At 35.9% G+C, this 72,089-nt stretch overlaps 3 protein-coding genes across 3 annotated transcripts; all 3 read right to left on the minus strand.

Moving 5' to 3' along the window:
- Positions 1 to 19,881: 19,881 nt before the first annotated feature.
- Positions 19,882 to 21,983, minus strand: LOC122890900 (NKG2-E type II integral membrane protein-like). Its single transcript, XM_044226344.1, has 3 exons — positions 21,785 to 21,983; positions 20,576 to 20,629; positions 19,882 to 20,063 (listed from the first exon to the last, which is right to left on the minus strand). Exons 1-3 carry the CDS (start codon positions 21,981 to 21,983, stop codon positions 19,882 to 19,884), a joined length of 435 nt encoding a protein of 144 aa, XP_044082279.1.
- A 14,064-nt stretch (positions 21,984 to 36,047) lies between these two features.
- On the minus strand, positions 36,048 to 47,885 carry LOC122890901 (NKG2-A/NKG2-B type II integral membrane protein-like). The gene is made up of 6 exons (XM_044226345.1): positions 47,699 to 47,885; positions 47,216 to 47,293; positions 46,674 to 46,727; positions 45,510 to 45,661; positions 36,395 to 36,501; positions 36,048 to 36,159 (listed from the first exon to the last, which is right to left on the minus strand). The coding sequence occupies exons 1-6, from the start codon at positions 47,883 to 47,885 to the stop codon at positions 36,048 to 36,050; spliced, it is 690 nt and encodes a 229-aa protein (XP_044082280.1).
- Positions 47,886 to 61,125: 13,240 nt separating this feature from the next.
- LOC122890902 (NKG2-A/NKG2-B type II integral membrane protein-like) lies at positions 61,126 to 70,061 on the minus strand. Its single transcript, XM_044226346.1, has 5 exons — positions 69,875 to 70,061; positions 69,164 to 69,241; positions 68,661 to 68,714; positions 67,226 to 67,374; positions 61,126 to 61,173 (listed from the first exon to the last, which is right to left on the minus strand). Exons 1-5 carry the CDS (start codon positions 70,059 to 70,061, stop codon positions 61,126 to 61,128), a joined length of 516 nt encoding a protein of 171 aa, XP_044082281.1.
- Between the last annotated feature and the right edge of the window lie 2,028 nt (positions 70,062 to 72,089).

Raw genomic sequence — 72,089 nt, forward strand, 5'->3', positions numbered from 1 at the left:
ACAGAATCTGTGGTCTTCACAGACTGCCGGCCCTGTGAGCGCTCAGAGTGAGGCAATAATGGAAAAAGGTAGATTTCTCATCAATGTGTCACTTAAAATTTGAACAGGAAATCCTTACACTTGGGCTATTTTGAAGACACTTTATCTCATCACACACCTCCAGAATGTCTGAGACTTTCAGCTTGTAGTGTGTCATTTAGTCTGTCCCTTGGCAAGTGCCTCTGAGAAATGCTCATGTTCCACAAGATATTGGGGTCAGAGACTTGACCATTAGGCTGTTAACTTCCTTCCATCTCAATCACAAATACTTGAGAACTTGAACTTGTGAAAAATGTTTTAGATGTTTAAATTTCACTGTTAGGGTTTCTACATCTTTTTTTTTTTAAGATTTTATTTATTTATTTGACAGACAGAGATCACAAGTAGGAAGAGAGGCAGGCAGAGAGAGGAAGGGAAGCAGGCTCCCTGCTGAGCAGGGAGCCTGATGTGGGGCTCGATCCCAGGACCCTGAGATCATGACCTGAGCTGAAGGCAGAGGCTTAACCCACTGAGCCACCCAGGCTCCCCAGCATGACATTATGCTTGTCTTTCTTGCACCTTTGCTATGTCATATCTATTACACTGAAAATATTTTAAAATAATCATCCCTTTAATAGGTATTTAATGCTTTTGACACTAATTCTTAAGACTCACTACATTTTCATACTTATTGTAACTGCCACAAGGACATAACTTCCAAACTTACCTTCTCAATTTTTCTACCTTCATTTTTAACATACCTGAATTTTTATTTTTATTATTTTTTAAATAAGTTATTTAGGTTTCTCCTGAAACAATTATGCTGTGGGAGATAAAAAATTAAATTTAAAAAAAAAAACAGCATCCCAGAGATTTGAATATTAAATAATTATTCATATTATTCATTGATTCATCCTTCAATGATAACTATTTTAATGAGAATAGTTGTATTTTAATAAGAATTATGATTGTAAATGAAAAAACTATAGGTCTTACTATATAGTGGGAAAATGAAAGCAATACTTAAAAATTTCACTTAATTCAAAAAATTAAGATGGACAAGAAGGTACTTTTAAAACACAATTAAATATCATGTGCACATCACAAAATTTTTTTGGACATTTTTAAAAATTTATTTTCAGCATAACAGAATTCATTGTTTTTTGCACCACACCCAGTGCTCCATGCAATATGAGCCCTCTATAAAACTCATTACCATCTATCACCATATAAAATTAATACAGTGTTATTGACTGTGGTCCTTGTGCTATAATTTGTAGCCCTGTGACTTCTTTTGTAACTGAAATTTTGTATTTCTTACTTCCTTTTACCTATTTCAGCCATCCCTCCATGCCCCTGCCCTATGGCAATCACAACTTTGCTCTCTCTTTATATGATTCTGTTTCACTTTTTTTGTTTGTTTTAGATTGCATATTATTAGTCAAAACATATGGTATTAACTTCCTTTATCTGACTAACTTCATTTGGCATAAAATCCTCTAGTTCTATCAGTTTTGTAAAAAATGACACACATTTGTTTTTATTGCTGAGTAATATTCCATTGTGTATATGTACTGTTTCTATTTACTCATTCGCCCATAGATGGATACCTGGGTTGCTTCCATATCCTGGCTATTATAAGTAATGCTGAAGTAAACATAGGGGGCACCCATCTCCTCAAGTTAATGTTTCCATTGTCTTTTGATCCCCTGAAATGGGTATTCTGGATCTATGGTATTTCCATTTTTAATTTTCTGAGGCATCTCTATACTGTTATTCATCATGATGGCACCAACTAAAAGTCCCACCAGCAGTATACAAGGTTCTCTTTTCTGCACATCCTCACCAGTATTTGTTATTGCTTATATTTTTAACTCTGAGAGAATTTTGCCACTCACTGTGGTTTTGATTTTCATTTTCCTGGCATGTATAATGTTGAGCATCTTTTCAGGTATTGGTTGGTCTGTATATTTTCTTTCAAAGAAATCTGTTTAGATCCTCAGCCCATTTTTTAATGTTCACATTCTTTTTTGAAATGTAGGAATTCCTTATATATTTGGATATTGAGCTCTTGTCAGATATATCATTTGCAAATACCATCTCCCATTATTTACTGCCTTTTTGTTTTGTTGATGGTTTCCTTGGCTGAGCAAAAGCCTTGTAGTTTTTTTTTTTTAAAGCCTTGTAGTTTGATGTACTTTTTATTTCTCATTTTGTTGCCCTTCCCTATGGAATCAGACTCAAAAGAATAAAGTTAAGGCCTATCTCCAGAGTTTATTGCCTGTGCTTTCCTTAGGAGTTTTGTGGCTTCTGGTTTTACACCTACATCTTTAATACATTTTAGGTTTATTTTTGCTTATGGTGTAAAAAAGAAGTCCAGTTTTATTCTTTAGCACATAGTTTTCCAGTTTTTTAAACACTATTTACTGAAGACTCTGTTCCCCATTCTCTATTCGTCCCTTCTTTGTCATATATAGTTGATCATATAAACAGGTTTATTTCTGGGCTTTGTATTCCATTCCTTTGATCTCTGTTTCTATTGTTGTGCCATACTGCTTTGATTGCTAAAGCTTTGTAATATAGTTTGAAGTGTATGTGCATGTTACTTCCAGTTTTGTTCTAAAAGTTCCACACAAACTGTTAAGATAATTTTTTCTTGTTCTGTGAAAAATGCTATTGGGTTTTCATAGGGATTACATTGAATCTTGATGGTTTTTCTTTTTGCAAAATATGGATATTTTCACAATATTAATTCTTCTACTCCATAAGCAAAGTATATCTTCCCATCTATTTATTTGTGTCTTCTTCAAATTTCTTTATCAATGAATTTTAATTTTTAGACTATAGGACTTTTACCTCCTTGGTTAAATTTATTCTTATGGAGTTTATTCTTATAAATAGAATTATAAAGGGGATTGTTTTCTTAAGTTCTATTTCTCCCAGCTTTTTACTAGTGTATAGAAATGCAACATAATACTACATATTAATTTTATCCTGCCTTTTAACTAATTTCAGTATCAGTTGTAATAGTTTTCTGGTGGAGTCTTTAGGTTAATTATCTAGAGAATCATGTCATATGAAAATAGTGACAATTTCACAATTTCCTTATCAATTTGGATGTATTTAATTTCTTTTTCTTTGCAGATTACAGTCTTTTCAGGACCTCCAGTACTTTCTAAATAAAAGTGGTACAAGTCATCTTAAAAGAAAACCCTTTGTCTTTTCACATTGAGAATGATGTTAGTTGTGGACTTGTAATATATGACCTTTATTATATGGAGATATATTCCCTCTCTACGCACTTTTTTGGGAGTTTTTATCATAAATGGTTGTTGAATTTTGTCAGTCTTTTTCTGCATCTATTAAGATTGCCATATGATTTTGATCTTTCAGTTAGTTAATGTGGTGTGTCAAGTTGCTTGATTTGCAGATATTGAACCATCCTTTCATACATGGAATAAATCCCTCTTGAACATGGTGTATGATCCTTTCATTGTGTTGTGGACTTCAGTTTGCTAAAACTTTAGTGAAGATTTTTGCGTGTTCATCAGGAATTTTAGCTTATAATATTCTGTGTGTGTGTGTGTGTGTGTGTTGCATGCTTGTTTTGTTTTGATATCATGGTGATACTGTCCACACAGAATGAAGTTGGAAGCTTTCCTTTGTCTTCATTTTGGAACAAATCTGAGAAGAAGAGGTATTATCTCTCCTTTAAAAGTTTGTTAGAGGGGCTCTTGGTTGGCTCAGCGGGTTAAAGCCTCTGCCTTCAACTCAGGCCATGATCCCAGGGTCCTGGGATTGAGCCCCGCATCAGGCTCTCTGCTCAGCAGGGAACCTGCTTCCTCCTCTCTCTCTGCCTGCCTCTCTGCCTACTTGTAATCTCTGTCTGTCAAATAAATAAATAAAACCTTTAATAAAAAAATAAAAATAAAAGTTTGTTAGATTCATTCTTTGTGTAACACCCAGTGCTCCATGGAATCCATGTATTAAGTCCTCCTTAATACCCATCACCCATCGCCCATATTAGTCACCATGGTGACTAATGTAACAAAATTTAAAAAATGATGAAAAAATAAAATATGATAATAGTTTTCTAGAATTCATCTGTGAAGCCAACTGGTCTTAGGTATGTGTTTGTTGAGAGTGTTTTGACTATTGATTCAATTCCTTTACTATTAGTCTGTTTAGATTGTCTGTTTATGCCTGATTTAATCTTAAAAATTTGTAGATTTGTAAGAATTGGTCCATTTCTTCTAGATTTCAGTTTGTTGGCATATGATTGGTCAGAGTAAGTCTATTACGCTCTTCTGTATTTTTGAGGTGTTTGCTGTAACTTCTCTTCATTTCTGAATGTATTTTTTGGCCACTCTTTTTCCTGATAATTCTGCTTAAAGTCTTATCATTTTTTTTAATTTAAAGATTTAATTTATTTATTTGACAGACAGAGATCACAAGTAGGCACAGAGGCAGGCAAGAGAGGATGGAGCAGGCTTCCTGCTAAGCAGAGACCCCGACACGGGGCTAGATCCCAGCATCCTGAGATCCCGACCTGAGCCGAAGGCAGAGGCTTTAACCCACTGAGCCACCCAGGTCCCCCAAGTCTTATCAGTTTTATATATTTTTTCAAGGAAACCATTCTTCATTTCATTGATTTTTTTCTATTGTTTTTTACTCTCAATTTCATTTATTTCCACTCACATATATTTTGAAGCATTGTGATTTTCATTTTTCTCCAGGGAGTTTTGATTTTCTTCTTTTTTTTTTATTTTAAATATAATTACCAACATATACTGCATCATTATTTTCAGATATAGATTTCAGTTATTCATGAGTCACTTATAACTTAGAACCCAGTTCTCATCACATCACATGCTCTCCTTAATCTCCATCACCCAGCTTCATCATCTCCCTACTACCTCATCTCCAGCAGCCCTCAGTTTGTTTCCTATAGTTAAGAGTATCTCATGGTTTGTCTCCCTCTCTGATTTCTTCCCATTCAGTTTTCCCTCCCTTCTCCCATGATCCTCTGTGATGTTTCTTATATTCAACAGATGAGTGAAATCATATAATGATTGGCTTTCTCTTATTGACTTATTTCATTCAGCAAGATACTGTCTAGTGCAATACACATCAATATAAATGTTGAGTATTCATCCTTTTTGATGGATGAGTAATATCCCATTGTATTTATATGCTGTATCTTCTTTATCCATTCATCTGTCGATGGATATCTAGGCCCTTTCCAAAGTTCTGCTACTCTGGACATTGCTGCTGTTTATGAACATTGGGGTGCAGGTGCTCCTTGGGATCTCTACATTTATACCTTTGGGAGAAACACCAGTACTGTAATTGCTGGGTTGTAGGATAGTTCTACTTTTAACTTCTTGAAGCACCTCTATACTGTTTTCCTACTTGGTTGTGGTGAATGTACTGTTGGATCCTATTGGCTAGTATCTTGGTGAAATTTTTTGCATACATGTTCATTATGGATACTGGTCTGTAATTTCCCATTTTGGCTGGGACTTTGTCTGGTTTTGGGATCAAGGTAATGCTGACCACATAGAATGAGTTTGAAAAATTTCCTTCCATTTTTATTTTTTGAAACAGCCTCAGAAGAACAAGTATTAATTCTTCTTTAAATGTTTTATAGAATAGGAAGATGCCAAAATTCCATATACTGTCACATATACTGTCATACTTTATGGAAAATAAAATTGTTAGACAATTAAAAAATAAATACGAATTAAAAACACCAAAGCAAAAAATTAGGTGAAATTAAATCCAAATGAGGAAGATGAAAGAAGACAATGAATAGTAAAAAATCATGACAAAGAACAAAAGTGCAGTGGAAAGGATCAAGAAAGAGATTCTCTTTGAAAAGACAAAATGGACAAGACTGCCAAAAAACTAAAGACAGAAATCATTTATATCCAGATTAAATTTGAGAATACAGTATTGTTTTAAATAAAAACAATGTTAAAAGGCAGTAAATACATATTATGAATAGATTTTAAAATCCATAGGTAATAGAAAATTCCCAGAAAATGAAAATTACCAAAGTAAAGTATAATAAAAAGCAACCTGGGCAAACCTACCATGTGTTAAAGAATTCGACTTGATTAGATATAAACTTTCTTAGAAAATCATTCTACTCAGAAGTCAGATGGCATCAATAGTGAATAACAACACTTCAAAAATATTGATCACATCCCCCAACCATTATGATACAGTTGTGTGTATTACAATCTAGAAACTTTGTAAACACTGGCAGACCCTGTTGCAAAGTTTGCTGTGAATAGACATGCATACTTAAAGCAATTAACAAAAGATTGTCTTATATCTTTTTTCTTTTAAAGGTTATTTATTTATTTATTTGATAGATAGAGATCACAAGTAGGCAGAAAGGAAGGCAGGTGGTATGGGGAAGCAGGCTCCATGCTGAGCAGAGAGCTGGATGCGGGGCTCGATCCCAAGACCCTGAGATCATGGCCTGAGCTGAAGGCAGAGGCTTTAACCCACTGAGCCACTCAAGCACCCCTTGTCTTATATTTTTATTCAGATATTTATAATATTTCATGCCCTTCTTACCTTCCCAGATACTCAGTTTTCCATGTGGTACTACTACCCTTAGCCTGAAGAATTCCCTTCTTGTAGCAACTCTTCCAATGCAGGCTTGCTGTGGGTGGATGAGTACTTACTTGAGCATGACTTAATTTACATTTATTTTGGAAGGCTCTTAGTGACATAGCATTCTGGTTTGGCAGGTTCCTTTTCCTGAGATGAATATTCTATTATCTTCTGAATTTCATTATTTGTAGTTAATTTTTGGGCATATGAATTGTTGTTATTCTCTCACTGCTTCAAATTTTCTTTTTATCTCTTTCAGAAGCATAACTATAGTATGCCCACTTGTGACTTAGTTTTTATTTATCTTATTTGGGTTTTGCTGGGCTTCCTGAATTTAACTCATTTTGCAACAAATTTGAAATACATAGTTTTTTTAAAAAAATTATTTATTTTTTAAATTTCTTTTCAGTGTTCCAGAATTCATTGTTTATGCACCACACCCAGTGCTCCATGCAATACATGCCCTCCTTAATATCCACCACCAGGCTCACCCAACCTCCCACCCCCTGCCCCTCCAAAACTCTTAGATTGTTTTTCAGAATCCACAGTCTCTCATGGTTCATCTTCCCCTCCAATATCCCCCAAATCCCTTCTTCTCTCCATCTCCCCATATTATTTGTTATGCTCTACAAATAAGTGAAACCATATGATAATTGACTCTCTCTGCTTGACTTATTTCACTCAGCATAATCTTTTCTAGTCCCTTCCATGTTGATACAAAAGTTGGGTATCCATCCTTTCTGATGGAGGCATAATACTCCATAGTGTATATGGACCACATCTTCCCTATCCATTCGTCCACTGAAGGGCATCTTGGTTCTTTCCACAGTTTGGCAACTGTGGCCATTGCTGCTATGAACATGGAGATACAGATGGCCCTTCTTTTCACTACATCTCTGTCTTTGGGGTAAGTAGTGCAATTGCAGGGTCATAGGGAAGCTCTATTTTTAATTTCTTGAGGAATTTCCACATTGTTCTCTAAAGTGGCTGCACCAACTTGCATTCCCACCAACAGTGTAAGAGGGTTCCCCTTTCTCCACATCCTCTCCAACACACGTTGTTTCCTGTCTTGTTAATTTTGGCTATTCTAATTGGTGTAAGGTGGTATCTTAATGTGGTTTTGATTTGAATCTCTCTGATGGCTAGTGATGATGAACATTTTTTCCTGTGTCTGATAGCCATTTGTATGTTGTCATTGGAGAAGTGTCTGCTCATGTCTTCTGCCCATTTTTTGACATGATTATCTGTTTTGTGTGTGTTGAGTTTGAGAAGTTCTTTATAGATCCTGGATATCAGCCCTTTGTCTGTATTGTCATTTGTGAATATCTTCTCTCATTCCATGGGTTCCCTCTTGGTTTTGTTGACTGTTTCCTTTCCTGTGCAGAAGTGTTTCAAAAAAATTGAAGAAGATGGAAGACTTCCAGACCCTTTTTATGAAGCCAGCATTACCCTGATACCCAAACCAGGGAGAGGCCCCACCAAAAAGGAGAATTTCAGACCAATATCCCTGATGAATATGGATACCAAGATTCTCAAAAAGATCCTAGCTAATAGGATCCAACAGTACATTAAAAAGATTATCCACCATGACCAGGTGGTATTTATCCCTGGGTTGCAATGGTGGTTCAACACTGATAAATCACTCAATGTGATAGAACAAATCAATAAGAGAAAAGAGAAGAGCCACATCATCCTCTCAATTGATGCAGAACAAGCATTTGACAAAATCCAGCATCTGTTCCTTATTAAAATGTTTCAAAATATAAGGAAAGAGGGACCATTCCTCAACTTCATAAAATCTATCTATGAAAAACTCACAGGGAATTTCATCCTCAATGGGAAAAAGCCGACAGCCTTCCCTTTGAGATCAGGAACACGACAAGGATGCCCACTCTCACCACTCCTGTTCAACTTAGTATTAGAAGTCCTAGCAACAACAATCAGGCAACAAAGAGAAATAAAAGGTATTCAAATTGGCAATGGAGAAGTCAAACTCTCTTTCTTCACAGATGATGTGATACTTTTTATGGAAAACCCAAAAGACTCCACCCCCAAACTACTAGAACTCATACAATAATTCAGTAATGTGGCAGGATACAAAATCAATGTACAGAAATCAGTGGTTTACTTATACACTAACAATAAAAATACAGAAAGGGAAATTAGAGAATCGATTCCATTTACTATAGCACCAAGAACCATAAGATACCTGGAAATAAACCTAACCAAAGAGGTAAAGGATCTGTACTCAAGGAACTACACAACACTCATGAAAGAAGTTGAAGAAGACACAAAAAGATGGAAGAGCATTCTATGCTCATGGATTGGAAGAATAAGCATTGCTAAAATGTCTATACTGCCTAGAGCAATCTACACTTTCAATGCCATTCTGATCAAAATTCCACCGGTATTTTTCAAAGAGCTGGATCAAACAATGCTAAAATTTGTATGGAATCAGAAAAGACCCCAAATTGCTAAGGAAATGTTGAAAAAGAAAAACAGAACTGGGGGCATCACGTTGCCCAATTTCAAGCTTTACCACAAAGCTGTGATCACCCAATACAGCTTGGTACTGGCACAAAAACAGACACATAGATCAGTGGAACAGAGTAGAGAGCCCATATATGGATGGACCCTCAACTCTATTGTCAAGTAATCTTTGACACAGCAGGAAAAAAACGTAGAGTGGAAAAAAGACAGTCTCTTCAATAAATGGTGCTGGGAAAATTGGACAGCTATGTGTAGAAGAATGAAACTCTACCATTCTCTTACATCATACAGAAAGATAAACTTGAAATGGATAAAAGAGCTCAACATGAGGTAGGAGTCCATCACAATCCTAGAGAAGAACATAGGCAATTACCTCTCTGACATCGGCCACAGCAACTTCTTTCAAGACATGTCTCCAAAGACAAAGGAAACAAAAGTGAAAATGGATTTTTGAAGTACATACTTTTCACCATCATTTCTTCAAATATTTTCCTGCTAAATATTTCCCTCTCCTTGTAAGATCCTAATTACACGTGTCAAACTTTTGATGTTATCACATTGATCTGCTTTAAAAATATTTTTGCTCCTCATCTCAGATTGGATTATTTTTCTATCCAGTCCAAAGCATTTGTGGGTACACAAGATATCATGTTGCCTTAGGAGGAGCCACAAAGTAATAATCGTTGTAGTTAAGGAGAAATGCTCCTAAATGTAGGGTAGAGTGACACTTTTTAAATGTAATGACTTATTTTATTCATAAATTTACAACCATTAGTTACCCAGAAATAAAATTTTCTGATTAGTAAATTTGGTATAGAAGATTGGATTAACACAGCTCAGTCCTTCTTGCATTATCTCTGAAACCGAGTGCCTGGAAAGAATACATTTTCAGCTCTGCTGCAACAGTAAATTTTAAAAGGGCACCATATTCCTCTAAATTTAGTACTGAAGTGAGTATTGTTAACTCAGGATCTAGACTCCAGCCTTTATGTTCAACACCTAATGTATATTCTCAGAAAGTTAGACACAGAAAATGACCATTTTGATAATTTATTCCAGACTTCTGCATGATTCTTTCTATTCTGTATTCACTCTTGAATACAACATGCTCTTAGTATTGCTCCATATTTATAGATCTCCATTGCTTTTGGTGGAACCACTAGATCAAGCTCACTTCACAAAATAATTCCCATGGCTTTATGGGTACACATAAGACGTTAGGCACCTTTTTATGCACGTGTTTAGATAGATAAAAAATTGGGGGGAACTTTGGAAGGTGTTCCACATCAGAATGTATTAAGCAGCTTCTTATTTTTCTCCATTTACAAAAGCAAGAAATGCATGTGCTGATGGAATGCTCCAGAATTCAAAGGAAAAGGGCATGTCAGTGTTTTCATCCTCTAGGACCATGTAGGTTCCCCAAGTGTCATCATCAAAAGGGATACCTCATCAAACCTTGACAATTTCTTTCAGATTTCTTCAATTTCAAAGAGATAGCCCTTACATATGTCCAACTAGAACGCTGAATGTGAAGACTGGGGTTCTTGACCAATGAGAGAAAGAACAGAATTGATTTCCAAAATGGATATGCATGCCCAGAAAAAAAATTACTCCCATTAATTCTCCATACATGACATATTGAATTTCTCAAAAATCTGTTTGAAAATACGAATATCGGGCACCTGGGTGGCTCAGTTGTTAAGCCTCTGCCTTTGGCTTGGGCCATGATCTCAGGGTCCTGGGATAGAGCCCTGCATCGGGCTTCCTGCTTGGCAGGGAGCCTGCTTCCCCCCCTCTCTCCCCCTGCCTCTCTGCCTACTTATGATCTCCCTCTGTCAAATAAATAAATAAAATCTAAAAAAAAAATGCGAATATCTTTGATGTATATTACCAAACTGGTTAAGTCATTATATTTCTAATGCCTGGCTATTTCTTTGAATGCAAAGAAGAACAGTTATAGATCACTGGTTTTCTTGGAAAATAGCCTTTATTGAATAGTTGGTAAAGCAAGGTATGAAGACATCACATATAACCAGAACATCATGTAGTTAAGCTGTATTTTAAGGATCTTCAGACATTATATTATTGATCCTCAGTTCAGCCCTATGAGGTGGCTACAATTATCATCATCAAGTCACAGGAGGTGGAACAGAAAGATCAAGTTCTTAAGTCAAAATGACTGATCTAGTGAATATATAAGATAGTCTGTTCTTCTAAAAATAAAATATGGAAAAAAGATCTGGGCTGAATCTGTAGGCTGGAGCCAAATCTATATATGCCCAGCCCCAATCAGCTAAAACATAACTGAACCACAAACTGGTGAATGAGAAATAAATGCTTATTTTTAAAATGTCAATACAATTTTGGGTTGTTTGTAACACAATGTTAGCAATTAGTTACAGCTGCCATTTACATAGCATATGAAATTGATTTAGAATATTCACATGATTTCTCTATCTAATCATGAGGAATAAGTACAAAAATATGAATATATCTTCAAAGAGCTAAATGTATGTAAAATATGGATTTATTTTGTAAGTAACTATCAAGTTTAACCTCTCTCCCTGATGTATTTGAATTAGGGTAGAAATAGCTCTGAATCATGATCAAAGTAATAATGTTTGTCCTGAATTCTGGCAATCACTACCTGTTCAACACACACAAATATCTCTATACATTTAATTCTCCTTTTCTTTACTATTTAACGTTTATTTAGTTTGTCAATTAATAGTGTTTTTTAGCATAGTAGTAAAAAATGACAGAGGTGGTGATGTGGAGAATTTAATAAGACAAGATCTTTTCCAATATTTTTGAAATCCGGCTGAGGAAAACAACACACAAGAAAGAGTATCAACCTTTTGTCTGTACTGTCATTTGCAAATATCTTCTCCCATTCCATGGGTTGCCTCTTTGTTTTGTTGACTGTCTCCTTTGCTGTGCAGAAGCTTTTGATCTTGATGAAGTCCCAAAAGTTCATTTTCGCTTTTGTTTCCTTTGCCTTTGGAGACATGTCTTGAAAGAAGTTGCTGTGGCTGATATCAAAGAGATACTGCCTATGTTCTCCTCTAGGATTCTGATGGATTCCTGTCTCACATTGAGGTCTTTTATCCATTTCAAGTTTATCTTTGTGTATGATGTAAGAGAATGGTTGAGTTTCATTCTTCTACATATAGCTGCCCAGTTTTCCCAGCACCATTTATTGAAGAGACTGTCTTTTTTCCACTGTATATTTTTTCCTGTTTTTTCAAAGATTATTTGACCATAGAGTTGAGGGTCCAAATCTGGGCTCTCTACTCTGTCCCACTGGTCTATGTGTCTGTTTTTATGCCAGTACCATGCTGTCTTGGTGATCACAGCTTTGTAGTAAAGCTTGAAATCAGGTAACGTGATGCCCCCCATTTTATTTTTGTTTTTCAGCATTTCCTTAGTGATTTGGGGTCTCTTCTGATTCCATACAAATTTTTGGATTATTTGCTCCAGCTCTTTGAAAAATACCAGTAGAATTTTGATCCGAATGGCATTAAAAGTACAGATTGCTCTAGGCAGTATAGACATTTTTACAATGTTTATTCTTCTGATCCAAGAGCATAGAATGGTCTTCCATCTTTTTGTGTCTTCAACTTCTTTCATAAGTGTTCCGTAGTTCCTTGAGTATGGATCCTTTACCTCTTTGGTTAGGTTTATTCCCAGGTATCTTATTGTTCTTGGTACTATAGTAAATGGGATAGATTCTCTAATTTCCCTTCCTGTATTTTCATTGTTAGTGTATAAGAAAGCCACTGATTTCTGTACATTGACTTTGTATCCTGCCACGTTACTTAATTGCTGTATGAGTTCTAGTAGTTTGGGGGTGGCATCTTTTAGGTTTTCCATATAAAGTATCATGTCATCTGCAAAGAGAGAGAGTTTGACTTCTTCATTTCCAATTTGGATACCTTTTATTTCTCTTTGTTGTCTGATTGTTGTTGCTAGGACTTCAATACTAAGTTGAACAAGAGTGGTGAGAGTGGGCATCCTTGTTGTGTTCCTGATCTCAATGGGAAGGCTGATATACAGGATCTATAAAGAACTTCTCAAACTCAACACACACAAAACAGATAATCATATCACAAAATGGGCAGAAGATATGAACAGACACTTCTCCAATGACAACATTACAAATGGCTATCAGACACATGAAAAAATGTTCGTCATCACTAGCCATCAGGGAGATTCAAATTAAAACATTGAGATACTACCTTACACCAATTAGAATAGCCAAAATTAATAAGACAGGAAACAACGTGTGTTGGAGAGGATGTGGAGAAAGGGGATCCCTCTTACACTGTTGGTGGGAATGCAAGTTGGTGCAGCCACTTTAAGAACAGTGTGGAAATTCCTTAAGATATTAAAAATAGAGCTTCCAAATAGCATGGAGGACATGGGGAGATAGAGAGGAGAAGGGAGTTGGGGGAAATAGGAAGGGGAGGTGAGCCATGAGAGACTAGGGACTCTGATAAACAATCTGAGGGTTTTGAAGGGGCAGGGGGTGGGAGATTGGGAGCCAGGTGATGGGTATTAAGGGGGGCATGTATTGCATGGAGCACTGGGTATGGTGCAAAAAACAATGAATTCTGTTACGCTCTAAAGAAATTTTTAAAAAAAGGAGTATCAAAGGACAGTGGTTATTATTCAATGAAAAATCTATCTCTACTAAGTAATGAACACAATTTTGGTAGTGCTGTACTAAAAATAATTCAGAATATACATTCCATTCTCTGAGGACCTGGGATGGATGGGAATTGTTCTTATATAGCTACCCTGTGATTGTTGCCTGATAACCCTGAGTGCCTGTTAATTATTTAGTACTTGGCTCCAAATGGATCCCTCAGTGCCCTGTTCTCAGACAATTGAGCCAGATTCTATGAACTACTCTTGCTTGTCAGCTCAGACGAGGTTGAGTTTTGTTGGTAAAGGCATTGTCAAGACACAGCAACAGAAAAGGCTCTTCTGGTTTCATGGTGTTTCAGGGTGTTTGGCCACTATGGCTTGGTTGCCAGGTACATGCAGGCAGAAGTCCCGTGTATTCAGCCTCCAGCAAGTTTGGCGGCCAGTCCCAGTCAGTTTCCTGTCCTCTAAGCAGTGCCTCCTAACACTCTGGCAGGGAAATTCTTCCTGCTTGCTAGTCACAGCCTGAGATCCATCCTCACCATGGACAGGAGTAGACTATGGAATTGCTCTGTCCCAGGCCAATCCCATGAGCATATCTTCCATGAAGTTGTGTGTGGTTACATTGTCTTTAATGGTATCTAAATTCCATCTTCAGAGAGTAGACCTGGCTTCCCTGTGATCTCTCCTTTGACTACTCTCCTTCAATCCTAAGTTATTCTTATTTTATCTTAGTAGCCTTTTCTCTTAGTAGGCTTTCTTTTACAAATAGATAATAATCGTTTGTCCCAAAATTCCGCTGGTTTTTTGTGTCCTGACTTAATTCTGACTGATAACCTTGCCATCCTGAGCTGTTCAACACTCATTTATAGCCCCTTTAAGAACTAAGACAAATCAATTATTTTGGAATTATCAGTATAATTATTCACCTTATTGAGGAATTTACAAAAAGAGTGCTTGATATTATGATTTATAATTTAAATAGAATTCATTTTAATAAATAGCAAAAGCTTAAGAAATACATGAACTGTATATGAGTATTTATTTTTTATATTAGTATGACACCAACACCAAGGTTGAAACCCCAGGTACACTTTGGACTTTGGAAGAATATGATGCATCATTGCAAGTTCATCCTTGTAAAAAATGACCATTCTACTGAGTGTTGCTGATGATGGGAGAATCTGTCACGTGTGCAGACATAGGCAATAGAGGAAATCTCTGTACTTTTCTCTTAATTTTGCTGCGAACCTAAATTTGCTCTAAAAATAACATCTTAAAAATATTCTGAGAAAGCAACTGCGTTGTTTTTGGAGGAATTAGATAGTTCTTTAGATGGTGACAGAGCATTATCCCCAAATTAGGTAACTAATGTCTGGTGCTTACAAACATATGGTCTTAATTCTAAGCAAGATTCATTAGATATTATCTTTGAACTGAAGATGAAAAATGAAAAATTCTTGTCACTCTCTGAAGATACTGCTGGTCTGAAATACAGAGAATTACATTAATTTAGTGATAAATACCATAATATTTTGATGAATAAATAATTTATTTCGACTAATAGTTAAGTAACAAATCTAAATATTTCCCTTGTCATTGTTCTATGAAAACACTGCAACATTTGTGTTTTCTAGTTGCTCACATATTAATGTTTTTTCTTGTAAGATTAATTCTTTTAAATTATAAAATATAAACATTCTCAGGAAACTTACATTTTTGAGAAGAAAGTTGTGCCTTTTGGCCACACAGATGAGTTATTATTGATTCTCTGGGAGCCTCTAATCCATGAAGATGGAAGAAAGAAGTTCAACAAATACTGTGAGAAAGCAGATTTTATTAGAAATCAAATAGGAGCTCTTATACTCATTTGAATTTTGTAGTAACAATAAAGTTAATTCTTTTCTTATAGTATCTGTCTATATCTATATTTTTTGTATCACACTGGACACACTAAAAAAAAATATCCTACTAGGACTAAGTAGGAGGAGAAGCTACCAAAGGTAACATTTTGGGTTTTTGATAAGTGACAAAAAGTTTAAAAATACTTTGTGAAATGTGTACTTTGGGAAAAATCCTAGAGATTCAAGTAAGAAGAAGCACCTTGTGATTTTCTTGTGTAGGACAGCTCCTGTGCCTCCCCCCAACCCCCCATCACCATAGCTCAGTGATCAAGAAGAATTGTAGATTTTACAGTTAGAGAAGCTGCTAATAGCAATGGTGCTGGTGCCCCAGGGAGACTTGGTTAGCAGTTGGGAAGGGGGCAAAGGAGTCCATTGGTTTTCCAGTTCAAAGTGCTAATTTTGCTCAGTTATGATGAGGAAAACCCATACTTTTTTTTAGTCAGAGCTTGCGGTCTTTGTGTCAATCACTCTGACTCCCATAAATATAATGGGAAGACACTGTAAGGCAAAGTAGGACAGAAGAGTTGACCTGAGCTCTCTACACATTCTTGTCAGATGGAAAACAAAACAAAACAAAAAAAAAAAAAGAAAAACAATCTGTGCACAGGGAGATACCAAGATGAACCCAGTAGAAAGTAAAAGCCGAAGGAGACTTGAGAACTGCTAGTGAAGTTATGAGCATTTCCCCCCAAACACACACACACTCACACACACACACATACTCGTATGCACACATATCATATGGCAGAGGGTGAAGCCCTGCTGACTTGCAGTGTTCAAACACAGACTTTTAAAAGAAGTAGTGGTTGATATCTAAGGTACAAAATCATAAGGATTGTACCCAGGAAGATAGGTTAAAAAAGAAAAAAATTAATGTGAATTTGGAAGAACTGAACAAAAATATCAGGAAGCCAACTTAAGAGGAGAAGATTCTAAAGTAAAGTTTATGAAACTTACAAAAAATAATAAATCTATGAAAAATTAAAGAGAACGCAGGTTTATTGAACTCTATTGTCAAGAAAATCTATCTAAAAAATTAAACTGTATTGTCAACAACTTCTACCTGAAAAGAAACTGGAAAATGTTTCCCACATTAAGGGGAAAAAAAGACACACCAATAGAAACTTTTACTGGGATAAGATATTACATTATTAGACAGAAGCAATTAAAGTAATATATATATATATATATATATAAATTAAATAAAACTTAGTTCAGATAATTAAATGAAAATATGATGGCAGCAATATAGCAAGTGTGATTTATCAATAAAGAAATCAAACTATATGCCTAGACCACAGAGAAACTCTTGCTTTATATGTACCTGAAATTAAAAATTTAATAAATTGGCTCTACAGAAAATTTGAGACACAGAGCAAATAGTTGATGAAATTGAAAAAGGAGTAAGAGTATTTTCACCCCATAGTATGAGAGAGAAAAATTCACAGAGTTCAGAAATCTTCAAAACAGTATCAAAAAAACTAGCATAGTTCTAAATACAGTATGAGAAAGAGAAGAGAGGCAGGAAAAAAAAAAAACAAGAAAATCAATCTTATGTCACAATGTATGAATAATTTCCAAATATTATTTAAAAATATTTATAGACCTCAGAGGTTTAGCAAACTGAGAGATGTGCGCATGGAAATCCACATCTCTGGTGCCTCGGTGACTCAGTCGGTTAAGCAGCTGCCTTTGGGCCAGGGTCCTGGGATAGAGTCCCCTATCTGACTTCCTGTCAGCAGGGAGTCTGCTTCTTCCTCTCCTTCTATGCATCCCCTTTTCACACTTCCACGTGCTTTCTGTCTTTCTCTATTGCAAAAATATGTAGATTTAAAAATCTTTTAAAAAATAAAAAAATAAGTTAAAAAAATAAATCAACATCTCAGGAAGATGGCTGGAGAACACAAAGAACTACTCTTCAGGGAACGGGGTGGATTAAGATGTGACTTAAGTATGAAAATCAGGCAACGGGTGATATATCTTCATCAGAGTTAGACCGTGTTATCTCCACAGAATCCATATCTGCCCTGGACACTATTTCAGACTATGGAGAAGAGGTAACCTCAGCAAGATATAGCAATAGGAAGCCCCCAGCTTCTTTAAAAATAAGTAAATAAATAAAAGTTAAAAAATAAAGAAAAAGGTAAATTCAAGAAGTAATATAAGAAATTATAATCGTGGGGTGCCTGGGTGGCTCAGTGGGTTAAGCCACTGCCTTCAGCTCAGGTCATGATCTCCGGGTCCTGGGATCAAGTCCCGCATCGGGCTCTCTGCTCAGCAGGAAGCCTGCTTCCTGCTCTCTCTCTCTGCCTGCCTCTCTGCCTACTTGTAATCTCTCTCTGTCAAATAAATAAATAAAATCTTTTAAAAAAAAAGAAATTATAATCATGAACTTTGACTACCTTCTGAAATAGGTCGAAAATAATCACTAACACCCCAAATTGATAAGTTGGACCATGATAACATTGAAATTCTGATCATTAAAGGACTCCAGTAGGGGAGTAAAAATGCATCTCACAACTATTTCCTTCTCATCAACTCACAAAAGCACTTCTATTTAATATATGACAATACTGGGGTGCGTGCATGGCTCAGCGGGTTAAGTATCTGCCTTCAGATCAGATGGTCCCAAGGGCCTGGGGTGGATCCCCGCATCAGTCCCCCTGCTCCATGGGAAACCTGCTTCTCCCTCTCCTTCCTTCTTGTGCTCTCTCTCTCTCACTCTCTCTCTCTCTCAAAAAAATAAAATCTTTAAAAAAAATTACAAGGACTAAGAGGGGAGAGAAGACACCATCTAGGCGAAATGGGCAAGAGACTTACCTGAGTACTTCTCATTCTTACTGAAAAGAAAATCTTAATGTTTTACAGACCAGAAAAATGATACCGCTATATAATCAACAGAAATTTTTTATTAGTTTCTCTGAGACAATTGAGTTTTGGATATAGGGACTACCTTGTACAATGTATATTTATACAAAACACTAGAAAAGTGTAGGGATAATTTAACATATCTATGTTCATATAATTTTATACTAATGCTTAGAAGAAAATGTATTATAATTATAAATACAATTATAATATATTTATACAATAATATTTTATTATGACAAATACAGTATTTATATTCCATAAATATAATAGACTATTTTCTATGTACTTAAGTATAATAAAATTATTATAAATGCAATTTGTGGAAAAAATATGTAAGGTTGATTGGCTCATTGGTGAAGCATCTGACTCTTGTTTTCACCACAGGTCATGAGTTCAGAGTGGTGAGATCCAGCCCCGCCATAGACTCTGAACTCAGCACAGAGCCTTCTTGAGATTCTCTGTCTCTCTCTTTCCATTTGACCCTTCCCACATTCTCTCTCTCTCACAAATAATAAATAAATAAATAAATATTTTAAAAAGACATAGAAAAGGCTTTTCATAAAATAGTTATTCATCATACCCACTGACTAAAAAGGAATTACATTTCTGAGAATAGATTTTAAAAGGTCATAGTCATATAAGACAGCAGTGAAAATTCACAAACTATAGACAAATACGTGGTGTTGATGAACTACAATAGCACGTGAGACTGAAAGGAGATACACGTAAAAATGCACACTGCATGATCCCATTGATGTAAGATCTGAAAATAAGCAAAGATATTTTATAATATTAAAATGGGTAGGGCTGATAGAGGCTCTAAACTTCTATTTCATGCTCTGATTTGTAATTACGTGTTTCCAACTACTTTGTGATCGAGTTGCAGAATCATATGTTTAGTTGCCTTGATGATAATGGTAAAATTAAATAGTAAAGTTATTTCAAGCAAAAGATCATCTATTGAAGCATGGTTTTCAATGAAAAGCACGACCTGGAAAATACCAAATGTATATTAAAGGCATAAAAATATAAAGAAAATATTGTAGAGTCAAGCTATGGAATAGTAACAGACCTGAAGTGTACAAAAATATGGATGAATTCTACCAGTATAATATTAACTGATAAGCTTTTTTTTTTAAAAGATTTTATTTATTTATTTATCAGCAAGAGACTGAGGGGACAGAAGGTGAGGGAGTGGCAGGCAGAGGGAGAAGCAGGCTCCCTACTGAGCAAGGACCCTCGGATCATGACCTCAACTGAAGACAGATGCTTAATGGATTGGGACACCCAGGCATTCCTCAACTGATAAGTCATCCCTCAACTTTTAATAAAATTCTGGAAACATTTGAAATCTTATCATGTCCTCTTCATCTATGGAGAGCAGGGTAGAGTTTTTGGAAGCACAGAACATCAAACTCTCATTCCATGGTTTTCCTTCAGTGCTAATGTAATAGCAGTTGTTGGAGTATGTAATCCACTCTTTTGGACAATGACCACATGGATCAGCTAAAGAAAGTTTATAAGATATTATCCAAATAGCTTTGACTATTAAAACACACAAGTTTACAATTTGTATGTGTATGTATGCACATGTGTTTATAGCATATCCATGCACCCTCACATGCTGGCAAAAATAAAACACAAGCACACTTCTGGAAAGTCAAGCTTTCTTCCCCTAATTTATGTGCCGATATAAAGCAAATACATGAAAATGTCCAATCTCTACATGTCCTTTGAGTCACTGAACAAAAGCACATTTTGCCATTGTAAAATGATTTCTCTCTTATGTTATAGCAGGAGGAAACTTGAGGCAACTGGTAACAAAGGGTGTAGTGATTTTAAAATAGAATTTTTTTCATATTGTTGCATATGAATGCTATCATAACATTACTTATTAACATCTATTATCTGTATTTTATAGTTTATGTCTCCCCTGAAACTGTTTTGATATTTCACAGCCTAGATGGAGACAAAATATAAACTGTACTACTATCAGAACTATCAAAATCATTGCATACCTTTTTGGATTCTTGTAACTGGGTATGAATTGTTCTGCTGTAGTGTTCCACTACCTAAAAATATAAAAAATTACGAGATAAAAAATCATTGTAACCATTTATTTTTTCTGTTTGAAATTTGGCCTATTTCTTAAGATTAGAATACTCTGGAATAAAATAAAATTGATTTATTAGAATCAGTTAATAATATCATGATGGTCTGAAGAGAAATCAATTCAAAAACTTAAACAATTAACTTCAGGATCTCTCTCTCTCTAAGAGATGCTGAGGTTAATTGTTTAAGTTTTTGAATTGATTTCTCTTCAAATCATCATGACATTATTAACTGATCCTAATAAATCAATTTTATTTTATTCCAGAGTATTCTAATCTTAAAAAATAGACCAAATTTCAAACTCTCAAACAGAAGAAATAAATGGTTACAATGATTTTTCTTCCTCGTAATTTCCTTAATTTATATTTTTAGGTAGTGGAACACTACAGCCTCTCTTACAGTATTTTGTTTAACCAATCTAAAGAGTTAATTTGTGTTTCTCAATTATATATGTATATTTTCTATAATTTTTGTTATTTATACTTTTGATAAATTCAGAATAAGCATTCCATATTTAGTCTAAATGCATACATGAAAAGGAAAAGTTCCATCCCACAACACTTGAAATATTTACAGACACTGCTGATTATTAAAATGAAAAGATTTCTCATAATCATTCAAAGGTTTACTCACAGGGAAGAGAACTTATCATTCTTGCTACAACATATGTCAAGACAAGCCATGTGATTCCCAAAATCCCAGCAAGGAGCTTCTCTAGAGATGATGGCAAATTTGTGGGGAGAGAAATGAAACAGTGAGAAAGGATAGGTGGATAAAGACTAAAGTTTAGATGGTTTACATACAAGAGAACCAAAGATGCACAGGGAATCATAGGTATAAGCATGGACCACAAACCCATATCTACCATTGTAATCTTCCTCACAATATACCACTTAACTGTCAGTAAGCATCATGCTCCATGAGTTGTTGGTCACGGACTATGATTTACAACAATGCCGGAGTGAATTAGTCCTCAGATCTCAAAAACAATACCTTATTCCAACTTCAACTTCTAATCCTCACAAATGAAAAATCTATGAGATCAATCCCTACTCTTCCCCACACATCTACACCCCAAGTTCACATCCTAGAAGAGTTGTACCTTGTGCCTTAACTGTGTGCTTTATTTTTGCAGTGGTAGTTCTTGTCATTCCCTTGCAGGTCTTCAGACACATTTTGAAGGTTTAATTCTACACAGACGATTCCCTGCTCAGTTACTGAATTAGAGCTTTTAGTGCCCTTACCTTTAGACTGTTGTCTTTTTGAGTTCTTAACCAGATTTGGTTCTGAGAGGTTTTCTCTTTGGTTATTCATTTCAGCAGCTGAGAGATCTCAGGGCCTGTACTGTATGAAAACTGGACTGATGTAGTTGACAAACAGTGTAGGTAACGACAAGAGCCCTGCGAGAGTCACACTGGGTGAAGTGTGAGGTAAGTGGTAACACTCCTTTGTAGTTGAATGATGTAAAATTCTGGTTCTGTTTTCCTCAGAGCTTGAAATAAGTGTTTCATCAGAGAATAAGTGATTTTTAAAGTGATATTTTATGTTGATGCAATATTATTGATTGTAGCCATGAAAAGCAATAAATTAGTGAGGAATAAAGAAACACAAAGAGTGATGCCCTTATTAACTTAAAGTCAATTTCCATAGACACAGGGTTAGAATAACAGAATTAAAACTAAAATGCTATTATTAAAAAAAATTAAACTAATTTTTATGACAATTTTTAAAATCCATGAATGGTTAATGTTTAAATGTTCTAAAGTAATTGGGGTAATAATGGTATTAGAGTATACAGGAAATTACTGCAGTAAATTAGTTTTATTTGGTGACTTACATATACTTAGTAAAAGGGGATAAGGTCTTATTAAATGACCTTTCATTTTGAATGATTGTGGAATTCTAGAAATCATTAAATTTTAAACAAATAATGTATATGGTGAAAAATGCTACATGACACATTAAACTTATCTAAAACCTAAACAATGGTATTAGCATATACAGGAAATTCTTGCAATAAATTAGTTTTATTTGGTGACTTCTGTATACTTAGTAAAATGTGTTGAGGTCTTATTAAATGACCTTTCATTTTGAATGATTGTAGAATTCTGGAAATCACTAAGTTTTAAAGAAATACTGTATATGGGTTGTATATGGTAAAAAATGCTACATGAAACACTAAACTTATCCAAAGTCTAGACAATACTGAAAACCAAGAAAAGACCATAAAAGAAAAGATTTCTAAAAATCCTTATTTGACACCAAGAAAGGGTAATTGATAATGGCCAACATATGAAAGTATAAAATGATAAATAAAATTAGAGATCATTTATGGAAGAATAGTGTTGGTATGAACTCAGAAATAATCTATGGCTGTCAAGGGCAGTGAAGGTAGTTTTATTGTGCAAGCAAGTATAATAACTCAAATAAACATAATCTAATAATTCACATAATTAGCTCTACAATGGATGAGTTCTAGACTCCCTTTTGGCTCTCAAAGTTACAATGTGTGATCTTTTAAAAGTTACTTCGTGTCTAGCTATCCAAGTTACTAATCTATCATTGAGATGAAAATATGTAAGCTCTAATACATGTAAAACACTTAGGATTCAAGCAGGCTTTTATAAACTCTTAATAATATGTTAGTTATTTTATTTATATTTTTAACACAATTGTCATATTATTGTTTCTGAATCATATCATACTATATACCATGATTCACAGAGGTGGTGTGATGAAATCTTTCATCAGTGTAGTGCAAACTTTTGCAAAGTTTTGTTCTTTTTTTCTTTTTAGAAATCTTATAATTATTTATAGGTAAACGTAAACTTAAATTAGCATATTCCTGCTATTAGGAAAAATTAAGCAGTTTTTTTTTAAAGATTTTATTTATTTATTTGACAGACAGAGATCACAAGTAGGCAGAGAGAGAGAGAGGAGGAAGCAGGCTCCCCGCTGAGCAGAGAGCCCGACGTGGGACTTGATCCCGGGACCCCGAGATCATGACCTGAGCCCAAGGCAGCGGCTTAACCCACTGAGCCACCCAGGCGCCCCAAAATTAAGCAGTTTTATTTTAAAAAGTATATGAAGAATTATATTTGACCTTCATGATTATATAATTTTATTTAAGAATTTATTTTTAAAGGCTGGGCTAAGTATCAAGTAATATATGAAATTATTCCTATGTTGATGACAAATCCAAATTAACTGTTCCTTGTCATGCATGATGTTTATGAGATTTCATGTGATGCTATATGGACTTATAAACCCTTATCATCTGCGTGTGTATACATTTGACTACTTCTCCACAGGCAAGAATATGAATATTTTAAAATATTCTCTGACATATATCATATTTATTCCTGTTACTCTGAGTTGTTGGAATAGAGTTAACCAGTGTTCTCTGTGATTTCATTGTGTATTTGTTGTATCCCATCCAGCATCTGTATCTCCCACTAAGTGAGGCAGCTAGGAGAGAGACAGCAGAGGAGTGACACATACCTTCTGTTGGCCAGAGTCCTACATCTTCCACTGGGAGACCAGGTCACTCTTGTAAACGGACAGTATCTGTGGTCTTCACAGACTGCCGGCCCTGTGAGCGCTCAGAGTGAGGCAATAGTGGAAAAAGTAGATTTCTCATCAATGTGTCACTTAAAATTTAAACAGGAAATCCTTACACTTGGTCAATTTTGAAGACACTTTATCTCATCACATCTCCAGAATGTCTAAGACTTTCAGCTTGTAGTGTGTCAGCTAATTGTGACATGACTCTGAGAAATGTTTATATTGGGGTCAGAAGCCTGACCACCCATGCTGTTAACTTGCTTTTTTCTCAGTCACAAATGCTGAGACCTGGAAATTCAGGTCTTTGAAGAGTATCTTAGATGTGTCAGTTCTATTTTTACACAGGTTGCTAAATCTTGACATAACATGCTTCTTTCCCTTATACTCTCCTGATGTCATTCTTTTATAATGAGAAATATCTGTAAACATCACACCATTAACAACAGGGATTTATTGCTATTTATCTCCAAATATTTGGAATGTGCATTGTCTAAATCTTTCTATACATCTCTTGAAAGCTTCATATGCTACTTATACTATTTTATGAATATGGTGTATCACATTGTTTTCTTTGTGAATACTGACCAACCCTTGCAGCCAAAAATTAAATTCCACTTGATTCTTTTAGTTCTTGTTGGATTTGATTTGCTAGTATTTTGTTGAGACTATTTGCACCCATGTTCATCAGGAATATTGGCCTGCAGTCCTCTTTTATAGTGGAGTCTTGGTCTGGTTTTGTGATTGGGCTAATGCTGGCCTCATAGAATGAATTAGGAGGTTTTCCTTCCATTTCTATTTGTTTGGAATTTTTTGAAGAGAATAGGTATTAATTCTTCTTTAAATGTTTGGTGGAATCCCCTTGGGAACCATCTGGCCCTGGAGTTCTATTTGTTGGGAGATTTTTGATGACTGATTCAATTTCTTTGCTGGCTTTCCAAGTGCTCAAGTATTACATTTCTTCCTGTTTTGGTTTTCATAGTTCATGTTTCTAGGAATTTATCCATTTCTTCCATGTTGTCTTCATTTGTTGCTCTAAATATTTTTTTTGAGTTCATTTTTTTTCAATTTATTTATTTTCAGAAAAACATTATTCATTATTTTTTCACCACACCCAGTGCTCCATGCAAGCCGTGCCCTCTATAATACCCACCACCTGGTACCCCAACCTCCCACCCCCTCGCCACTTCAAACGCCTCCGATTGTTTTTCAGAGTCCATAGTCTCTCATGGTTCACCTCCCCTTCCAATTTACCCAAATTCCCTACTCCTATCTAACACCCCTTGTCCTCCATGCTATTTGTTATGCTCCACAAATAAGTGAAACCATATGATAATTGACTCTCTCTGCTTGACTTATTTCACTCAGCATAATCTCTTCCAGTCCCGTCCATGTTGCTACAAAAGTTGGGTATTCATCCTTTCTGATGGAGGCATAATACCCCATAGTGTATATCGACCACATCTTCCTTATCCATTCATCCGTTGAAGGGCATCTTGGTTCTTTCCATAGTTTGGCGACTGTGGCCATTGCTGCTATAAACATTGGGGTACAGATGGCCCTTCTTTTCACGACATCTGTGTCTTTGGGGTAAATACCCAGGAGTGCAATTGCAGGGTCATAGGGAAGCTCTGTCTTTAATTTCTTGAGGAATCTCCACACTGTTCTCCAAAGAGGCTGCACCAACTTGCATTCCCACCAACAGTGTAAGAGGGTTCCCCTTTCTCCACATCCTCTCCAACACATGCTGTTTCCTGTCTTGCTAATTTTGGCCATTTTAACTGGTGTAAGGTGATATCTCAATGTGGTTTTAATTTGAATCTCCCTGAGGGCTAATGATGATGAGCATTTTTTCATGTGTCTGATAGCCATTTGTATGTCTTGATTGGAGAAGTGTCTGTTCATATCTTCTGCCCATTTTTTGATGTGTTTGCCTGTTTCGTGTGTGTTGAGTTTGAACTCCTCAAACTCTAAATATTTTTTTGAGTACTATTCTCTTAGGGCCCTTGGGTGTCTCAGTTATTAAGTGTCTGCCTTTGGCTCAGGTCATGATCCCAAGGTCCTGGAATTGAGTCCTAGGACCTAGGCATTGGACTCTTGGCTCAGTGGGGTACCTGCTTTTCCCTTTTCCTCTGCACCACACTGCCTGCCTTTGCTCTCTCTCTCTTCCTCTTTTAAGGAAAATAATATTCTCTTATGACTGTATTTCTGTTGTGTTGGTAACAAAAAAAATTCTAGCCCATCTTATCTAAGCACAGCTACACATATAGTACATGAAGAGAGATATAACATATATTTGGCTTTGGATTTTCATGGAGATAATGTGTCTGTAAAGACTCCTTGGCTGGTTGAGTTTGGGGGAGATAATGAAGTAAAAATTGAGAAATGTATTCTAAAGTAATATACATGAATATTTTTGCTAGGTAAGTCTGTAATTTCTTTTTCAAGAAGCAAGAACAGATGAGTAGCATACTCTAACTACATTATACTAGTCTCAATATGGCAGATAAAAAGAAATAAAAAAACTAAGAACAAAAACAGGGAGACTCAAAATACTATAGGGATGTGGTAGCTTGGGCTGAGGTAAAGAGTGGCAATGGCGATGAGAGACTGGACTCTGGAATACTTTGAAGTCAGTGTTAAGAAGCCTCTTAATGTTCTTTCCATAGTTTGGCAATTGAGAACCTAGATGTCCATCAACAGATGAATGGATCATCATAGTTTTACTATGATGCAGTATGATGCAGCACGGTGTTCATATACACAATGGAATACTATGCAGCCATCAAAAGAAATGAAATCTTGCCATTTGCGACAACGTGGATGGAACTAGAAGGTATAATGCTTAGCGAAATAAGTCAAGTGGAGAAAGACAACTATCATATGATCTCCCTGATATGAGGAAGTGGAGATGCAACATTGGGGGTTAAGGGGTTAGGAGAAGAATAAATGAAACAGGATGGGATTGGGAGGGAGACAAACCATAAGTGACTCTTAATCTCACAAAATAAATTGAGGGTTGCTGGGGGGGTGGCTTGGGGGAAGAGGGGTGGGGTTATGGACATTGGGGAGGGTATGTGCTATGGTGAGTGCTGTGAAGTGTGTAAACCTGGTGATTCACAGGGGCGCCTGGGTGGCTCAGAGGGTTAAAGCCTCTGCCTTCGGCTCAGGTCATGATCCCAGGGTTCTGGGATCGAGCCCCGCATCGGGCTCTCTGCTCAGCGGGAAGCCTGCTTCCTCCTCTCTCTCTCTCTCTGCCTGCCTCTCTGCCTACTTGTGATCTCTGTCTGTCAAATAAAAAAAAAAACAAAAAACAAAAAACAAAAAACCTGGTGATTCACATACCTGTACCCCGAGGGATAAAATATATATGTTTATTTAAAATAAAAAATTTAAAAAAAGAAGCCTCTTAATGTGAGAACGTGGCCTGAGAAAGAAGGAAAGGGGTGATAGATGAAGCATGTGCTTTATCTTGAGTATCTGAAAACAGACTGAATCTGTTTCCATTCAATGAGCTGGAAAGGATTATACATGAAGTAGGTGTGATTAAGAGTCTGAAGTGGTGGGTGGGTGGGAGGTTGGGGTACCAGGTGGTGGGTATTATAGAGGGCACGGCTTGCATGGAGCACTGGGTGTGGTGAAAAAATAATGAATACTGTTTTTCTGAAAATAAATAAATTGGGAAAAAAAAAGAGTCTGTGTTTGGATTGGACATCCGAAGAGTGAATTTGTGTGAAACACACAAGTGGAACAGTTGACTAAGGACTCAGATATCAATGCCCTAAGGTGAATGGTGAGATATGGGCAAGAAAGTATAAAACTGGGCTTTTCAGCTTGCACATGCTACTTAAAACGAAGTAACAGAGATTGTCACCCAGAAACTTAAGGTGAATGTAAATAAGAGGAAGTTCTAGGATAAGCTCTGAGACTCTCTCATGTAAGGAGGAAGAGGAGAAGAGGTGAAATCAGCAAACAAGACCAAAAGGGTAATGGTGAGATAGGAGTCAAGCCCATGAAACTATGTTGCCATGGATTCCAAGTGAAAAAGTGATTCCAGGAGGAATGAATGATCCACTCTGTTGAACTCTGCTGCTAATCAAGTAAGATGAGATTTTGTTATTTTGTGTACAGAACAGGGAATGGTTCCAGTGAGCTGTTGGGGCAAAAATCCAATTTGTCATAGATTCAACATAAAATGGAAAGATGGGAATTAGAAATAGTTTTACTATGATGCAGTATGATGCAGCACGGTGTTCATTAAAGGTATCTTTTCCAAAAATGAGAAACTGTGTTTCTTGAATGGGATGATCCAATGGACAACCAGTCCTGACTACCATCACATAGGCTCTCTTCCAGTATGGCTTGTCTGCATTTTCCCTATCAGTTTGATCCTCTCTTCAAATGTTGGCCCTCACACCTGTAGCTTTTATAGTTTCTCCCTCTTTTTCTCTTGTCTTCAAGTGTTCTTTCAATTCACTCACTTTCTCCCTAATCTTTTCTAATTTGTTCTTTAATCACTCCATCTATTATTCATTTAAATGTTTTTGTTTTCATTTGTAGAATTCTTCTTTTTGATTTTTAAAAATTACTCTGGGTTTTTCCAAAGTCTAACCATCAGACACTAACCTCTTTTTTGGCAGCCATTCTGTATCCATTATACATTTATTCACTCTAAATATTTGTACTTCATAATCAATATTCAAGAATTCCATCATTTGGGGTGTGTGTGTGTGTGTGCGCGCGCGCACGTGTGTTTGTGTGTATATATGTTTCTCTTTTGCTTTTTGCTTTTTGCCTTTTTCCTTTTTTTTTTTTTCCTGGTTGATCTTCAATTTTGAGCAGAGTTTCCATATCCTAAATGGCCTGGGTTGAGAAAAACTGCAGAAGTTTTTTTTAGCAACAATGATCATTAAAATCTGGGAAGTAGGGGCACCTGGGTGGCTCAGTGGGTTAAAGCCTCTGCCTTCAGCTCAGGTCATGATCTCAGGAACTTGGGATCGAGCCCCGCATCAAGCACTCTGCTCAGTGGTGAGCCTGCTTCCTCCTGTCTCCGTCTCTGCCTGCCTGTCTGCCTACTTGTGATCTCTGTCAAATAAATGAAAATAAATAAAATCTTTTAAAAAAATGGGAAATAATTTTGCCTGTGACAAAATATACACTTAGAGGATTTAATATGAAAAAGATAATAGCAAAGATATGTGGGTGAAAGACTAGAACTTTATTTTTTGTCTGCTAATATATATTTGGAAATTGAAAAATAAGGAATGTAAGTATTTTTCAAAACCCATCTTTTGTAGTCTGGAAAACACTATATCCATTTTAAGGGAAAATAGCTTAAATTGAATCTACCAAAGGAATACTAACTGAAGCTAGACCACACATACTCATGGGGAGGAATAATCAGAGTAAGAATTTGGGATAGAAGAATTCTTTTCTTAATTATGTCATCATATGTATATGATTTATATTACGGAACTGTTAGTTCCCCAAATTATATACTTCTGGATTTGTAATTTATTTTGACTATGTGCACTTTGTGCCTGCCTTCTCTGGGATTATTTGAATAATTTTTAGAACTCCATTTCAATTAATATATTGGCTTCTAGGCTCTCCCTGTTTATAGTTTCTTCTTAGTGGCTGTACTAAGATTACAGTACACAGTCTTAACTTTTCATGGTCTAGGTAGAATTAGTTGTACAACAAAATCCTGTTGTTGTACAATTAGTTGTACAAAGAAATCTTGTATAGAACAGGTCTATTAACACCCTTCCCTCCCCATTATACTATATAGTTGTCATAGGTCTTACATATCACATATATAATAAACACTGGAAGAAACTTGTAATCTTTGCTTTGAATGGTCATGCATACTGCAAGGGAGTTAAGAGAATATTGTCTTTCATATTTACTCTGATAATTTATAACTTTATAGATGCTTATACCTTCCCAAATAAACTATTTCTCATGAAATTATTACACATAAGCCAGACACATTTCCTTCCTTTAACACTTCTTGCATGGCAGGCCAAGTAGTTTTTGGAAAATGACTAAATTTACCTTCATTCTGGAAGACTACTAATGATATCACATTCTGAGTTGGCAGGGTTTTTTAATGAGATGATTATTTTCTCCTAAATTTATTGTTTCTAAGGAATTTCTAGGTATATAAAGTGTTGTTATTCTCTCATTGCTTTCAATATTTTTATCTGTTTCAGAAGTATGACTACAATGTGCTTACATGTAATCTAGTTTTTATTATTTTAAGTTGGGTTTTGCTGGGCTTCCGGAATTTAACTTGGTGTTTTTCAACAAATTCGAATTCGCTTCAGCCATTATTTCTTCAAATAATCTTCTGCTAATTGTTTCCCTCTCCTTGTCAGATGCTAATTACATGTGTCATAACTTTTTTATCTTATTACATTGACCTCTCTTGTAAAAATTATTTTTGATCCCCTCTCAAATTCCATTATTATTCTTATCCAATCCAGAGCATTTGAGGGGGACAAAGTTAAATATTTACATATTGCCTTAGGAGGAGCTGCAAAGAACTAATGGTTGTAAATAAGAGCAGAGAAACAATTTTTAAACATTAAAACTTTATTTTATTCATAACTTTACAATCATTAATTTTAGAAAATAAAAATTTCAGATTAATCGATAGGGTACAGGAGATTGGACAAACACAACTTTGTCCTTTTTGCATTTGAACTGAATGCCTGCAGGAAACTGAGTTTTCTGCTCTGCTGCAAACACAGCAGATTATAAAAGGGCTTCATCTTCCTCTGAAATTAGTACTGAAATGAGGACTGCTTAACTCTGAGATCTAGAATAAGAAACCCATAATGTTCAAAACCTAATGTATAGTCTTAGAAAGTTAGACACAGAGAAAACTGCCACATTGATCTTTATATCTCTGACTTCTGACATTTTTTTAAACACTTAGTGGTAAAATTTAGTGATTCATCAGTTGTATATAACATCCCACGGTCATTACATCAATGTCCTCCTTAATGCAGATCACCCAATTGTCCCTTCTTCCCACCTATCTCCCCTCCTGCAACCCTGTTTGTTCCCTATAGTTAAGGGTCTCTTATAATTTGCCTCCATCTCAGTTTTCATCTTGCGTTGTTTTTCCTCCCTTCCCCATTTTCATCTGTTTCTTAAATTCTACACATGAGTGAAATCATACGGTATTTGTCTGTCTCTGACTTAACTTATTTTGCTTAACATAACACTCTCTAGTTCCATGAGCATCATTGCAAATGACAAGATTTCATTCTTTTTTATTGCTGGGTCATCCTTCAATGTATATATACCACATCTTCTTTATTCATTCATCTGCTGATGGACATGTGGGCTCTTTCCCTAGTTTGGCTCTTGTGGACATTGCTGCTACAAACATTGGGGTGCATGTGCCCCTTTGGATCACAATGTTTGTACCTCTGGATAAATACCAAGTAGTGCACCTGCTGTGTCATAGGTTAGCTCTATTTTTAACTGTTTGAGGAACCTCCATACTGATTACTAGAGTTGCTGCCCCAGTTTGCATTCTCAACCGCAGTATGAGAAGGTCAGGAACATGACAGGTGAGTCCATGCTCACCACCCTTCTTCAATGGTATTAGCCTCAGCAATCAGACAATGGAAAGGTCCTAGCCTCAGCGATCAGACAACAGAAAGAATTCAAAGACATCCAAATCATCAAAGAAGAATTCAGACCTTCATTCTTCATAGATGATATGATAGTCTATGTAGAAAATGCAAAGATTCCATCAAAAAATTACTAGAATTCATACAGGAATTCAGCAAAGGCACAGGATAAAAATCTATGCACAGAAGTCAGTTGCAGTCAATATATTAACACTGAGGCAGAAGAAATAGACACCAAGGGATCAATCCTATTTACAATTGCACCAAAAACCAGAAGGTACAGAGGAATAAATCTAACCAATGAGGTAAAGATAAACTAAAACTATAGAACACCTATGAAAGAAATTGAGGAAGACACAAAGAAAAATGGAAAAAATTCCATCCTCATGAATTGGAAAAACAAATATTGATAAATATGTATGTACCAAAAGCAATCTATACATTCAATAGAGGCCCAATCAAAATATCATCAGCATTTTTCACAGAGGTAGAAAAACAATCCTAAAATTTGCATGGAATAAGAAATGCCCCCCAAAAGACAAAATAATGTTGAAAAAGAAAACCAAAGTTTGAGGCATTACAATTCTGGACTTGAAACTGTATTACAAAGCTATTATCATCAAGACCATATGGTCTTCTCTCTCTCTCTCTCTTTTTTTTTTAAGATTTATTTATTCATTTGAAATGGAGTTGGGGGCAGAAGGCAAGGGAGAGAGTATCTTAAGCAGATTCTGCACTGAGCATGGAGCTGGCCACAGGCTCAATTTCATGACCCTGAGGTCGTGACCTGACCTAAAATCAAGAGTCAGTCACTTAACTGACTGAGCACTTCCATGACCCTTTCTACTCTGACTTTACACTTTCCTAGATCCCTTAAAATAGTATTCCATGCTTATATATCTCCAGTGAATTTGGTGGAACCTCCATTTAAGCTCACTCTACCAAAGTCTTCCCATGGCTTCTTAATGGGTACATGTAAGATATTAGCATCTGTTTTAGAAGCATGTAGAGATGTAAAAAATAATTTAAGAAAAAACTGGGAGGTGTTCCACATCAGAATGTTAATATTAAAGAGCTTCTCTCTTACTTTTCTTTCTTCTCCATGGTAAGAAATATATATGGATTGATGGGATACTCAACACTGGAAGGAAAAGAGCATTTCAGTGTCTTCCACCCCTAGGCCCAGTAGTTTCACCAAATCTAGGAACCAAACAGACTATCTTGCTAAGATAGTCTGCTTGCTTGAAAATTCCTTTAAAAATGTCTTCTACTCCAAAAAAGACCATTATATATGTCCAAAGTAACACATTGGGTGAGGAGAATGGGTTTCTTGACCCATAAGAGAAAGAATAGTAACTGCATCTTGATTTCAAAAATCTATTTACTGATATTTGTCTTTTACAAACAAGTTTTCTCATGAAATACAATGAAAAAAATTCCTATAGTTATTAGGTTATAGGTAGATTAGGTTTTTGTTCAAGAAAACTTCATTCCGGGGCGCCTGGGTGGCTCAGTGGGTTAAAGCCTCTGCCTTCAGCTCAGGTCATGATCTCAGGGTCCTGGGATCGAGCCCCACATCAGGCTCTCTACTCTCTGCTTGGCTCTCTGCCTGCCTCTCTGCCTGCCTCTCTGCCTACTTGTGGATCTCTGTCAAATAAATAAATAAAATCTTTAAAAAAAAAAAAAAGAAAGAAAAGAAAAAGAAAACTTCATTCCTTCCATCAGAGCACTTTGAAAGGAGTAAATCCTTTAGAAAATCAACGATAAGTTTGGCCAAGTGACTTGTTTTGACAATCTAATGTGAGTAGGAATGTGATAGTTTATGAGTTCAGAGTCCAGGCATTAAGAAGCATATTTCTCCTAGCCGCTAATCTCTGCTATAAGATGTCATGTATATCAGGTCGCTCCTCTTCTAAGAATAAAATATGTCCAAAAGATCTGAGCTGAAAATGTAGTTGTATTCTGGAGCCAAGCACATGCATGCTAAGTCTTGATCAACTAAAACCCAGTCAAAGCAGAAACTGGTGAATGAGAAGTAAATGCTTATTTTATAATGTAATTGCAATCTTCAGTTGTTTGGGCACAATGTTAGCTAACATTTACATATTATATGAATTTGATTTTGAATATTCATATAATTTCTCAATCGGAGTATAAGAAATCAATACAGAGAGTGTAAAGAATATGTGTAGGGCACCTAGGTGGCTAAGTCAGTTAAGTGTCTGCTTTTCACTCAGGTCATGATCCCAGAGTCCTGGGATTGAGTATTGCACCCTCTCGTCTTACTCTTTACAGTGGCAGCTTGCTTCTCCCTCTGACTGCTGCTCCCCCTGCTTGAACTCTTTCCCTCTGCACAAAATAAACAAATAACAAACCTTAAAAAAATAATATGTGCAAAAAATGTGTCATATTCAAGGAGATATATGTACGTGAAGTATGAATTTTTTTGCAAGTAATAATCAAGCTCAATCTCTCTCCCTCTTGTCATTGAGCTAGGGTAGAAATATCTGAATCATTATCAAATTACTAAAGTTATTCCTGAATTATGGGAATAATAAACTGTTCGACTCACATAAATATCTTTAAATTTTATTCTTGTTTTCTTCGTTATTTAACATTTTATTTTTTAGACCAAAGTAGTTTTGGGTCTGGGGAAGGGCAACAGAAGTGGGGACTTGGAGAATTTAATAAAGCAAGATGTCTTCTAAAATATCTGAACTCCAGGTAAGGAAAACATCACACCAGAAAAAGTAGTGAAGGAAACTCGTTATTAATGACTGAGAAGAAACCAATCTCTACCAAAAAATGAATGTAATTTTTTATAGTGCTGAACTAGAAGTAATTCAGAAGAAAAGTGCTTATCTCATTCTCTGGAGACATGGGGCAGATGGGAATGGCTCGTATATAGTAATCCTGTGTTTGTTGCATTCTAACCCTGAGTGCCTATTGACAGTTTAGTACTCTCAGCTCTAAATCTACCCATCCCTCTGTGCCCTGTTCTCGGACAATGGAGCAGGATCCTATAAAGTTCTCTTCTTTTTCAGCTCACATGAGGCTTAATTCTGTTAATAAAGGCAATGGAGAGAGACCCTGCAAGAGAAAGGGCTCTTCTTCCTGGTTTCATGGTGTTTTCAGGGTGTTTGGCCGCTCTGGCTTTGTTGCCAGCGGCATGCACGTAGGAAGTCCTGTGTATTCAGCCTCCAGCAGGTACTTGTGGCCAGTCCCAATGAAAGCTTCCTGCCCTTCTGCTCTGTGCCTCCTAACAAGGGTTCTTCCTGCCTGTCAGTCACAGCCTGAGATCCATCCCCACCTTGTTCAGCCTGTGGCCTGTGGAGTTGCTATATCCCAGGTCAATGCAGTGAGCATGTCTGCCATGAAGCTGTGTGTGGCCGCATTGTCTTCAATGACATCTAAATCCCATCTTCAGGGAGCATATGGGGCTTCCCAGTGATCTCTCCCTTGGGTACTCTCTTTAATCCTAAGAAATTCTTTATGATTTTCTTCATTTTAGTAGCCTTTCCTTCTAGTAAGCTTTCCCTTACAATTGGATAATAATGGTTGACATCAATCTTCCTCTGGTTTCTGTTTCTGATTCAATTCTCGTGTGTAATCTTGCCACCCAGGGTCGTCAACCCTTATTTGCATCTCCTTATTTGCAACCTTTATTTGCAGAATAAATCAATTCACTTGGTAATATGAGTGGATTGATGACCTTATTGAAGACTTCACAGTAACATTGCTCCATATTATAATTTGTACTTTTTTATTTAACATATAACAAAAGCTTAAGAAATGTATAATATGTACTTGATATTTTTTTTCATTAATAAAATTAAGATGGAAAAACAGTTTTTTGACACCAAGGGGGAAACCTCAGGTGCACTTTGGGCTTTGCATGATTATGATGCAAACTGCAGGTTCCTCTTGGCTAAGAAATGAACCATTCTAGTGAATCATGCTGATAATGGGCAAGGCCATGCATGTGTGCATACAGGGATGGTGGAGGATAGCTATGTACCTTCTTCTCAATTTTGTTGTGAACTAAAATTGTTCTAAAAATAGTATCTGAAAAATATCTAGGAAAATTGCATGCCTTTTGAAGAAATGAGAAATATCTTCTTTATAGAAGGTGAAATATAGTTACACCAAAATTAGGTAACTAAAATGCCTAATGCTTACAAACATATATTTTTAGATCTAAACAGTTTTCAAAAGATCTCAGGTTTGAGTCAAAGTTGAAAAAAGAACAAGTCCTGTCAGTTGCTGAAAAAACTGATGACCTGAAATACAGAGAGTTATATCTTATTACTCCTAAAAAACATAAATCACAATATTTTAAACAATAAACAGTTCATATAAAGTAATAGTTGTACATCTGAACCTGAGTATATCCCATATTATTCTGCTATGGAAACACTTTAACAGTTGTTTGTAGGATTGTTCACATACTATACAGATTCTTTGTAAGATTAGTCCTCTTTAGGCATAAAATACAAAAGTTGTTAAGAAACTTACGGTGTAGGAAAGAAGGCAGAGGCTTTTGGACACAGAGATGGATTAATATTGATATTCTGGGAAACTCTACTAATCCATGAAGAATGAATGAGGAAGCCGAACAAACACTATGAGAAAAGAATTTTTTAGAAATCAAATAAAAGCTCTTATTTGAATTTGTAATAACCACAGTTATTTTTTCTATAGATTCTATAGAATCTTTCACATTTTAATATAGTGTTATACACTGAACATATTATAAAAATATCTTAGTACGAGTAAATGAAGAAGAAAAACTTACAAAGACAACAATTTCAGTGTTCTGATAATTTATCAAAGGTTAATAACACTTTAAGAAATATCCATTATTGAGAAACTCCTAGAGATTTTTGTGAAAAGAAGCACGTCTGTAGTTTTTGAGCCCAGAACTGCTCCATGCCTCTGCACCTGCCCATAGTAGCTCAGTGATCCAGAAGCCTGTATTTTCCTAATTTGGAGAAGCTGCAGAAAGCAATGGTGCTGGTGCCACAGGGGAGACTCAATCAGCAGTGGGGAAGGAACTGAAAAAGCCCACTGACTTTTCAGCTCAGAATGATGATTTTTCTTGTTAATGAATGAGGAAAAGCCATATGTTTACTAGTTAGAGATTGTGGTTTTCTGTCAAGCACTGAGACCCCCATAAATACAATGGCAAGATAGTTAGTGAGAGTACATACAATGGAAGAGTTGACATGAGCTTTCTATACACTCCTGACTGATGGAAAAAATTATATGCACATGGAGAGGAGACCAAGATGAGCCAGTAGAAAGTGAAAGCAGAAGGAGACTTGAGAACTGATATTCAAGTTGTGAGCACTTCCCCCTCACACTCATACACACACACACACACACACACACACACATCACATGGCAGAGGGTACAAGCCCTACTGACTTGCAGTCTTTGAACACAGTTTTGGTTTTTTTTTTTTTTGCAAACTTATTTAATGTCAGGCATAGCACAACATATTTACATTCTCATGGCTGCTCCTGCGTTCAGTCTGCTACAATATGTTTTGGTAGAAGTATATGAAACACTATGCATATATGGTTTAGAAAGTGAAGTATTTTAATAACTTTTATAGATAATTGTGGATTTCTTTGTATCATAATTTACAAGTAATATAAAGGTTAATTGTTACTTAGAATCTGAAACATAATGAGCTCTTTATATTTTATTACCATTGGTCTAACTTGTACTTTGTTTTTTTTATTTTTTTAATTTTTAATTTTTTAATTTTTTAATTTTTTTAATAATTTTTTTATTTTTTATAAATATATATTTTTATCCCCAGGGATACAGGTCTGTGAATCGCCAGGTTTACACACTTCACAGCACTCACCAAAGCACATACCCTCCCCAATGTCCATAACCCCACCCCCTTCTCCCAACCCCCCTCCCCCCAGCAACCCTCAGTTTCTTTTGTGAGATTAAGAGTCATTTATGGTTTGTCTCCCTCCCAATCCCATCTTGTCTCATTTATTCTTCTCCTACCCACTTAAGCCCCCATGTTGCATCACCACTTCCTCATATCAGGGAGATCATATGACAGTTGTCTTTCTCCGCTTGACTTATTTCGCTGAGCATGATACGCTCTAGTTCCATCCATGTTGTCGCAAATGGCAAGATTTCATTTCTTTTGATGGCTGCATAGTATTCCATTGTGTATATATACCACATCTTTATCCATTCATCTGTTGATGGACATCTAGGTTCTTTCCATAGTTTGGCTATTGTGGACATTGCTGCTATAAACATTCGGGTGCACGTGCCCCTTTGGATGACTACGTTTGTATCTTTAGGGTAAATACCCAGTAGTGCAATTGCTGGGTCATAGGGCAGTTCTATTTTCAACATTTTGAGGAACACAGTTTTTAAAAAACTTGTGGGTTTCATCTAAGCTACAAAATCACCAGGGCATGAAGGCTAAAAAATAAAAATAAAGAATAAGAATTTGGAAACAGTGAACAAAAATATCAGCAGGCAGATTATAGGGGAGAAGATCCTTCAGTATAGTGTATGCAACTTACAAAAAACATACATATAAGAATATGAAACAGACTGCGTGTTATTTACACTGTATTACTAAAAATATCTACCTAAACAAACAATAACAAAAACAAGACAAAACATGGAAAATTACTGACAAATGTCTTCTATGCTAAGGGATAGCATAGGTCAATATAAACTTTTACTGGGATAAGGTGTTACATTAATTAGAAGACAGTATTTTAGAGTACTGTTTATAAATATACAGAAATTATATGGGGCACCTGGGTGGCTCAGTTGGTTAAACTTCTGCCTTTGGCTCAAGTCATGATTCCAGGGTCCTGGGATCAAGCCCCACATTGGGCTCCCAGCTCAGTGGGGAGACATTTTTCCCTGTGCCCTTTCTCCCTGCTCATGCTTGTGCTTCTCTTTCAATCTCTCTGAAATAAATAAATAAAATCTTAAAAAAAATAATTATATGGAAATGATAAAGAAAACAGTTCAGATAAGTAAATGAACATATAATGGCAGGAATACAGCAAATAGGAAATATCAATAGAGAGATAAAACTATATGAATAAACCACAGAGAATTAGTTTATCATTATACACCTGAATGAAAATTCACTTCATTGGCTCTCCAGAAAATTGGAGATTCAGTATAAAAAATATATGAAATTGAGGAAGTAATAGTAGACTTTATTCGTCTCATTAATGAGAAAGACAAAGCAGAAAATGAACAGAGTACATTAAACTAAAGAGCACTTGCACAGCAAAGGAAAGAACAAAGAAGTTGAAAAATATTTGGAAGAACAATGTACAGAACAGGAGAAAATTATAAAACTTATATCAGATAAGGGACTAATATCCAAAATGTATAAATATCACAAACAAGGAAATAAAAATAAAGAAAATGATCTAATTCAGAAATGGGCACAAGGCCTGAGTAACATTTTTCTGAAGACATAGAAATGGCCAATAGGTACAAGAAAGAAAACCACTAATTGTTAGGGAAAGGCAAATCGAAATCACAATAAAATACCAACTCTCACCTGTTAGAATTGCTTTTTCCAAAAACATAAGAGAATAATGGTGAGGATCTGAAGAAAAGGAAATCCTTTGGAAGAAATATAAATTGGTGCTGCCACAATGGAAAAGAGTACAGCGTTTTTCAAGCAATTACAAATAAAAATATCATATTATTCAGTGATGGCACTCCTGCATATATATCAGATAAGGGTTATACATCTGGCAGAAGAAGAAAATAAGACAAAAACATAGAATGAATAGCAAAATGGGAGACCTAAATCCAACTATCAAAACAATACACTCATGCTAATTCAGTAAATATTCCAATCAAAAGATATAAATTATGGGGGCACCTGGGTGGCTCAGTAGGTTAAAGCCTCTGCCTTCAGCTCAGGTCATGATCCCAGGGTTCTGGGATCGAGTCCCACATTGGGCTCTCTGCTCAGCGAGAATCCTGTTTCCCTCTCTCTCTGCCTGCCTTTCTGCCTACTTGTGATCTCTGTCTGTCAAATAAATAAATAAAATCTTAAAGAAAAGAAAAAATAAAGAAAAGAAACATTAAGGAGTATGGACTATTTACAACTTCATGCAACTACGGATGAAAGGCACAAGTTTAGCTTCCCCTAAAATGCCATAAATAAAATATGCATACTGTATCATTCTACTTATGTAAATGTTTGTAAATGGAGGTGAAAAAATGAAAGGGGCATTTTGAAGTGCTGGTAATATTCATTTTCTCCTTCCTATGATGGCGACACTTGAAAATTCAGCCAGCTGTTGGCATGTATCACATGTGCAACCACCTGTATGTACATTATAGCACAGTAAAACTAACATAACAGAATACCATGAAAATATATAAATATGTTTAAAACTAGACATAAAATTGAAAACATCTTACCAAATACGACTTGGGAAAACCAAAACACAAAAGGAAATAAAATGTCAGAAGTGTCTTAACCTCTAATATAATTTAATCTCTAATTCAGAAACTTTTCATACTCAGAATATTTCGATGCTTATGAGGAAAGAAAAATGAAATGTTAATTAAGAACCAAAAAGAAAATCTTACAAGGTAGAAAAAAGGGTCTAATAAAGTGTGTGTTTTGTGCATTTTCTTGTAATACTAAAAAAAGGAAATTACATGTCAATGGCAATCTAAACTGATTCTGATAATATATAAAAATAGTGAACTCTAAGATAAGTATATTTATTGAAAAAATATCAGTTGGATTTACATTTGCAATTCCATTAACGTAATCTGTCACATTCGCAGAATAAAGAAGGTCAGAAGATGTGATTTCTCTGATGCAGAAGATAAAACTAATTTTTATTTTTAATTAAAAAAACATTTATACTGACAGAAATAAAAAAGAAAACATCCATGTAAAGATCTAGAATAGATATGATAACTCCGAAAAAGAACTAATATAAAGCTACTGTTTGTAAAAGGACAATTTTTAAAGTATGTATTGACAAAAATATATACAAGATCAAAGAACCCAAGAAGGAAGTGCAAAGTTCACACCCACACATATATGGAATGCAGATTTCGCCAATGATACAAAATCATTTCTTGGAGAAAGTATGGTATTACAATAAATGTTGAGGAAGCAATCAGTTTCAAATGGAATTAATAATATATACTTTATACTACATACAAAAATGTTAAAGATGGTCATCTGTAAGTGCAAATGATAAAATTTCAAGAAGATGTATTAGGAAAAACATCTGACCACAAGTTGGGCAGTGATTTCTCAGAGAGAAACAAAACATGATCCATAAAAGAACAAACTGATGAAGTGTGGTTCCTTAAGATAATGCCTGCGCTTTGAAGTAAAGGAAAGACAAGTCATAGACTGAGAGGAAATATTTACAAATCATACATCTACTAAAAACTTGCTGCCAGGATACATAAAGAATTCTCAAAATGTGATAACAAAAAAATATTTCAAGATACTTCACTGAAAAGCATTTATTGATGGCAAATAAATACAGAGAAAGTTGCTCAATACTATTATCTTAGGAACATTCACATTAGAACTACTACATATCAGAATTCCTATTCCAGCAAGAAAGAGAGGATATGCTACTGTTCCCTACTTCCTCCACCAAATACAGCTAAGACACCTGGATATTATACACAAAACAACATAACATTCAAACAGGCAATGAGAAAGCTGACAGAACTGTGCCCTCTAACCCCAAGGAATGACATGGTGGTCAGAGCCCTGAAATTTCTCTTTGCCTCACATATCCCAGACTGGTGAGCATACCACAGACAGCAAAGTGCACAGACAAAAGGCCCCAAAATGGTTTTTTCTCTCTAGTCAACATAATAGAAAAAAGGCATGCTAGAAAGACGCAAACAAACTAACCAACAACAACAAAAAAAATGTAGACACCAATCAACCACTGACTATTCAAGGGGCACATCACCCAGGAATGCAGGGGACATCAAGACATTCTGAGATAAAGGAAAACTAGGAAAAGTGTCACCGCCACACCCACTCTGAAAGAACTGCTAAAGGGAATTATCCAAACAGAAATTAAATGGTAACAGAAGGAATCTTGCAAGGATCATCAGGAAGGAAGGGAAAACAAAGGAAAGTATAAAACTGTCATTAGGTCTAAGGGACTTTGCTTCAACTCTAGTGTCTAAATTGCTTGATATTTGAATGAAAATCATCAGTTGAAACAAAGTGATAACATTCATGTAATTCTCAACGTAAGTAGAGAAACATTTAAAACAAAGTAGAAATGAGACACAGTAAAGGGACATCAAGTGAAGGGAAAGCTCTACATTTTACTCAAAGTGCTGTGGGTTGTGACAGAATGTGTAGACTGATATATGTGTTTATAATTATCTATATAAAGATATATGCTATCTATATGAAGCCGATTAGAACATATGGGGACATGTATATGACTATATATGTATAAAGTTATTTATGAAGAAAAGATCGACTTTGCTTTACATTATGCTCCATCAATTAGGTTTATGATGTAGAAAACTATAACCTTCACATTTATCTCTATGCATCGCAAATACAACATCACCAAAAATAAATTCCAATCGCATCAGAAACTCTAATTAAAGTGAAAAATTAATAAATAAATAAATAATATAAAACTGATATGGGAAATTATATTTATGAGCTTTGACTAACTTCTGAAATAGGTTCAAAATAATCACTAACACCCAAATGATATATTGGACCATGGTAATATTAAAATTCTGACCATTAAAGAACTCTAATAGGGGAGTAAAAATGCAATATAGAGTTATTTCCATCTTGTAAACTCAAAAAAGAGCTCATATTTAAAACATGGTAAGGAAAACATGTTCATCATCACTAGCCATCAGGGAGATTCAAATTAAAACTACATTGAGGTATCACCTTACACCAGTTAGAATGGCCAAAATTAGCAAGACAGGAAACAACATGTGTTGGAAGGGATGTGGAGAAAGGGGAACCCTCTTACACTGTTGGTGGGAATGCAAGTTGGTGCAGCCACTTTGGAGAACAGTGTGGAGATGCCTCAAGAAATTAAAAATAGAACTTCCCTATGACCCTGCCATTGCACTACTGGTTATTTACCCCAAAGATACAGATGCAGTGAAAAGAAGGGCCATCTGTACCCCAATGTTTATAGCAGCAATGGCCACGGTCACCAAACTGTGGAAAGAACCAAGATGTCCTGCAACGGACGAATGGATAAGGAAGATGTGGTCCATATACACTATGGAGTATTATGCCTCCATCAGAAAGGACGAATACCCAACTTTTGTAGCAACATGGACGGGACTGGAAGAGATTATGCTGAGTGAAATAAGTCAAGCAGAGAGAGTCAACTATCATATGGTTTCACTTATTTGTGGAGCATAACAAATAGCATGGAGGACATGGGGAGTTAAAGAGGAGAAGGGAGTTGGGGGAAATTGGAAGGGGAGGTGAACCGTGAGAGACTATGGACTCTGAAAAACAATCTGAGGGTTTTGAAGGGGTGGGGGGTGGGAGGTCGGGGTACCCGGTGGTGGGTATTATAAGGACATGGACTGCATGGAGCACTGGGTGTGGTGAAAAAATAAAGAATGCTGTTATGCTGAAAATAAAAAATAAATTAAAAAACAAACAAACAAATAAAAACATGGTAAGGACTTCCAAGAAGACCAAAGAAAACACCATCTAGGAGAAATAAGCAAGGGACACACTTGTGTTCTTCTCACTGAAGAGAATATCCTAATAACTCACACCCCAGAAAAATGATACTGTTCTATAACCACCAGAACTTTTTGTCATAATTTTTCTCAGATCTCTGAATTTTGAATCAAGGGAATATTTTGTACAATCTGTTTACACAATACATTAGATAAATGTAGTGATAATATAATATATTGAAAGATACACATATCTATGACTGGGCATTTTCATACTAATACTTCGAAGAAAATGTATAATAATCATATATAAATACAATTATAATGTTACATTTATTTATGCATTGCTATTTTGACAAATGCACTATTTATATTTCATAAATATACTATATATTAGGTAGTTATGTATAATAAGTTGTTATAAATACAATACATGGAAACCACATTGAAAAAGCCTTTCATAAAATAATTATTCATAATACCCACATATTAAAAAGGAAGTAAATTTCTGAAAATTGATTTTAAAATGTCCTATTCATATAAGACAGCAGCAGTGAAAATTCACAAACTATAGACAAATGCAATAATATAGGTGGATTACAAATATCATATGAGAGCAAAAGGAAACACATATAATAATGCATACTGCATGATTCCATCGATATAAATTCCAAAAATAAGCAAAAATATTTCACAGTATTAAAACTGGCAGGGCTAATAGAGGCTCTAAACTTCTTGCTCATGATCTGATCTGTATTTATGTTCTGACTATTTTGTGATGAATATGCACAATCATGTAGTTTTCTTTTTGTTTTTTTTTAAAGATTTCTTTATTTATTTGACAGAGAGAGAGAGAAAGGAAGAGACATTACAAGTAGGCAGAGAGGCAGTGAGAGAGGAGGGGGAAGCAGGCCCCTGCCCAGCAGAGAGCCTGATGCGGGGCTTAATCCCGGACCCTAAGATCATGACCAGAACGGAAGGCAGAGGCTTAACCCACAGAGCCACATTGATGCATTGTTATTTTGATAAATGCATTATTTACATTTCATAAATATACTATATATTATGTAGTTATGTATAATAAGTTATTATAAATACAATACATGGAAACCACATAGAAAAAGTCTTTCATAAAATAATTATTCATAATACCCATGTACTAAAAAGTATGTACGTTTCTGAGAAGAGCTTTTAAAATGTCCTATTTATATAAGACAGCAGCAGTGAAAATTCACAAACTATAGACAAATGGAATAATATAGATGGATTAATAATATCATACAAGAACAAAAGGAGACACACATAAAAATACATACTGCATGATTCCATCGATATAAATTCCAAAAATAAGAAAGACATTTCACAGTATTAACATTGGCAGGGCTAATAGAGGCTCTAAACTTCTTGCTCATGATCTGATGTGTAATTATATTCTATTTTGTGATGAATGTGCCCTGTCATATAGTTTTCTTTTTTTTAAAGATTTTATTTATTTATCTGACAAGGAGATCGCAAGTAGGCACAGAGGCAGGCAGAGAAAGAAGGGGAAGGAGGCTCCCTGCTGAGCAAAGAACATGATGTGGGGCTCAATCCCAGGACCTTGAGATCATGACCCACTGAGCCACCCTGGTGTCCCAATCATATAGTTTTTCGTGATGTATGGTAAAAAATATAGTAAGGTTTTTTCAGGCAAAAGAGCATGTATAGAATATGGCTTTCTATGAAAAGCAAGAACTAGAAATTATTAAATGTACATTAAAGGTATAAAAATGTAAAATATCATAGAGTCAAACTATGGAATAATAACAGACTTTAAAATAAATAAACAAGCAATATGTATGACTATATGGATGAGATCTACAAATGTAATATTAAATGATAAGCTTTTAATAAAAGCTACAAACATTTGAAACCTCACCATTTCCTCTTCATCCTCTATGGAGAGCAGGGTAGAATTCTTAGAAGCACAGGATAATCGACTCTCATTCCATGATTTTCTTTCAGTGCTAATGTAATAGCAAGTTTTGGAATATGTAATCCACTCTTTTGGACAGTGACCACAATGATAAGCTAAAGAAAGATTATGAGATATTATCCAAAAGACTTTGAATATTAAAACTTGCAAGTTTGCAAGTTACATATGTATACACAAATGGGTATATAACACACCACTTTACCCTCAAAAATGGGCAAAAATAAAACAAAAACACAGGCACATTCCCAGAAGAGTCAGGCTTTCATCCCTTACTTATGTGCCAGTATAAAACAAACAAACAAAAATGTCCATCTTTACATGCACTTTGAGTCCCTGAACAAAACAACTTATTTGGAATTATATAACGGTTTATATTATATCATGTTATAGCAGGAGGAAATTTGAGGCCATTGGTTAACAATGGGTGTAGTAACTTTATTTTATTTTAAGATCTATTAATTTATTTCACAGAGAGAGAGAGAGAGAGAGAGAGAGAGAGAGAGAGAGCATGAACCGGAGGGTAGAGGGAGAGGGAAAGAATATCTCAAACAGACACTGCACTGAGCATGGAGCCGACATGGGGCTCAGTTCCAGGACCCTGAGTTCATAACCTGAGTCAAAACTCAGGGTCAGACACTTGACTCACTGAGCCATCCAGGTACCTCATGTATGCTGATTTTATTTTATTTTATTTTTTAAGATTTTATTTATTTATTTATTTGACAGAGAGAGAGAGAGAGAGAGAGGTCACAAGTAAACAGAGAGTTCAGGCAGAGAGAGAGGGAGAAGTAGGCTCTCCGCTCAGCAGAGATGCTGAGGCAGATGTGGGGCTTGATCCTAGGACCCTGAGACCATGACCCTAGGCGAAGGCAGCGGCTTATTCCACTGAGCCACCCAGGTGCCCCTGTATGCTGATTTTAAATGAGTATTTCCTCATACTGTTGTGTAATAAGTAATACTCTCCTCTACTCATCAATTATGAAAATTTACTACGCAATTTTCTAATTCATTTTCCCCAAAAAACATCTATTATCATACTTGTCTAGTTTAAGATACAGACAAAATATAAGCTCTCCTAATACCAGAGTTTTGGAAGTGATTTTCTACCTTTCTGGGTCGTTATTTCCACGGACGCCTTGTTCTGCACTGGTCCTGCAGTAACTAGAAAAATTAAAACAATGCTCATAAAACTTAATATTAAACTAAATAAATCATTATGATTTGAGTTTCTTAGTTTGAAGTTTGGTATATTATTTAGAATGGGAAACCTCTGTGATAAAATTGATTTTACCCATAAAAATTAAATAAAATAGTGAACATATGGGAGAAGACAATTCAAAAGTTTAAAGAATCAAACATCACAGTCTTTACAGTATTTGGTTTAACCAGTCTCAAGAACTAACTTGTATATCTCCATAAAGTCTCTGTCATAACTTGTATCTCAGGTATGAAATCTGAATATATGTGTAATATGCTTTATATAGATTTATTCTGTTATTTCTACTTTTGACAGATTCAGAGTAACCATTCCACACTTAGAACGTACATGCATTAAAAAGAGGTAACACCATTCCATAATATTGTGCAACATTTCGAGCACCGATGATCATTAAAGTGAAAAATTCCCTTGTCATCATTGAAACACTTACAGGGAATAACAACTATTGTGACCACAGTGGACATCAAGACAAGGCAGATGATTCCCAGGATCCCAGCAATTACCTTCCCTGGACATGAAGATAAAGAGTTGGAAGAGAAATGAAAATGCTCAGAAAATATGGATGAAAAACAATCATTTAGGAAATTTACATACAAGAGAACCAACAAAGCACAGGGAGTCACATATAAACATTTGGACCCCAAACTTGTATCGGTCATTGTAATCATCTCTCAGAATATACCATTACATTTGCAATAAATATATTACCCTCATGAGATTGGGTTAAGACCACGAATTACAACACTTGAACAAGGTTCAACCTCAGATTTCAATTACAATATCATATTCCAGCTCCAAGCTCTGAACCACACAAATGAAAAATATGAGATCATCCTCTACTCATTCCCTGCACCCCTGCTCCCCAAGTGCACATTCTAGAGCAGTTATACTATGTCTGAATTAAGTATTTTACCTTTCCATTGGTAGTTCTTGCCATTCCCTTGAAGATCCCGAGAAGCATCTTGAAGAGTTAAATCTGCATATATTATTTCCTGCTCAGTTCCCAAAATGCCACTTTTAGTGCCCTCAGCTTTCACTCGCTGTCTTCTTAAACCCTTAACCTGACTGAGTTCTGCATAGGTAACTCCTTGGTTATTCATCTCTGCAGCTGTGTGGTGTCAGGCACAGGACTGAATGGGACTGTGCTGAAGGACTTGATGAACAGTGGGTGGGACAGTCACAGTGGGTGGAGTGTGTGGTGAGTGGTAGTACTCATCTGCTGTTGAACAATGTAAAATCTGGTACTAATTTCCTTGGAGCTTTAAAGAAGTGCTTCATGATGATATAAGTGGTTTTTATAATGATATTCGCTGTTTGACACAATAGTATTGGTTGGAAACATGTAAAGCAACAAATGAGTGAAGAAGGAAAAGAATTCAGGAATTATATTGTCCTCATTAATGTAAGGCCAGATTCCATAGAATAGGTCAACACTACTGGAATAACTGGGTTAATATTAAAATGATACATTAGAAAGAAAATGCTGCACCATTTTTTTGACAAGTTTTAAATACATTATTGGTTAAAAAAAATTGAGTCCCCCTAATTAGGGAATATTAGTTTTAGCACATACAGGAATTTCCTGGAGTAAATTACATTTATTTAAGACTCAGGTTTCTTTACTAAAATGTCATGCAGTACTATCAAGTGGTCTCTTACTTTGAGTAATTGTGGAGTTCAAGGAAATCATTAAGTTTTAAAAGAAATCTTTTATGTGCTGAAAATGTTACATGACACAATAAACTTATCCCAACCCTGAACAATAAAGAAATCAAAAACACCAAAAAGTATTTTTTAAAGTACTTATTTAACACCAGAAATTGACAACCAATTTAACAGTAAAGGTGTGAAACCATACAATGATAAATAAAAGTGTAGTTCATTTATGGAAGAAAACTGTTGGTACAAACTTCCAGAAAAACCTAAGAATGTCAAAAGCAGTAGGGAAACTTCAGTTGTATAAGGAATTCTAATAAATGAAATAAATGTGATTTCATAATTCAGTCAATGAGCTCAAAATCAGTGAAATATGGAATTACTCCTAGGTCTCAAATTTACAAACTATGACCTTTAAGAAGTTACTTCCTGGGGTGCCTGGGTGGCTTGTGGGTTAAAGCCTCTGCCTTCAGCTCAGGATGATCCCAGGGTCCTGGGATCAAACCTCACAATGGGTCCTCTGCTCAGTGGGGAGCCTGCTTCCTCCTCTCTCTCTCTCTCTCTGCCTCCCTCTCTGCCTACTTGTGATCTTTTCTGTCAAATAAATAAATAAAATCTAAAAACAAAGAAGTTACTTCCTATCTAGCTACCTAGTTTATACTAATCTAAATGGGGAATTAAAATATATAAAATATAACGCATTTAAACCACTTATTCCATTAAGCTTTTCTAAGTTCTCAGTAGTATGTTAGTTATCATAAGTATTTTTTTAAATTTTTTTAAAGATTTTATTTATTTATTTGACAGAGAGATCACAAGTAGGCAGAGAGGCAGTCAGAGAGAGAGGAGGAAGCAGGCTCCCTGCTGAGCAGAGAGCCTGATGTGGGGCTAGATCCCAGGACCCTGAGATCATGACCTGAGCTGAAGTCAGAGGCTTTAACACAGTGAGCCACCCAGGTCCCCGCTTAAGTATTTTTAATACATGAGTCACAGTATCATTGCTGATTCATATTCTTTAGATCTTGTAACATAATCCATTGGACAGAAATCTCTTTCAGTAATAAATATCTTTTTTTGTCAAGTTTTGGTCAATTTTTTAAAAAAGTTTTTGATTATTTCATACTTAAGTTTAAATTAACATTTTCAGAAGGTACCTCATCTGCTTTCCATGAACAATCAAACTACTTTCATTTAACAAAACAAGTATATGAGGAATTACATTTGACTTTTATGATTGAAGGCTTCATCTTAAAATTTTTTCAAATATTTATGTAATTCTAGTTAGTTGACATAGAGTATTATATTCGATATGGGAAAACAATTTAGTGATTCAACATTTACATATAACCTCCAATGCTCATCACTACAAATGCCCCCCTTAATACCCATCTCATGTTTAGCCCATTCCCTACCTACCTGCCTTTCAGCAACCTTCAATTTGTTCTCTATAGTTACAAATGTCTTACCGTTTGCCTCCTCTCTTTTTTTCCCCTTCACCTATGTTCGTCTGTTTTAAGAATCTATTTTCAAAGACTGGGCTAAAAATCAAATAATATATATAATTATATCTATATTGATGACAATTCCAAAATTAAACATTCCTTCTCATGATGCTTATGGGATTTCACTTGAAATTATACTGATCTGCAAACACAATTATGTGCGTGTGTATGTACCTAATTGCTTCTCCACAGGCAAGAATTTGAATACTTTAATAAATTATCCAGTGTTTTCCATATTCATTCTTGTCAGTTACCCTGAATTGTTGGAATAAATATACCAATGTTCTCTGTGATTTGATTGCATATTAACTGTACCTCATGTGCATCCCATCCAGCATCTGTATATTCCACTAAGTGAGGTGTCTAGGAGAGAGACAGCAGAGGAGTGACACATACCTTCTGTTGGCCAGAGAGTCCTACATCTTCCACTGGGAGACCAGGTTACTCTTGTAAACAGACAGTATCTGTGGTCTTCGCAGACTGCCAGTCCTGTGAAAGCTCAGAAAGAGGCAATAGTGGAAAAAGTAGATTTCTCTTCAATGTGTCACTTAAAATTTGAACAGGAAATCCTTACACTTGGGCTTTTTTGAAGACACTTTATCTCATCACACACCTCCAGAATGTCTAAGACTTTCAGCTTGTAGTGTGTCAGCTAATTGCGACATGACTCTGAGAAATGTTTATATTCCACAAGATATTGGGGTCAGAAGCTTGACCATCCATGCTCTTAACTTGCTTTTTTCTTGGTCACAAATGCTGAGACCTGATTATCTTAGATGTGACAGTTCTACTTTTATACAGGATTCTAAATCTTGGCATTACACACTTCTTTCCATTATACTCTCCTTATGTTATTTCTATAACGGGAAATATCTGTAAACATCGCCCCATTAACAACAGGGGTTTATTGATATTTATCTCCACTTATTTTGAATGTGCATTGTCAAATTCTTTCCATAGATCTCTTGAAAGCTTTATACGGTACTTATACTTTTTTTATGAATATGGTGTATCACTTTGTTTCCTTTGTGAACATCGACCGAACCTTGCCGCCAAAAATTAAATCCCACTTGATTCTTTGAATTACTGTTGGATTTGATTTGTTAATATTTTGCTGAGAATATTTGCACCCATGTTCATCAGGAATATTGGCCTGCAGTCCTCTTTTATAGCGGAGTCTTTGTCTGGTTTTGCAATTAGGGTAATGCTGGCCTCATAGAATGAATTAGGAGGTTTTTCTTCTAATTCTATTTGTTTGGAATTTTTTAAGGAGAATAGGTATTAATTCTTCTTTAAATGTTTGGCAGAATCCCCTTGGAAACATCTGGCCCTGGAGTTCTCTTTGTTGGGAGATTTTTGATGACTGATTCGATTTCTTTGCTGATTTTCCGTGTGCTCAAGTTTTCCATTTCTTCCTGTTTTGGTTGTGGTAGTTCATGTTTCTAGGAATTTATCCATTTCTTCCAGGTTGTCCCCATTTGTTGGTTTAAATATCTATCTATCTATTTATTTATTTATTTTAATTTATTTTTTATTTTCAGCATAACAGTATTCATTTTTTAAATTAAATTTATTTATTTTCAGCATAACAGTTTTTATTATTTTTTCACCACACCCAGTGCTCCATGCAATCCGTGACCTCTCTAATACCCACCACCTGGTATCCCAACCTCCCACCCCCTCGCCACTTCAAACGCCTCAGATTGTTTTTCAGAGTCCATAGTCTCTCATGATTCACCTCCCCTTCCAATTTCCCCCAACTCCCTTCTCTTTTCTAACTCCCCATGTCCTCCATGCTATTTGTTATGCTCCACAAATAAGTGAAACCATATGATAATTGACTCTCTTTGCTTGACTTATTTCACTCAGCATAATCTCTTCCAGTCCCATCCATGTTGCTACAAAAGTTGGGTATTCATCCTTTCTGATGGAGGCATAATACTCCATAATGTATATGGACCACATCTTCCTTATGACCCTGCCATTGCATTCCTGGGTATTTACCCCAAAGATACAGACGTAGTGAAAAGAAGGGCCATCTGTACCCCAATGTTTAAAGCAGCAGTGGCCATGGTCACCAAACTATGGAAAGAACCAAGATGCCCTTAAACGGACGAATGGATAAGGAAAATGTGGTTTAAATATTTTTTAATACTATTCTTTTAGGGCACCTGGGTGGCTCAGTCATTAAGTGTATGCTTTTGGCTCAAGTCATGATCCCAGGGTCCTGCACTGGGCTCCTTGCTCAGCGGGGAACCTTCCTCTCTCTTTGCGTTTGTCTGCCACATTGCCTGCCTGGGCTCTCTCTCTCTTCGACAAATGAATAAATAAAATCTTAAGGAAAATAATATTCTCTTATAATTGTATTTCTGTTGTGTTGGTAGTGAAAAAAATCTAGCCCATTTTATTTTATTTTTTTTTAAGATTTTATTTATTTATTTGACAGAGAGAAATCACAAGTAGACAGAGAGGCAGGCAGAGAGAGAGAGAGAGAGGGAGAGAGAAGCAAGCTCCCCGCTGAGCAGAGAGCCCGACGCGGGACTCGATCCCAGGACCCTGAGATCATGACCTGAGCCGAAGGCAGCGGCTTAACCCACTGAGCCACCCAGGCGCCCTAGCCCATTTTATTTAAGCGCAGATACACATACAGTACATGAAGAGAGACATAACATATTCTTGGTTTTGAATTTTCATGGCAATAATGTATCTGTAAAGACCCCTTGGCGGGTTGAGTTTGGGGGACATAATGAAGTAAAGATTGAAAAATGCTATATTATAAAGTAATATGCATGAATTGAAAAGATCAGATCTCCCAGGATTTTGCTAGGTAAGTCTGTAACTTCTTTTTCAAGAAGCAGGGACAGATGAGTAGCATGCTCTGACTACATTATAGTGTCTCAACTGGTCAGATAAAAAGAAATTTAGGGGTACCCGGGTGGCTCAGTGGGTTAAAGCCTCTGCCTTTGGCTCAGGTCATGATCCCAGGGTCCTGGGATCAAGCCCTGCATTGGGCTCTCTGCTCCGCGGGGAGCCTGCTTCCTCCTCTGTCTCTGCCTGCCTCTCTGTCTACTTGTGATCTCTGTCAAATAAATTTAAAAAAAAATTTAAAAAAAAGAAATGTAAAAATTAAGAACAAAAACAGGGAGATTCAAAATACTACAGGGATATGGTGGCTTGAGCTAAGGTAAAAGGGGCAATGGTGATAAGTGATTGAACACTGGAATACATTGAAGTCAATGTTAAGAAGCCTCTAATGTGAGAACGTGGCCTGAGAAAAATGGAAAAGTGTCATGGATGAAACATGTGTTTTACCTTGAGTATCTGAAAACAGACTGAATCTGAAATCACCCTCTGTTCCTCTCTGAATCGTCTGGAACATAGACACCCCTCTGCAAACCCCATTGAATACTGCAGCCTCCCACAGGTGGTGTGCATTCCCAGCGACCCTCTCAGTGGTTTCCTTGATATCCCCACTTGTCTCTGTATCCCCGTGCCACCAAAACCATGAGTAATACTGGTTCGGGCGAGCCCAACCCTGGTGGCTGCTACTCCCAGACCATGGTCTCCAGACAAAGTTGGGTCCTCTCAGCTGCAGAAATATCAGTGGTGGTGGAGGTGACTATGGGGGCAGCAGTAGCTGCCAAGTCCCAGGGACCGCTGACTCAAATCCCCAGTGAGTCCTCTCAGACACAGGTGGGCAGTGGTTGTGGCTGGTCCATGTGTCCACACCTATGGCGACCTGGTCCCTGCAATTGTCCCTTAAGCCCCTTTGTTCTTTTTAAACACTGTTATCAGTCCCTTCCTGTCTTGCAGCCACCCATCTCCAAGGTATCGCTGGTCCCTGAGCACAGGGCACTTTTCACGTGGGGTATTAATTTCCAATGGTTGGTTTCTTTTGACTTTCACCCCTTTCTGTTTGTCCTGCAACATCTGTCTGTGCAAACCCAACTCCATCTTTTGTACCTCTCCCCGGATGATCTTCAGCCCCCACAGAAATCCAGATGTGTATAATCTTACATCTCAGACTGATTTTATGGGTGTCCAGAGTGGCTTGATAGATTCCTAGCTAAATTTAGGAGACTGGTTGAATTGGAGTCCCCCACTCTTTAGTGGGGGGACCTTCAGTAACAGACCATTCTAGTAAGTGATGCTGATAACTGGTGCAGCCATGTACTTGTGTATTCAGGGGTAATAGAGGAAATCTCTGTACCTTCTTCTTAATTTGTTGTGAACCTAAAATTGCTCTAAAAGTTATATCTGGGGGCGCCTGGGTGGCTCAGTGGGTTAAGCCGCTGCCTTCGGCTCAGGTCATGATCCCAGGGTTCTGGGATCGAGTCCCACATCGGGCTCTCTGCTGAGCGGAGAGCCTGCTTTCCTCTCTCCCTCTCTGCCTACTTGTGATCTCTCTCTGTCAAATAAATAAATAAAATTTTAAATAAATAAATAAATAAATAAATAAATAAAAGTTATATCTGAAACATATTATGAGATAATAATTATATTGCTTTTGGGGCGCCTGGGTGGCTCAGTGGGTTAAATCCTCTGTCTTCGGCTCAGGTCATGATCCCAGCGTCCCAGGATTAAGCCCTGTATTGGGCTCTTTGCTCAGCAGGGAGCCTGCTTCCCTTCCTCTCTCTCTGTCTCTCTGCCTACTTGTGTTCTCTGTCTGTCAAATAAATAAATAAAATCCTTAAGAAAATAATTTTATGACTTTTGAAGAAATGAGAAATACATTCTTTACAGATGGTGAGATAGCTTTATAGCTGGTGAGATAGATACCAATATTAGGTAACTAAAATGCCCGGGTCTTACAAACATATATTTTTTGATCCAAGCAGGAGCCAAAAACAGTTTTCTTTGAGTCAGAGTTGAAAAAGGGACGCTTGTCACTCTCTGAAGAAATCGATGACCTGAAATATAGAGAATTAGATCTCATTACTCTTAAAAATATGAATCACAATATTGTGAAGAATAAATAGTTGATTTGGACTAATAGCTATACATCTAAATCTGAATATTTCCCATATCATTTTTATGGGAACATTTTCACAATTGTGTTATGTAATTGTTCACACATTGCATTTATTCTTTGTAAGATTAATTCTCTTGAGGCATAAAAAAGTTGTCAAGGCATACAAATGGCTATCAGACACATGAAAAAATGTTCATCATCACTAGCCATCAGGGAGATTCAAATTAAAACCACATTGAGATATCACCTTATACCAGTTAGAATGGCCAAAATTAGCAAGACAGGAAACAACATGTGTTGGAGGGGGTGTGGAGAAAGGGGAACCCTCTTACACTGTTGGTGGGTATGCAAGTTGGTGCAGCCTCTTTGGAGAACAGTGTGGAGATGCCTCAAGAAATTAAAAATAGAACTTCCCTATGACCCTGCCATTGCACTCCTGGGTATTTACCCCAAAGATACAGATGCAGTGAAAAGAAGGGCCATCTGTACCCCAATGTTTATAGCATCAATGGCCACAGTCGCCGAACTGTGGAAAGAACCAAGATGCCCTTCAATTGACGAATGGATAAGGAAGATGTGGCCCGTAGACACTATGGAGTATTATGTCTCCATCAGAAAGGACGAATACCCAACTTTTGTAGCAACATGGATGGGACTGGAAGAGATTATGCTGAGTGAAATCAGTCAAGCAGAGAGATTCAATTATCATATGGTTTCACTTATTTGTGGAGCATAACAAATAGCATGGAGGACATGGGGAGTTAGAGAGGAGAAGAGAGTTGGGAGAAACTGGAAGGGGAGGTGAACCATGAGAGACTATAGACTCTAAAAAACAATCTGAGGGGTTTGAATTGGCGGGTGGGTGGGAGGTTGAGGTACCAGGTGGTGGGTATTATAGAGGGCACGGATTACATGGAGCACTGGGTGTGGTGAAAAAATAATGAATACTGTTATGCCAAAAATAAATAAAAAATAAATTTAAAAAATTAAAAAATAAACAAATTCAAGCTTGAATGGAACTGATGTTAATACTGAAACATTTACTTGATAGGTGGAAATAAACAAGGATGCTCAAAAAAAAAAAGTTGTCAAGAAACTTACACTTTAGGAAAGGAGGTGGAAACTTTTGGCCACACAGATGAATTAATACTGATGTTCTGGGAATCTCTACTAATCCATAAAGAACGAATGAGGAGGCTGAAAAAATACTATGAGAAAAAAACATTTTTTTAGAAGTCAAACAAGCTTTTATTTGAATTTTGCAAAAACAAACATAGGTAATTCTTTCTGACTTTATAGACTCTTTAAAATTTCCAGGTAATGTTATACACAGGACATGTTACAAAAATATCTTAGTAGAGGGCCACTTGGGTGGCTCAGTGGGTTGAAGCCTCTGTCTTCGGCTCAGGTCATGATTCCAGGGTCCTGGGATCAAGCCTTGCATCTGACTCTCTGCTCATCAGGGAGCCTGCCTCCCTATCTCTCTCTGCCTGCCTCTCTGCCTACTTGTGGTCTCTGTCTGTCAAATTAAAAAAAAAAATCTTTAAAAAAAAACTTAGTAGAAATAAATGAAGAGGACAAACTGACAAAGGCAACAATTTCAGAGTTCTGATAACTGATCAAGGGCTAATAATATTTTATGAAATAGCTATTATTGAAAACCTCCTAGAGATTCAAGTGAAAAGAAGTGCATCTGTAATCTTCTTGCCCAGCACTGCTCCCTTACCTCCCCACCTTCCCACCATATCCCAGTGATCCAGAAGCTTGTAGTTCCACAATTTGGAGAAGATGCAGAAAGCAATTGTGCTGGTGCCACAGGGGAGACCCAATCAGCAGTGGGGAAGGGACTGAAATAGCCCATTGACTTTTCAGCTCAGAGTGATGATTTTGCTAGTCAATGAATGATGAGAACTCATACGTGTGTCAGGAGAAGATGACAGCCCTGCTGGCTAGAAACAAGGAGGTTGGAAGGAGTTGTTTTTCATTGGAATTGGGGCTGTGACCCAAGAGACTGTAGGTCTTGATCAGCATGTCTTCCTTGCTGACTCTGCCCTGGCCTCAGAAACCATGACTGCATATGCTGTCTCTCCAGACTCTGGCTGCATACTTCCCCAGCCTTTTGGTATTCATCGGTTGGGCCCCTGCTCAAAAACAGGATGAGAGAAGTCTTGGGGCCAATCTAGCCCAAGGGGCAGGCTACATGGTTGGTAGGAATGTTTCACCTGCTCTTTTTCTCAGGTATCAATAAAATTCTTTCTACTCCAGAAAAAAATAAAATGTTGGAAATTGCATTTTTTCTATCAAGCACTGTGGCTCCCATAAATATAATAGGGAAATGCTATTAATGAAGGGAAAACAGAATAGTTGACATGAGCTCTCTGTACACTCTTGATTGATGGAAAGATAATTATTCATACATGGAGAGGAGATCAGTAGAAAGTAAAAGCAGGATACTTGAGAACTGATATTCTAGTTGTGATCACTTCCTTCTCAACTCAAATGCATGCATACACACAATCACACACACACACACACACTGTACACACACATCTCATGGTAGAGCATGGAAGTCCTATTCACCTGCAGACTTTGAACACAGTTTTTAAGAGTACTTGTAGGTAACATCTAAGCTACAAAGTCACAAGGACAATCCCTAGGAATGCAGGCTAAAATATAAGAATTTGGTAACACTGAAAAAAAATATTAGCAGGCAGATCTGAGGGAAGAAGATCCTGCAATAAAATTTGTGCAACTTACAAAAAAATACAAATCTAAGAATATGAAATAGACTGCATGATGACTAAATTATATTATCAAAACTATCTACCTAAAAATTAAAAAAAAAAAAACATGAAAAGAAACTGGCAATCTCTTCCATACTAGGAGAAAGCATAAGTCAATATAAACTTCTACTGAGATAAGAATGTTATGTTTATTAGATAAAAAGCATTTTAGTCTAGGGCCATACCACCCTGAACGCGTGTGATCTTGTCTGATCTCAGAAGATAAGCAGGGTCGGGCCTGGTTAATACTTGGATGGGAGAAAAAAAGCATTTTATAGTGCTATTTATAAATATATGGAAATTACAAAGAAACAGTTCAGATAATTAAATGAACATATGACGGCAGCAATATAGGATGTAAGAAATATCAATAGAGAAGTAAAAGTACATGAATAAATCAGAGAAATTCTTGGTTTATCGTCATACACCTATATGAAAATTCACTAAATTGGCTCTCCAGAAAATTTGGGATACATTAGAAAAAACTGATGACATTGAAGAGGGAATCATGGATTTACTCATCTCAACAGAAAGAGAGCAAAAAAACAGAAACATTAACACAGTCAGAAACCTTCAACACAGTACCAGGAAAACCAGCATAGGTCTAAATACAATCTAAGAAGGAAAAGAGAAGCAGGGGGGAGAAGCAGTCCAGAAAAATAATCATAAGTCACAAAGAGTGAACAACTTCTTAAATATCATTTAAAAAATATTATGGACCCCAGAGGCTCAACAAACTAATAATAGAACTATGTCTATAACTCAAAACACAATGAAATGACTGAAGAACACATGCCAACACAGAAAAGAAATACTCCTGAGGGAACAGGGTGGAACATGAGGTGACTGAATTTGTGTGAAAACCATGGAATGGGTGATACATCTTCCATCTTCAGCAGCCTGAGACCACATTATCTACCATAGAATCCACACATGCCATGGACACAAGTTAGATTGGAGGTGGGTCACACCAGTAAGATAAAAGTATAAGAAGCCCCAGGCCATAAGTCCTCCATGGAAACAATAACTTAAAAATACATCCTGGGACTCATGGGTGGCTTAGCTGGATAAGTTTTTGCTTTGGCTCAGGTCATGATCCCAGGATTCTGGGATCAAGTCCAGCATAGGGCTCCTTGCTCAGCAGGAGGCCTGCTTCTCCCTGTGCTAGTCACTCCCTCCTGCTTGTGCTTTCTCTCTGTCTCTCTGACAAATAAATAAATAAATATTTTAAAAAGCAAAAATAAAAATATACCCAAACACAAACCAATGTATATTTAATCTAATCATTTTGATCGGGGTGCCAAGACATTCAATAGGGAAGGAACAGTACCTTTCACAAAAGATGTTGGGAAATTGACTTTCACAAATGGTTGGGAAACTGACAATTTCTTTGCAAAAGAATGAAATCCAATGCTTATGTTTACACCATATACTAATGTTAACTCAAAATGAACTAAAGGCCTAAACATAAGAAGCAATAACTATGAAATTCCTTGAGGAGAACATGGGGGGAAGTAGATAGCATTGTAGCTCCAATATTGCTTTGAGGACTCTGAGGTCTACATGCCATATCAGAGATCAAAAAAGATTCTCTCGGCAAGACTTTCTTCTCACAGATAAGACAAGAGAGAGTGGGATGATATTTTTAATGCAGTCAAAGGGAAAAACAACTGTCAATCAAGAATACCTTACTCAGCTGTCATTCAGAAACAAAGAAGAGATAAAGACTTTCCCAGCATCCCAGGGGATGGTGTGTCAAAGTTTCAACTCTTTCCCCAGATGGCAGTCAGAGGGAAGTGGCATGACTCTAGTGATGTTGGTTTAAGCCACATTTCAGAAGAAATTTGAACCATTAGATCTGCCCAACAGAAATGCTAAAGGTAATTCTTCAAGCTGGAAAAAGAGACAAAAATAAGCAAGGTAAAAACACATAAAAATAAATCACTGGTAGAGACCAAAACGAAAAGATCCTTCATGTGATTTCTTGGATAAGTCACCAAAAGATAGGCAAGAGAAATTAAAATAGAAAAGTGAGACTGCATTAAATTAGGAGCATATGCACAGCAAAGGAAAGAACAAAAAAGTTGAAGAAAAGTTTGGAAGAATGATGTACAGAAGAGGAGAAATATTGTAAACAGATCAGATAAGGGACTGAGATCCAAATCTATAAATAGCTCCACCAATGCAATAAAAACAAAGGAAATAATCCAATTCCAAAAATGGGAACAGGGCCTGTTTTTATGTGTTTTTTTTTTTATGAAGACAGAAAAATGGCCAATAGGTACAAGAAAGATACCCCAAATCACTAACATCAGTGAAATGCATATCAAAACCATAATTATCACCTCACAGACTTGTTAAAATTGTTTTTTTCCCAAAACTTAAGAGAATATTCGTGAAGATCTGAAGAAAAGGAAATTCTTTGAAGAAAATATAAATTGGTGTTCCAACAATTTTTTTCAACCAATTACAAATAAAAATACCATATATTATGCATTTTTTCCAAGCAATTACAAATAAAAATACCATATTATGTACTAATGTTACTCCTACATATATATTAAAAACTCAAATCAGTATCTCAAAGGTTACTGCACACCATGCTCATTGCAACATTATTCTCAATAACCAAATTATTAAAGGAACCAAGGTATCTGCCAACAGATAAAGAGGTAAAGAAGGTGTGATATATATATGTATCCACACACATACATGCATATATGCACAATGAAATATTATTCAGTCATGAGAAAGAAGGAACTCTTGCCATTTGTGACAAATGGATGTACCTTAAAGGCATTATGTACGTGACAAAAATCAGACAGAAATAGACAAATACTGTATGGCCTTGCTTAAACGTAGAATCTAAAACACTGAATTTGAAAAAGCAATAAATATAATATAATTTACCAGGGACAGCAAGGCAGGGGAATTGATGAGATGTTTAAGAAAACAAAGTTACAGCTAGCTACTACATAATAAGCTCTGGAATCTAATGTACAACATAGTGATTATAGTCATCATTACTGTATTATAAACTTCAAACTTGGAAAGGCTAAATCTTGGCTGTTCTCAACACCCACAATAGTGGTAAGAATGTGATGTGAGAGAGGGGTTATCTACCTTACCATAGTAATCAATCAGTAATACATCAAAGTAGCAAATGAGCACATTGCACGCCTTTAATTTACACACCGTTATGTCAATTATATCTCAGTAAAAACAAATAAAAGATGTAATTGTAACACCCAGCTACTACAAAGAACTAACTTAAGAATATAGCTAAGAGATCAAAGGGGAATTAAAATAGGATACTAAAATATGTTTAGTACAAAAGATGTCAGATAAGGTGGAAGAAGAAAACAACATAAACATAAAATGAATAGAAAAATGGGAGACCCAAATACAACTATCCCAATAACGACGTTCATGTTAATTCAGTAAATATTCCAATCGAAAGATAAAAATTGTCATCCTGAATAAAAAAGAAAAATTTCAGATCCATCATTATGCTTTCCATAACACACACACTTTAGATTCAAAGGCAAAAAGATGTAAAAGTAAAACGATAGCAAAAGATCCACTCTCCAAGTAGAAACTCTGTAAGTGAGGACAAATGGCTACAACAATATCAGACAAAGTAGCTGTTAAAACAAGAAATATTGGAGCACCTTGGTGGCTCAGTGGGTTAAAGCCTCTGCATTCGGCTCAGGTCATGATCCCAGGGTCCTGGGATTGAGCCCTGCATCGGGCTCTCTGATCAGCAGGGAGACTGCTTCCTCTCTCTCTCTTTCTGCCTGCCTTGCTGCGTACTTGTGATCTCTGTCAAATAAATAAATAAAATCTTTTAAAAATAAATAAATAAATAAAACAAGAAATATTATTAGAACTTAAAAGAAACACTTCACCATGGTAAGCCTGTCAATATGAAAAGATAAAATAATTACAAATATGTATTATTCATCTAACAATAGAACCCTCAAACACATGTAATAGAAACTAACAGATTTGGGAAGATAAATAAACAACTTAATGAGCACAGCTGAAGATTTAAAAGCTCTTCCATCAGTAAATGAGAGACCATCTAGTCACAAAATCAGGAGCCCCACTGAAGACTGTCAGAGCTCTAAGAATCAGCTTGACAAAACTGACATATATAGAAATTATTCTTCTATGTCATAAATAGAGATCAAACATTGACAGGATAGAAATTTTCCAAAGTATATTCTCTGAAGACTCATCAATTTTTGTCTAAAGGAATAAATTAGAAGTCACAACAAAAAGAAATTTGGGGGATTTCCAAACATGTGGAAAAGTGACACACTTCTGAAATATTTATAGTTCAAAAATGAAATCTGTGAAAATACCTTGTACTGGGTGATACAAAACTGAGAATATATCAAAAGTTTTAAGGTGGAACAAAAGTAGTGTTTAGAGACAATTCATAGCTCTGTCACTTAAACCCAAAAGGAAGAATGTTATAAAATGGATGATCTGAGTAGTTTCCCTTTCAATACACTGTACAGAGAAGAACCTATTAAAGTTAGAGAAGAAAGACGTGATAAACATATACTAGACTGAAATTGACTGTGAAGTACAAAAAGTAGAGTAACTCATGGCAGCCTAAGTGGATCAATACCCAAATATCCAAGAGCATTAGCAATAGCATGGATGAATGCACTGTAGTAGAACCAGACAATGGAGCAGCAAGAAGTTTTGATGATTTACAACTTTATGCAACTATATGGATGAAAAGCACAAGTTTATCTTCCCCTAAAAATGCCAAAAATAAAATATGCACACTGTATGATTCTACTTATGTAAATGTTTGTAAATGGAGGTGGAAACATGAAAGGGGCATTTTGCAGTACTGGTAATATTCATTTTCTCCTTCATATGATGGTGACACTTGAAAATTCAGCTAGCTGTTGGCATGTATTGCTTGTGCAACCATCTGTATGTACATTATACCACAGTTAAATTAACATAAGAGAATACCACGAAAATAAGTAAATATGTTTAAACTAGACCTAAAATTGAAAACATCCTACCAAATACAACTTGTGAAAACCAAAACAAAAGGAAATAAAAATATCAGAATTGTCTCAACTTCTAATATAATCTATAATCCAGAAGATTTCATACTCAGTTACAGAATATTTAGATACTTATGAGTAAAGAAAGATGAAATATTAATTAAAAACCAAAAAGACGGGCGCCTGGGTGGCTCAGTGGGTTAAGCCGCTGCCTTCGGCTCGGGTCATGATCTCGGGGTCCTGGGATCGAGTCCCGCGTCGGGCTCTCTGCTCGGCGGGGAGCCTGCTTCCTCCTCTCTCTCTCTCTGCTTGCCTCTCTGCCTACTTGTGATCTCTCTCTGTCAAATAAATAAATAAAACTCTTAAAAAAAAAAAAAAAAAAAAGACAATCTTACAAGGTAGAAAAAAGGGGTCAATAAAATATGTGTTGTGTGCATTTTCTTGGAATACTAAGAAAAGGAAATTACATGTCAATGGCAATCTAAACTGGTTCTGATAATATACAAAAATAATGGATTATGACGTAAGTAGATTTATTGAAGCAATACCAAGTTGGATTTACATTTGAAATTCCATTAACTTAATCTGCACTTGATCTTAACCAAAAGACCAAGAAGTGATTCATTAACTTAATCTGTCACATTCGCAGAGTAAAGAAGGCCAAATGATGTGATTTCCTCTGATGCAGAATATAAAACTAATTTTCATTCTTAACTTAAAAATAATCATTTAGACTGATAGAAATAAAAAAGTAAACAGCCATGCAAAGATCTAGAATAGATATGGTAACTCTGAAAAATAACTAATATAAACCTATTGTTTATAAAAAGACATTTTTAAAAGTATGGATTGATAAAAATATATACAAGATTAAAGAAACTGAAGAGAAAGTGAAAAGTTTATACCCACACATATATGGAATGCAGATTTCAGCAATGATGCTAAGTCATTCTGTGGAGAAAGTATAGTGTTACAATAAATGTTGTGGAAACAATTAGTTTCAAATGAAATTAATAATATATACCTTATACCACATACAAAAATGTTAAAAGATAATCATCTGTAAGTGCAAATGATAAAATTACAAGAAGATGTATTAAGAAAAATATCTGACCTAAAGTTGGGCAGTGATTTCTTAGAGAGAAACAAAACATGATCCATAAAAGAACAAAGTGATGAAGTGTAGTTCCTTAAGATAATGTCTGCGCTTTGAAGAGAAAAGAAAGACAAGTCATAGACTTGAGAGGAAATATTTACAAATAATACATCTAATAAAAAACTTGCTGCCAGGATACAGAAAGAATTCTCAAAATACGATAACAGAAAGTAAAAATATAACAAATATATTTCAAGATACTTCACCAAAAAGCATATATTGATGGCAAATAAATACAGAGAAAGTTGCTCAACATTATCAGTCTTAGGAACATTCACATTAGAACTACTACATATCAGAATTCCTATTCCAGCAATAAAGTGAGGATATGCTACTCTTCCCTACTTCCTCCACCAAATACAGCTAAAAGACCTGGATATGATACACAAAACAACATAACATTCAAACAGATAATGAGAAAACTGACAGAACTGTGCACTCTAACCCCAAGGAATGATATGGCGGTGAACGCCCTGGAATTTCTCTTTGCCTCACATATCCCAGAGTGGTGAGCAAACCACAAAGTGCACAGACAAAAGGCCCCAAAATGTTTTTTTCTCCCTAGTCAACATAATAGAAAAAAGGCATGCTAGAAAGACCTGAACAAACAAACAAAAAATGTAGACACTAAGTGCATTTTTTCAAGCAACTATTGACTATCCATGGGACACATCACTCAGGAATGCAGGAGACATCAAGACATTCTGAGATAAAGGAAAACTAGAAAAAGTGTCACCGCCACCCCCACTCTGAAAGAACTGCTACAGGGAATTATCCAAACAGAAATTAAATGATAACAGAAGGAATTTTACAAGGATCATCAGGAAGAAATGGAAAACAAAAAAAAGTATAAAACTATCATTAAGCCTAAGGGACCTTGCTTCAACTCTAGTGACTAAATTGTTTGATATTTGAATGAAAATCATCAGTTGAAGCAAAGTGATAACATTCATGTAATTCTCAACGTAAGTAGAGAAACATTTAAGACAAAGTAGAAATGAGACACAGTAAAGGGACATCAAGGAAGGGAAGGCTCTACATTTTACTCAAAGTGCTGTGGGTTGTGACAGAATGTGAAGACTGCTACATGTGTTTATAATTATCTATGTAAAGATATATACTATCTATATTATTTATATAAAGCACATTAGAACATATGTTGACATATATATGACTATATATGTATAATTATTTATGAAGAAAAGATCGACTTTGCTTTGCATTATGCTCCATCAGTTAGGTTCGTGATGTAGAAAACTATAACCTTCATATATATCTCACTGCATTGCAAATACAACATCACCAAAAGTAATTCTATCTTGATCAGAAACTCTAATTAAAGTGAAAAAAAGAAAGAAAAAAAGATAGAGGCAATATAGGAAATTATGTTTATGAACTTTGATGAACTTCTGAAATAGGTTCAAAATAATCACTAACACCCAAATGATATATGGGACCATGGTAATACTAAAATTCTGATCATTAAAGGACTCCAATAGGGAAGGAAAAAGGCAATACACAGCTATTTCCATCTTGTAAACTCAAAAAAGAGCTCATATTTAAAACATGATAAGGACTTCCGAGAAAACAAAAGAAAACATCTAGGAGAAATGAGCAAGGGACATACTCGAGTCCTCACCAAAGAGAATACCCTAATAACTCACACCCCAGGATAATGATACTGTTGTATAACCACCAGCACTTTTTGTCATAATTTTCCACAGACCTCTGAATTTTGGATCAAGGGACTATTTTGTAAAATGTATTTACACAATACATTAGATAAATGTAGGGAAAATGTAATATATTGAAAGACACACATATCTATGACAGCAATTTCATACTAATGCTTTGAAGAAAATGTATAATAATCATATATAAATACAATTATAATGTTGCATTTATGCATTGTTATTTTGACAAATGCATTATTCACATTTCATAAATACACTATATACTATGTAGCTATGTATAATAGTTATTATAAATATAATACATGGAAAACACATAGAAAAAGTCTTTCATAAAATTATTATTCATAACACCCACATACAAATAGGAAGTAAATTTCCGAGAATTGATTTTAAAATGTTATATTCATATAAAACAGCAGCAGTGAAAATTCACAAACTACAGACAAATGCAGTAATAAAGATGGATTACAAATATCATATGAGAGCAAAAAGGAGACACATATAATAATGCATACTTCATGATTCCATCGATATAAATTCCAAAAATAAGCAAAGATATTTCACAGTATTAAAACTGGCAGGGGTAATAGGGGCTCTAAACTTCTCACTCATGATCTGATTTGTAATTATCTTCCGACTATTTTGTGATGAATATGCACAATCATGTAGTTGGCTTTTTTTTTTAAGATTTCTTTATTTGGGCGCCTGGGTGGCTCAGTGGGTTAAGCCGCTGCCTTCGGCTCAGGTCATGATCCCAGAGTCCTGGGATTGAGTCCTGTATCAGGCTCTCTGCTCAGCAGGGAGCCTGCTTCCCCCCCCCCTCTCTGCCTGCCTCTCTGCCTGCTTGTGATTTCTCTCTCTGTCAAACAAATAAATAAAATCTTTAAAAAAAAAAAAGATTTCTTTATTTATTTGACAGAGAGAAAGAGAGACAAAGATCAAGAGTAGGCAGAGAGGCAGGGAGAAAGGAGGGGGAAGCAGGCTCCCACCCAGCAGAGAACCCGATGCGGGGCTCAATCCCAGGACTCTGAGACCATGACCAGAGCCAAAGGCAGAGGCTTAACCCACTGGTTAAGGTGCCCCAATCATACAGTCTTCATGATGGGTGGTAAAAAATATAGTAAGGTTATTTCAGGCAAAAGAGCATTTATAGAAGTATGGCTTTCTAAGAAAAGCAAGAACTACAAATTATTAAATATACATTAAAGGTATAAAATTAGCAAAATATAGAATCAAACTATGGAATAGTAAAAGACTTTAAAATAAATAAACAAGAAATATAAATATGTATGACTATATGGATGAGATCTACAAATGTAATATTAAATGATAAGTTTTTTTTCCAATTTATTTATTTTCAGAAAATCATTATTCATTATTTTTTCACCACACCCAGTGCTCCATGCAAGCCGTGCCCTCTATAATACCCACCACCTGGTACCCCAACCTCCCACCCCCCCACCACTTCAAACCCCTCAGATTGTTTTTCAGAGTCCATAGTCTCTCATGGTTCACTTCCCCTTCCAATTTACCCAAATTCCCTTCTCTCTAACGCCCCTTGTCCTCCATGCTAAGATAAACAGATTTGGGAAGTTTTTAATAAAAGTTTTTAATAAAAGCTGGAAACATTTGAAATCTCACCATTTCCTCTTTATCCTCTATGGAGAGCAGGGTAGAGTTCTTAGCACAGGACAACTGACTCTCATTCCATGATTTTCTTTCAGTGCTAATGTAGTAGCAAGTTTTGGAATATGTAATCCACTCTTTTGGACAGTGACCACATTGATAAGCTAAAGAAAGATTATGAGATATTATACAAAAGGCTTTGAATATTAAAACTTGCAAGTCTGCAAGTTACATATGTATACACAAATGTGTATACAACACATCACTTCACCCTCACAAGTGGGCAAAAATAAAACACATGCACATTTCCAGAAGAGTCAGGCTTTCATCCCTTACTTATCTGCCAGTATAAAACAAACAAAAATGTCCATCTCTACATGTACTTCGAGTCCCTGGACAAAACAATTTATTTGGAATTGTATAACAGTTTATATTATATCATGTTAAAGCAGGAGGAAATTTGAGGTCATTGATAACAATGGGTATAGTAACTTTATTTTAAGATCTATTTATTTATTTATTTGAGAGAGAGAGAGAGAGAGAACGAGAGCGTGAACCAGAGGGCAGAAGGAGAGGGAGAGAGAATTTAAAACAGACTCTGCACTGAGCGTGGAGCAGACATGGGGCTCAGTCCCAGGACCCTGAGTTCATAACCTGAGCCAAAGCCCAGAGTCAGACGTTTCACTCACTGAGCCATCCAAGTACCTCATGTATGCTGATTTTTTTTTCCAATTTATTTATTTTCAGAAAAACAGTATTCATTATTTTTTCACCACACCCAGTGCTCCATGCAAGCCGTGCCCTCTATAATACCCACCACCTGGTACCCCAACCTCCCACCCCCCCGCCACTTCAAACCCCTCAGATTGTTTTTCAAAGTCCATAGTCTCTCATGGTTCACCTCCACTTCCAATTTACCCAAAAGCACATACCCTCCCCAATGTCCATAACCCTACCCCCCTTCTCCCAACCCCCCTCCCCCCAGCAACCCACAGTTTGTTTCCTGAGATTAAGAGTCACTTATGGTTTGTCTCCCTCCCTATCCCATCTTGTTTCATGGATTCTTCAAAATCCTTAAGGAGAACACAGGCAGCAACCTCTTCGACCTCAGCCACAGCAACATCTTCCTAGGAGCATCACCAAAGGCAAGGGAAGCAAAGGCAAAAATGAACTGTTGGGATTTCATCAAGATCAAAAGCTTTTGCACAGCAAAGGAAACAGTTAGCAAGATCAAAAGACAACTGACAGAATGTATGCTGATTTTAATGAGTATTTCCTCATACTGTTGTGTAAGAAGTAATACTCTGCTGTACTCATCAATTATGAAAATTTACTATGCAATTTTCTAATTTGTTTTCCCCAAAACCATCTATTATCATCCTTGTCTAGCTTAAGATACAGATAAAATATAAGCTATCCTAATATCAAAGTTTTGGAAATGACTTTCTACCTTTCTGGGTCGTTATTTCCACAGACGCCTTGTTCTGCACTGGTCCTGTAGTAACTAGAAAAATTAAAACAATGCTCATAAAACTTAATATTAAACTAAATAAATGATTATGATTTGAGTTTATTAGTTTGAAGTTTGGTATATTATTTAGAAAGAGAAATCTCTGTAATAAAATTGATTTTACCCATAAAAATTAAATAAAATAGTGAACATGTGGGGGAAGACAATTCAAAAGAATAAAAATTCACAGTGTTTTGCAGTATTTGGTTTAACCAGTCTCAAGAAGTAACTTGTATATATCCATAAAGTCTCTCCCATAATTTGTATTCCAGGTATGAAATCTGAATATATGTGTAATACTCTCTATATAGAGTTATTCCACATTTAGAGCATGCATGCATTAAAATAAGGTAATACAATTCCATAATATTGTGCAACATTTCGAGCACCGATGATCATTAATGTGAAAAATCCCCTTGTCGTCATTGAAAACACTTACTTACAATGAATAACAGCTATTGTGACCACAGTGAACATCAAGACAAGGCAGATGATTCCCAGAATGTCAGCAATGAGCTTCCCTGGACATGAAGGTAAATAGTTGGGAAAAAAATGAAAATGCTGAGAAAACACAGATGGAAAATAATCATTTAGGAAATTTATTACAAGAAAGCCAACAATGGGGCGCCTGGGTGGCTCAGTGGGTTAAAGTCTCTGCCTTCGGCTCGGATCATGGTCCCAGGGTCCTGGGATGGAGCCCCACATTGGGCTCTCCACTCAGCAGGATGCCTGCTTCCTCCTATCTCTTTGCCTGCCTCTCTGCCTATTTGTGATCTCGGTCAGTGAAATAAATAAATAAATCTTAAAAAAAAAAAAAAGAAAGAAAGAAAGAAAAAAAGAAAGCCAACAATGCACAGGGAGTCACATATACAAATTTGGACCCCAAACTTGCCTCTATCATTGGATTCTTCTTTCAGAATATGCCATTATATTTGCAGTAAATATATTACTTCCATGAGATTGAGTAAAGACCATGAATTACAACACTCGAACAAGATCCATCCTCAGATTTCAATTACAATACCATATTCCAGCCCCAAGCTCTGATCCACACAAATGAAAAATATGGGAGATCATTCCCTACTCATTCCCTGCACCCCTGCTCCCCAAGTGCATATACTAGAACAGTTGATTGTCTGTATTAAGTGTTTTACCTTTCCACTGGCAGTTCTTGACACTCCCTTGAAGATCCCGAGAAACATCTTGAAGATTTAATTCTACGTAGGTTATTTCTTGCTCAGTTCCTGAAATGGGACTTTTAGTACTCTTAGCTTTCACTTGCTGTCTTCTTGAACCCTTAACCTGACTGAGTTCTGCATAGGTAACTTCTTGGTTATTCATCTCTGCAGCTGCGTCCTGTCAGGCACAGGGCTGGGACTGTACTGAAGGACTTGATGAGATGACAAGATTGCTGGGTGGAGTGTGTGGTGAGCGAGAGTACTCATTTGCAATTGAACAATGTAAAATCTGGTACTACCTTCCTTATAGCTTTAAAGAAGTGCTTTATGATAGAATAAGTGGTTTTTATAATGATATTCTCTGTTTGACACCATAGTATTGATGGGAAACATGTAAAGCATCAAATTAGTGAAGAAGAAAAGAGGTCAGGAATAATATTGTCCTTATTAATGTAAGGCCAGATTCCACAGAACATGTCAATACTATTAGATAACTGGGTTAATATTAAAATGCTGTAGTAGAAAGAAAATGCTGCACCAATTTTCTTGACAAGTTTTAAATGCATTATTGGTTTAAAAAATTAGGTCCCCAGATTAGGGAATATTAGTTTTAACACATATATGAATTTCCTGGAGTAAATTACTTTTATTTAAGGCTCAGGTTTCTTTATTAAAATGTCATGTAGTGCTATCAAGTGGTCTTTTACTTTGAGTAATTGTGGAGTTTGGAGGAATCATTAATATTTAATGAATCTTTTATAAGTTGAAAAATGTTACATGACACAATAAATTTATTCCCAAACCCTGAACAATAATGAAATCAAGAACTATTTTTTTTCCAAAAACTATTTTTTAAAAGAACTTATTTAACACCAGAAAATGACAACTGAGCTTATGATAAAGATGTGAAAACTATAAAATGATAGATAAAAGTGTAGTTCATTTATGGAAGAACACTGTTGGTACACTTCCAGAAAAACCTAAGAATGTGAAAGGCAGTAGGGAAACTTTAGTTGTATAAGGAATTCTAATAAATGAAATAAATGTAATTTCATAATTCAGTCAATGAGCTCAAAGTCATTGAAATATGAAATTACTCCTGGCTCTCAAATTTACAAACTATGACCTTTAAGAAGTTACTTCCTATCTAGCTACCTAGTTTATACTACTCTGAACTGGGAGTTAAAATATATAAAATATAACGCATTTAAAGCACTTAATATTTCATCCAGCTTTGCTAAGCTCTCAATAGTAAATTAGTTATCTTAAGTATTTTTAACAGAATAGTCACAGTATCATTGCTGATTCATATCCTTTAGAGCATGTAACATAATCCATTAGACAGGCATCTCTTTCAGTATTAAATATCATTTTTCACCAAGTTTTGATCAAATTTTTAAAAAGTTTATTGATTATTTCATACCTAACTATAAGTTAGCATTTTCCAGAAGATACCTCATCTGCTTTCCATGAACAATCAAACTGCTTTCATTTAGCAAAGCAAGTATATGAGGAATTAAGTTTTTGATATTCGATTTGGTAGTAGAACTTAATGATTCATCATTTACATATAACTCCTAATACTCATCACTACAAATGCCCTCCTTAATAACCCATCTCACGTTTAGCCCATCCCCTGCCTACGTGCCTTTCAGCAACCTTCAATTGTTCTCTATAGTTAAGAATGTCTTATTATTTGCTTCCTCTCTTTTTTTCCCCTTCACCTATGTTCATCTGTTTTAAGAATCTATTTCCAAAGACTAGGCTAAAAGATCAAGTAGAATATGTAGTTTTATCTATATTGATGACAAATCCAAAATTAACTGTTACTTCTCATGATGCTTATGGGATTTAACATGAAATTATACTGATCTGCAGACACAATTATGTGGGCGTATATGCACCTTATTACTTCTCCACAGGCAAGAATTTGAATACGTTAAGAAATTCTCCAGTGTTTTTCATATTCATTCTTTTCTGTTACCCTGAATTGTTGGAATAAATGTAACAATGTTCTCTGTGATTTGATTGTGTATTAGTTGTGCCTCAGGTGCCTCCCGTCCAGCATTTGTATCTCCCACTAAGTGAGGGGGGTAGGAGAGAGACAGCAGAGGAGTGACACATACCTTCTGTTGGCCAGAGAGTCCTACATCTTCCACTGGGAGACCAGGTTACTCTTGTAAACAGACAG

The sequence above is a fragment of the Neovison vison genome, chromosome 12, assembly GCF_020171115.1.
Source record: "Neovison vison isolate M4711 chromosome 12, ASM_NN_V1, whole genome shotgun sequence".
NCBI classification, from domain to species: domain Eukaryota; kingdom Metazoa; phylum Chordata; class Mammalia; order Carnivora; family Mustelidae; genus Neogale; species Neogale vison.

Excerpts from the sequence above, each read along its gene's own strand:
- LOC122890900 (XM_044226344.1), bottom strand. The coding sequence starts at position 21,983 with ATGAATAACCAAAGAGAAAACCTCTCAGAACCAAATCTGGTTAAGAAC. Across the intron at positions 20,630-21,784 it reads CTGCAAAAATAAAGCACACA|GTAGTGGAACACTACAGCAG; the intron begins GTTAAGGCACAA and ends TTATATTTTTAG. Across the intron at positions 20,064-20,575 it reads AGTTACAAGAATCCAAAAAG|CTGATCCATGTGGTCATTGT; the intron begins GTATGCAATGAT and ends AACTTTCTTTAG.
- LOC122890901 (XM_044226345.1), bottom strand. The coding sequence starts at position 47,885 with ATGAATAACCAAGGAGTTACCTATGCAGAACTCAGTCAGGTTAAGGGT. Across the intron at positions 47,294-47,698 it reads CAAGAACTACCAATGGAAAG|GGAAGGTAATTGCTGGGATC; the intron begins GTAAAATACTTA and ends CTTCATGTCCAG. Across the intron at positions 36,160-36,394 it reads TCTGCCTTCTTTCCTACACC|GTCATCAGTTTTTTCAGCAA; the intron begins GTAAGTTTCTTA and ends TCTGTATTTCAG.
- LOC122890902 (XM_044226346.1), bottom strand. The coding sequence starts at position 70,061 with ATGAATAACCAAGAAGTTACCTATGCAGAACTCAGTCAGGTTAAGGGT. Across the intron at positions 69,242-69,874 it reads CAAGAACTGCCAGTGGAAAG|GGAAGCTCATTGCTGACATT; the intron begins GTAAAACACTTA and ends CTTCATGTCCAG. Across the intron at positions 67,375-68,660 it reads GGAAATAACGACCCAGAAAG|CTTATCAATGTGGTCACTGT; the intron begins GTAGAAAGTCAT and ends ATCTTTCTTTAG.